Genomic DNA, 72,089 nt, shown 5'->3' with positions numbered 1-72,089 from the left:
ATTGTGAAAGTACTGGCAGCATTGTGTTACAAAAGAAGATGATTCTATTTGTATACAAAATTTACATTAAGCTATCATTGTTCTTTCATTTTTTGAAAGATCAAACAGATATTATTTTTTTATTCCTTTACAGTGAAACAACAATTTATTATTCATTTGGTATTTGTCGCCTTATTGTGTTACAATTCCAATTGTCTTCGTTATCCCATCAGAACGGTCTTTATTACACAACAAGCGTGAGCCTGTGACACTTCCAGCAATTGAAAAGGAATGACATCAATAGACAGTAACAAAACCACATAAATCTCCGAGGACAAGTAAGGTTAGAATGTAAATGGAGATGCGTTTTGAGTAATCACTTTCAAGAAGCAAAACACATGCAAACTTATGTGCTGTTGCTATTTTAAAAGTCATATCACAGTTACACTTTCATAAACAATTCTTTAATTTTAAATCTGCAACTTAAATATTTTTAGCATTTACAGGCTGTATTTTTTTACTAGCAGTGAAAGGAAACTAAATAAACACTAAATAAAACGTCGACATAAACTGCAGCAGTATTTCCATTTTGCCATTCGGTGCTTCTTACGGAAGGATTTTTAACAAATGATTTCTATACGTCAATTTGGCTCACAATTTTGATTGTATTGATACATGTTTGGGGTAAAAGTTCGTACACTAGATTACCAGACACACTCTAGTGTTAAACAGTTATTATTACTGACCGATCGAAGGCGTTTAACCCAATATTCGTTAATAAAACTAAATTAGTGTGAATTTGATGTATGTTTGTTGCATAACAAGGACGTATGGCTCTCAGTTTTCATGAATATTTGTGTTAGCTTAACGTTACAAAATTTCATGATCATTACGTTGGCTGTTTCGAAAACATTACCGTGCAACTTCGATGAACAATACATCTCCTCTTTGCGGGAGAAAAACGTAATGATAGACAAACCCATCTGGACTGTTTACAAGCGTCTAATTATATGTTTAAGATATCTGCATACATATGTTAACTACAAATCTATCTCAGAAATGTCCACTTTGGCATATCCGTGTGTCTACATCAATAAAATACCGGAAAAGGCTTAGCTTATAAACACTTACATTCTACATAATATATTGGACCTGCTCGTATAGAATGCCAAAACATGACTCATATGTCTGGTCTTGCCTTATCTTTATCATATTGTCATGCATATAAAATATAATTCAATCATCATTGTATGCTTTTAGTATTTTTTTTTTGCATGTTCGTATTTTTTTTTGTATTAGCACGCACATAACGAAGTTAATCTGGATTTTTTTGGTCATAATGAAGACTAAAAATAACGAAATGGAAATAAGAATGTTTACGTTTGGTTTTAACGTTATGCAATACCACCAACAACAGTGTTAATACAAATGACCTTGTCTAACAAGACCTAAAACATGCAAGATCGCATGATTTCAGCGAACTTTTCGGAATGAAACACGTGTAAATGCAGTGGGATTTAAATCTTTTTAAACCACGTGGTATTCAGTGCTTTTCTACTAAGACACGTTTTTCTTTATTAACGTTTCAATGCATTCACCAATACTTGGAAATTAAGTTAAGTAAGTTCTGGTTAGGTAATACTTAAGAAACATTACATATAACTGCAGGTCAAATTACATTATAATGACCGGCCAGGTAATCCCCGAAGGTGTAAATGAATTAACGCGTGTGTTATATCTCTTTTATTATACCAGACATTTTATATTATGAAATCAAAGCGTCTAAATGCGTCCTTCGAACAAAGCATACACTGATTATTTGCGACAAGTTTTCGCCGTTATTAACAGCCGCACTCAACAGATGTCTTCAGCGGTTTAATCATACTTGTGACAGCTGTTTTCGTAGTAATATGCTGTTAATACTTAAGTGAAAAACTATAGAAACAAGCCCAGTAGCCAAACGTTTAAACCATAACACCGTTCAATGACACAAGGTAAACGTCAATACAAACGTCGATACATAGAACACAAAAACAAAACACCACAAACAAGAAACATGGAACAACAGCACAAAACTCCACAAACAAAACAGTGCATACATACTATATAAAAAGGCGACTTCAGGAAAAGTACAAATACATGTATGTTTACCGATACATGTTTTTTATTTTATTTTGCAGTGATCTCTACATTGATTATGATTTGTCGAAATGATAAGGACTGTCGCAATTGACCATGCCATAAAATATGTGTATCTTGCAATATGACTTGTCGACCTTAGGATACTCTTAATCAGGAAAATAAATATTTGTGATTCCTTGCAGTTTAAAATTCCAAGTACAAAGTTGTTAAGCGGATGATTTTTCCACACAACATAGGCACATTAAGGATCTTTTTCTAGTGGTGAATAAGTCCGGTTTAAACTCGTTTGTGGCCAGCTCTTTACAACGTTACCTCTTTTGGGCACTATTCTGTTGTTTATCGTTTATATTGGGGTTTGATTGCATAGTTTGTATTGTACGAGAAGATTGTTTCGTATAAGAGAGAGAAGCTAGCTAATGTACATTCATGAAAAGTAGTGAACGTATCACTTCTGGTAGTGAGGCCCGATGTTTCAGCAGCCTTATGCACAATTACTGCTTATTTATATACTAACAACGTGCGATGATAACAAACAATGAACATATCCTTTCCTAGTGCATGGTTGTGTACTGTTTCAGACGAAGTAATAGTTGAAGTCGCAGAAGAAAATGTTTTCTTGACAAGAATTGAATATATTGTTGAAGAGTTGGTTTGCCTGTACTTTAGATCCAGCTGTAAAGTTGCAACCCTAATGTTCCATATAGTGAAACAAAATATGAAGCTTCTATGGACTCATTTAAGTATATAGAAAAATGGACGTAACTCGAGGCTTAATATAATTGAATATATCAGTTTGTAACATAGATGAGAAATATTACTACGCTAAATAACAACAAAACCTTCGCCATTCTTCAAAGCGTTCAAATCGAAACTGGTTATAGAAAGGTCAGTTTTATATGATTTTTTGCAAAGTTTGCTTTCAATTACGAACGTTTTTGATGGTGGTAAATCTTCTGGTCAGACGCTTTTTCACTGCTTCATTGCAGACTTGGTCACCGATCGATCCGTCTACGGCACGCGATATGTGAGTGTGCCCTTTATCGCTGTTTCGCTCCAACCGCCATATGAGCGCGTGGATTTCGTACACAATGCATTAGTTTCTATGATTATAAATAACACTTAAGCTCGGTCATGAATAAAGCTAAAAAAAGCTAAAACATGATGTAAATAACCCTTAGTTCGTGTCCTCTGTAGACAAGTACTATACAATACTATTGTATTTTTAGTACATGAGAGAGTACCCCTGTTTGGGATAGAACTAACAATATCATTGGTGACTGGCAGACTACTGTATAACCAGATCATACTCTTAAGGAAGTAGGGGTTTATGTTATTGTGCAATTTTTTGGATTCCATCGTTACCTTTTAAAGCTTATCTCTGCGTCGTTATTTATTTATTTGGCAAAACAGTAATTAATCATACTGCAGCCGTTTACAATAAGCTATTAGTTACGTTGTGTAAAACAGTGTCTAATTCCTGTTTTATACATAATATATTCATTCCTTATTTATTTCTCCATTTTAGAAGCGATACAAAATTGCAACAAGCAAGTTCTGAAAAAGAGATATGGTATTGTGCTATGAAATAGAATATAGAACAAGTATTCGGCCCACAAACAAAAATATATAAAGAGGAAACTATAAGGAAACGTCGATATTTTACAGAACGGTCAAATAATTTATGTTTAATAAAGAAATGCAAGATTATTTCTTGTGTCAGTGTATGATTAGTATTTGGAGACAAATTATCACAAAATGATATGTCTTCAAACAATGTTTCAATATTACTAAACTTGGACTCACGTTAACAAACAACAGAAATTAATCACAACAATCACTTCGAATGTCTTTTAACAACCGATGGTAAGTCTCGGTACCAAGATTTACGATTGCACGACGACTGTAAATGAAGTGGAGCTTTCTCTATGCAGTTTTACTACTACATTTATAGTTTACGAGTTACACATAACGTGCACAAAGTTAGGTTCTACGCCAGACGCAATGTTTGCAGTGATCACGTTACCATTCATCACTGTCACACCTTAAATAACATTGATTGGCCATCGAGCAAGGTCAATAACAACAGATATATTTATATGAAAAACAACAACAACAAGATCAGTGACCAAAAGTTTAAACATAAAGAGTAATCAAAATTGACCTGAATGTGCAATATTCGCCACAATCTCATCGAAGCATCATGTAACAGATTGGCAGAGTCTACCTTGTAGAGTAATTCCAGTATTCTTCCGTATAGTCATCTTCTATCCACAACACACAGGAACCGTAGGTTGACCTTTCAAAACCATTACATCCTAGGCGTACCTTCATTTATTTATAAAAACAAACTGCTTCATTTGCGAAGTAAGACAGAATGAGTTTGAATTTGGTAATCACTCATTTACGTTGTTTTAACTTCAAATTACTCATCTTAGATATGAGGAATTAGTCAGTTCAAACATAGTCTAGAGTTCCGAAAATTAAAGTTGACATTTTATTTTGAGTGAAAGTAAAAACAGCATGTTCGATTTGTCCACCAACATAAGAGTAAAATCCCTTTTTAGGTAAAATCAGTAATAAGTTACGCTATTTTATAACATTTAGCAGTCATGATTCTATTTTGGAATTTCTTAACGGGCAAATTTAATAGTTCCTTATATAATACATTTCCCAAAAACATACTATATTTAATGCTTCATGATTCTATTTTGGAGTTACATTAGATTGTATGGGGCATATTCTACAATTCATTTAATAATTCATTACCAAAAAAAAAATCTATTTAATGCGTTCTGTGGCATCAATTTAGATGAACGACTTCACAAAAATAAATTAATGACTTCACAAAAAATATGAAACACGATATTTCAAATAAAACATAAAGCATCTATTAATGTCGAACTGAAGTACGGAGGACTGGTCTAATAATAAATTAGATTCAATGTATCTTAGCTACCAATAAAGTTGAATACGTATGGTTTTGCTGCATTTTGTAATTGTATTTCTATATCATTTTGAAAAAAAGGTTAAGAGAAGTCATTTGTGTATACCTACAAAAAGTGTTTTCATCACAAAAATATAATGGGAAATGTTTTCCTCTTTCAATTTTGGCTAAGCAGTTACCCAGGGAACACTATTATATGCAAGTTTGCCTGTAAAATAAAAAAAAACGTACTTTAATTGAATTTATTAGAATTATCAAAGTGTTATTCTTTCCAATGAGTTTCGTTGCAATGAATGGTGCAGAATTGGTTAATAGTACTGAGGACATCGATATGAGAATTGTTGCATGTCACATTATTGTTGCAATTTGATAAAATAAGGACAAATATCCCGAGTTCAAACTAGGGACAAACGAATGTTATGAATTAAATCACCGCCTCGCACTGTTCTAAAGTAGGTAAATTTGGCATTCCTTAGAGAAAATATTTACAAGTATTAAGAAGAGGACCTGGAGTTTTTCATGATTATAATGAACATCATCGTTTTGCCCTATTCATAGGTACCTCGCTACAACATCATTATTGTACGCGTCAAATATTTCCATATTCGGCTTTTAATACGTACCAACTCTCAGATTGACAGATTCGATAAAAATGGTTAAGACCACTTTGAAACTGCCTTGCTATTAATTTACGGTAGAAAACTTGCTGTTGTTGCTATGCAGATGGTTTCTTCAAAACGATTGCAAGAAGATATTTTATATTTTTGAAAGTAATATTTCTGCAACTTAACCAGGTTCAGGTTAAATCTTATTTCTTAGAAAGACAGAACAAACATACGATGCAAACACTTATGGTAAATATTAAAAGTAGTAATACTAAATGCTCTAGTTTTAGTAATAATTGTGGACGTTCAAATTGATAAAACTGAATTTAAATGACACTATTCAACAATATTTAGCATGAACCAATTTTTATCTTCCGAAATCACAGTGCTGAAAAGTCCTCATAAGTTTTTTTTTACTGACAACTGACCGATGCCCGAGCGATTTTAATTACAATTTTGCACTTTTAAGAAATGAATAGTCCTTATTATTTAAGCTTTCACAGTGTACTACCAAATATTTACCAAAAATGAAATATTATCAAAGTAACATGCAAGATTTAAAGAAGGACGCTTAGCATTATTGGTTACTTTCGATTAAGCTGATACTTACCACATCACAACTTAGAGAAGGACGCCTTTACTTTAAGTCTTAATTTTGTGAGAACGTAAATATACATATAAGAGTGAGGTTGTGCACACAAACTGGTTTAAACCCAAGTAAATCTACATTTTACTGACCGTTCCAAGGCGGTACCTAACAATTCTTGATAAACATACCTAGTTATATATATATGTAGTATGTATGCACTGTGCTGTTTGTGGAGTTGTGTGATGTTCTTCCATGTTTTTTGTTTATGATTTTATGTTCTCTGTATTTGGCGTTTTATACCCAGTGCCATTAAACCGGGTATATGTTTAAACTTTTTGCTCTTGAGCTTGTTTCTGTAGCTTTTAGCATAAGTATTGCTAAAACTACTTCAACGTATACATTCTTACCAGCATTTGTACACTTCTTTTAAACAATTGGTATATAACTATTTATAATCCGAAGTGAATGAAAGAAATCTTTTATCCCAGATAAGTGTCTGTTTAGGTTATTGTACATGAATTAACTGGAATGAATATTCCAGCAGACAGTTGAACATGTCATCATTCTGTACCAACTGGAAGTGCATTATAAACAGTTAACACAAAACCTCTGTCATATTGGTTAAAACGTGTTCATGCAAACTCTGTATTTGTCATATTAGATAAAAGAAGACTTGAAATTCATATTGTATTCTAGCTTCGGGATCTTACAAATGTGACCACCACAATACGAATCATTTTAAGAACTATCCAATCTGGATAAAATAAATGTTAATAAACTACTGGCTTTTCTATTAGAGAAAAGTAAACAAAAAAGATACAGAAAATACAGCAAGGCGTTAATATTTAATTATAATGGCTGAATCCATATTCAATCGTCAATGATCGATACTTCATTAGGTTAGTTATGTATAAGCATATATATAAGCTTTATTGGATATAATTCTTGGATTTACAATACTGGCTTTTTCTGTTACACAATTAAGGTGGTACAGCCGGGTAAAGTGTGTGTTAATTGGTGACATTTTCCGTTGCCTGTTTTACATCTGCGCTGTCACAAATTATCAGGGGATTAGACAGATCTCGCCTTCAGCGATTTATTTGCAGAGATATGACACAAATTCTTTTGGTTTTGTAGGATTGTTGCTTTATACCGGTATCTATTTGATAGAGAAAGAGGGAAGGCATTTAAACGTCAATATTAAAAGATAGTCCCATTGATGAAGTGCTTTTTAACTGTCATCATATTATGTCAACTCTAGCAGTTGCTGTTTGAGACTTTTTTGTTCAGAACATATGAATTTTCATATATATAGATATTTCATATATATTCATATATATATATATACATATGAATATAACGTAGATATCATATTACGTGAGAATCATATCGAGTTGGGTCATATATCGTGGGCTCATATAACGTGAGCTCATATAACCTTGAGATTATATAATTCGGACATCTTTTACATTGAGTTTATATAACGTGGAAGTAATATAATGTACAGATCATATAATGAACAGATCATTTAATGTACATATCATAATACGTAGGTCATATAACAAGGATCATATAACGTGATATCACGTGAAGGACATATAACGTGGAGAACATATAACGTGGAGAACATATAACGTGGAGGACATAAAAAAGTTAGTTATATAACTAGGTTTATTATTTAACTTCTGATCATGATGTGGAGATCATGTACGTGGCTCAAGTAAAGTGGTTCACAAAACTTGGAGATCCTAAACCGAGTCTCAAAAACCGTGGTCACATAACGTAGATATCCTCTAACGTGGCTAAAATACAGCGGTTCACATAACGTAGATATCCTCTAACGTGGCTAAAATACAGCGGTTCACATAACGTGGAGATCGTATAATGTGACTCATCTAAGTTGGGAATCATTGACTTGATATTATGATGAAACCGGTTGAAACCAAGTTAACCGCATGAACCGTTATTTGACATAGAAAAAAACACTTGTTCAAAATTTTCAAAAACTCTTGCTGTATGACATTGTATTTATTGCAACCGCATTACAGAAATCAGACGTCGACCTGAAAACTTGTGTTTGACGAAAATTTCGATGTTACCGATGTAACCGGTTGTAAAAAATGTAGCCTCCTAACCCCAGTTTTCACATAGATAAAAACAACATCACTTTTTCAAACTTTATATTTGGTTTGCTGTATCTAATCGTAACTATTGTAACCGCATATCTCTGATCAGATGTCGACCTGAAAACTTGTTATGCTAAACTTTGTTTTTCTTTTGAATGTATTAAGAGGGTTTTTGTTGTTAATAAACTGGTTTCGGTTTTATATCGGTAACATAAACTGTGTATTTGTTGTAACAGTTTCAAATAAAACCAAAACAAGTTTAATCGTATTTTTAACGAAAACCGAAACCGGTTTTTGAAACTACCGAAACCCCTACCGGAGGCGGTTTCATCGGTTCGTTCCATCCGAAAACTAGTTCACTTTGAAAAACAACATGGCGGACAGTGCTCCAACACATGTGTTGAAAAACCTTTTATATAAAACATGCAAACGACCATCTGCGGTTTTATTGTTTTGAAAAAAAATCAGAAATAATAGCTACATGCAGTAGCGCCGCCATGTTGTTGAAACTGTACAGAAAACCATGCATTTGTTACTCAAGCAAAACTTTTAAAACCGGTTTCGAAACTGCTGAAACCATTGAAACCAAAACTGAAACTGGTTTGGTATCAACAAAAACGCCCTAAATATGCTTGGAATGTATTTAATGGGCTTGGGATATTTGCCTGTAACCCATGTAACAATAACGTGAGAAGGATTACAAAATTCGAAGCTCTCATTTTATGGGCCGATATCTGGCGCTAATTGTAATTTAATCCAAAATCCGTAGCCAAAGACGTTTGAATATCAAAAGAACCCATATAGCATACTTCAGCATTTATGCATCGGTAATATGAAGAAATATTATTCATAGTATATTTGGCCCTCTATTGGTTTTAATTAAATATCTACCAAACCTATCACCCATTTACAATGTAAACTCTATACTACAGCTTTATTTCTTCTTAAATTTTAATGTTTTTCGAACACTTTCGAACACTGAAAAGACATCTGATTTTGTTCAACAAGGAATATAATTTAAAAAAATATATTTGCAAACTGAAATTCAATAAGAATGTGGCTCTGAAACATATTGATGCCTAAATATCTGAACCCTGAGAAACCTTCGTATTGGCAGTAAATAGTCTTTCTTTCTTATTCTAATCAAACAGAACTTACGTAGTTGCGACTCGTAGATCCAGATTGTGAATGTACATGTCAATATCAGAGATGTGTAGTGTAGACCGGCGCTAACGAAAACAAAACTGTCTGAAGAGAGCAATGACTTTATTTGGCCTTTCATTATCGAGAAAACACCGGGTTGTCGCCCTATTACTTTATGTAAATCATTTGTTTCGTGAATACCATTGAAATCGCTTTAAGAAATTGTGATTGTTAGGTGTTTTTTTTATTCACAAGCCTTCGAATTAAGTTAAAATTCCGGCTTTTTGTCGTAATTCCATTGGGTACTTTCACAACATTTTGGTTATACAGATGCCCTACTAAGATGATTATATAAATATGTTTAGCTCTGTGTACATCAAAGTCTTATTCCAATAAGCCACAAGTACTTAGGCCATACTGAACAAATTTCACTATATCTTCGATATTGTCAGCATTATACTAAGTATAATTGATCTTAAATGGGATGACGTATATTTTAATTATATTCTACCTCTAGTGATCTTGAGTGTATGAAGCTATGTATGGAACAACGTCCTTATAGTTTAATATGAAGGGAGTTGACGAACAGAGGTGCATGGAGATTCTGATTTGAGAATGGCGACCGTTGAGGAAGTAAAAGGTCAAGGCTGTCAAAGTCAGATCGTTAGATGTTCTTACGATAGTCGTATGAGCGCCCTTTGATTGTCGCAATACAAAGAGGTGAGAGGTATTAAAAGGAATAATCCACGATACTTGCGAAAAGGACATAGAACTCGTGGGACTGTTGGAGTCCGTCTAACAGAAAAGAGTGTCGACAAGAAAAGAACTTTGTATGTTCACTTATTCTGAATAGCATTAACATACATTTAGAATGTTTATCACTTTCGCTGCAATGTTGACAAATTCCACTGTAGTGATCCAGACTATAGTGTTATACGTACCACATTGGTTACAAACCAATAAACTGTGTTTTCGATATATTTACTCGTCTACCATATCATTTCCATTTACAGTTATTAGTTTAGTACTAAACTAAATGGTTTGTCATTCAGCTGCATTGTATCCGATATTTCACCCATAATTTTTCTTCAAGGCACAAATGCAAGCCCTAAGCATATATCGAAAACATTATTTCATAGCGCAACAATTAATCAGTGTCAATAAATGCATTGTGCAATTAGTCGCAGATAATTAGTTTTACGTATATGGCAGAACAAAATCGTCAAAAACAACAATGAAGATAGTCCTTCTACATTTGAAAAAAAAATAGACATTAATTAGACAAGATTTTGTTCAAGGGTCCAAACAACATTGATCTAGAGGCACAAAGGGATAAACACAGCATTCACAAATACAAACACCACACATAGACACCACCCGCATCAAAATTACAGAAAATCATGGAACGCGTCTTCTTGGGGCTTAAACTATATTGTACGGCCATGAACTCACACTTGTCCCAACATTTATACATAATAACACACTTTGAAATAAAACCTTTACTAGAGCCAGTTATTCTGTAGTATAAACTGAATGCGTTTACATGCCCTGTAACATTACTTTGCAAAATTCCATGCCCTGCAGCATTAATCTGCGAGTTTTTGTGCATAACTGTACTAATATTGCGAGTTTTCATGCATTGCAGTATTAACATTGAGAGTTTTCATGCATTGCAGTTCTAACTTTACGAGTTATGATGAAGAAGAAGAAGAAGAAAGTTTATTCAAAGAAATATATCACACAATACATATTTGAAATAGGCCAACATGACCCGTGATCAAATCAATGTAATACAATGACTTATATATACATGTATGGCGGAACAGATTGATTGACTCTATTTATATATTCACAGATTTAACAACTATATTCATATAATTTAATATAATTGTCTTTATCGGTTATGAGTTATAACTTAAATACATATCTATCAACCGTATGACTTATGCACAACACTACAATGATACCATGAATTTTGATAAGCAATTCTCGTTACTACTGTACTCATTATCTACAAATAACTTCAATAATGTTTTGCTAGTTTGGACTAAGTTTTTAACAGAAAGATAGGCTATGGAATACCAAAATCAGGCTTGTACGTACGAATATGTATGGTTGTCATCGATACCGGTTAATGTGTGTCAACTTATTCCGAATAATTTATTAATCTGTTGTATTTCATATATACACTCTACGTCTAGCATAAAGAGTACCGTTATTCAAATACAATGTAACCGTATACTAAGTCGTGTTTACACTCATTCTTAATTTTCTTAATTCAAAAGCATGATATATGTATGCTGATAAGTTTCTTACAGTATTTACGTTTTCGGACTGCAAAAGTTGTACAGTCTTATACATACTAGGCCTAAGTCTATAATATCGTTTTATATATTTATCTCTAATAGTATTATAAAGATTACATTCCATCAAAAAATGGTATTCATCTTCAAGTACTTGGCATAAATTACAGATCCTATCTTCTCTTGGTACATTTGACCATCGTCCAGTTTCTATTAGTAAACGATGAGAACTAAGTCTTAACCGTGACATAGCAATTCTATATTTTTCTACATTAACAATATTCAAGTATGCTTGGTATTCAAAATTACCGAGAGATATATAAAACGTTGCTCTAGATGAATCATTTATCCGACTATTAAGATTTTGAATAAAGTTATCGTTGACTCTTTGCTTAAACAAGCTGATAAATACATTTATATCACCAACACCTTGTGTTAACCATACCTCATTGAACCCAAAATTACACAGCATGTCTCTAACACTAGCGGCCCAGTTCTTTTTTCTTGGTCTAATATCAATGTCTCTTAACATCATTTTATACACATTGTAAATAAATTTTCTATCCGAGCACTCTATCACTTTAAACCAGTATTTAAGAATAGATACATAACGTAGATGAACAAAGTCTAAGCGTCCCAGCTCGTTATATACAAAATCGTTTTGCGTTGATGTCTTAACTTTCAGTATTGTTTTGCAAAATAAAGTATGTATGCGTTCTACACACAATGCATCTGTAAATCCCCAAACCTCACATCCATAAAATAAGATAGGCTTAACCAGCTTATCAAAAAGATCTAAGATATGTTCTAGGGAAATATTAGTGAAATGAAATAAATATTTCTTCAACTTGAAAATAGCTTTTAGCGCTTGGCCAGCTAATGTCTTGCATGCATTTTGAAACGAACCACCAGGCGTGAAAACAATACCCAGATAACAATATTTGTTAACAATCTCAATATTCCCACCCTCATAACGGAAGTTCAAATCATTAGGCAGTCTACCGCCTTTTCTAAACACAACTATCTTTGTTTACAAACTATTAACAATTAATTTCCAGCGTTTACAGTATTGCTCCAGAATATCTAAATTTGATTGCATATCTGCTGGTGTAGTTGCAAAAATAACAATATCGTCTGCGTACATCAACAGGAATATTTTTAGTGTATTTACATCAATGCCATTTGCACCTTTTGTCATAAGCTCTTCCTCTAAATCGTTTAGATACATTGCAAATAAAAATGGACTCAAACTTTCACCTTGCCTGACACCAAGTAAACATTCAAAGGCATCACCTGTTTTACCTAGTAATTTAACACGTGAGCTAACAGTATTATACATTGACTTTATAATATTAAATAATTTACCTCTTATACCTAGTCTATATATCTTTTGCCAAATATTTGGCCTATCAATATAATCGAATGCCTTGGAATAATCCACAAATAAACAATATAGCTTGTCATTATTATTTAAACAATGATTTATTAATGCGTTTAGAACAAAAACATTGTCAACAGTGCCCATCTTTGCTCTAAAATCTGCTTGAGCTTCGACGTACACATAATGATTCTCAGCCCATCTTGTTAAGCGAGTATTAATAATTTTGGTGAACAGTTTTCCTATAACACTTAATAAAGTTACTCCTCTAAAATTGCTTACTTCACTAACACTTCCTTTCTTGTGTATAGGCACTATATAGCCTTCTCCCCATGATTTAGGAAAATAGCCTACTTCTAATATTTTATTAAAAAGGTTTTTTAATACTAAAGTAAATATATTTTTACCATAATACAAGAATTCATTAATAATTCTATCCGGGCCTCCACTTTTCCCCAGATTCAATTCTGATATGCCTTTATCTATATCAATAATAGTAAATGGTATGTCTAGTTCTGCAAACATAGTTTTCATTTCACTCCCTAATAGTTGATTATTAAAAAATAATACATCTTCATCAGCCTGAAAAAATCTAATCCCAGGATTATATATAGCGTTGCAGTACTAACTTTTGAGTTATAATCATTGCAGCATTAACTTGGCGAGTTCGCATTTATTGCAGCATTAATTTCACGAGTTTTCATGCATTGCAGCACTAACATGGCGAGCGTATACATTTTGCTACTGAGCTTGTTTCTGTAGTTTTTCAAATAATTATTGCAGCATCAACTGGGCGAGTATCCATGCCGAACTCTATAAACTGGGTGTTTTAAGGCTTTATTGTTTTTACTGATTATGCAGCATTTGCTTGGTGCATTTGTACTCCTTCCCTCATTAATTGGATTCGTTTTCATGCATTGCAGCATTACTCAAGTGCATTGTGTATGCCTTGTAGCGTTTACCGGATGTCTTCAGTTAAACACAGTTCACAGTTGAAATCGATTCGTTATTTTAAACAGTCGCACCGTTCCTTAGAATTAAGCCGTTTGTTTCTTTAAATATGTGTTCCCTTCTTTTTTGTTTTGTATTGAAATGCGGGATCAATTCACCAGTCTGGTAGCTATTACATTAAGTGCACCAAAACTGTACTTAAGAACTTGCCACAGCATTATTTTAAACGCTATGAATAATAATTGAAATAATACTTGAAACAACGAGGGAAACATGGGAGATACACGATTTTATAGTTTTGTTTATAACCCCCCTGTTTGATATTTTCGCCTTCATATTTGCCATTTTTGTGAACATCTTGAGTTTAAGAAAAAATAAACAACAACTAAGAATGACATGTGAAGGACGGTTAATCTCATAATAGTAGTATTGGTTTACCTGGTCCTAGACCAGGCCCTAGTAGTTCTGGTCAACACTGACATATAACACACCTGTTCACCGCACAATGATGATTTTGATCGATCAATATAGCACGTAGACTTACTTCTGCGAGAGCGCTTCAATTCGTACAAATCGAATTGAACGATGAAAGAACTAAAACTGACATTGCCAATTTATAACCAACTAAAACTAGTAGTATTGAACAAACCAAGGAGAACTTACAGTGACATATACCAGATTCGTTTTAGCTGTTAGTAGATGTAGTGGTACATAGATAAACTTAAATAACTAAGATATAGTTGAAACTCTAATATCTATATTAAGCTATCATTGTATTGTCACTTTTTGAAAGATCATTTAAATATGATAACAAATGTTTTATTCTATTTCAGTGAAACAGTATTTTAATCATTCATTTGATTTTTGTCGCCTTACGTTGTCATACTTCCAATTACCTTCGCCATCACTTGAGATCAGGACGGCCTTCATAATTCAACAAGCGTGATAATTTATTTATTTTACACTTTCAGTAATTTAAACGGAATGACGTTATCTTGCAGTTACAATTTAGCATTTTTTAATGTAGTACTTTTATGAAGCTAAACACATTCTCAATTAGTGTTGTGTTGAAAGTCAGTTCACAGAAGAGCTTTTAATGAACAATTCAAAAATCTTAAATCTGCAACTTAAAATCTTTCAGCATTAACATGTTGTTTTTTTACTAGAATTGGAAGAAACTAAATCAACAAATAAAAAGGTCGACAGAGACCACAGCAGTATAAAAAAGGTATATAAGAGGTTAGTGTATATTTTGTTAATTTATTTTTCGCTCTGCCCTTTTCAATGAATGATTATGAACAAAACGTCAGAAAAACAACTTGAATAAAAAATTATGGCATTGAAATGAAACACGATAAATAAGACAAACCTATCATTTTATAACAATCATTCAAAACCAGTTTATTCTATTCTATCTAAAGGTGATGAAACTTCAAACGCATATACAAATTAAACGGATGTCATTGTTTTAAATGACATGTACGACATCAAATCAATTTTGAATAAACGTTCGCTTGCCCTATTTCGAGCTATCGAACTGAATAAAGAGCGTTCAGTCAGGTCCATATATATTTCTTGATATAGAACAGAGATGGCTTTGTCAATCATAGTTAGCGAAGAACGATGTAGAATTTATGTTCTGAAGTTGCTATGGACATACAAGATTAATCAATATGAAACATACTTTTTAAAAGTAGTTACTTCCTGTTGTTATCGAACGTACAGCTTTATGGTGTCAGGCAAGACGTATATAAAGTTTGCATAAGTTATTTCATTTTAGCTCCACTACTGTCGAACAAGTAAATGCAAACATGATAAGTCTAGTATCCACCTTTGTAAAGAAAACTTGTTACGGCTCAGTTTATTTTTGCTTTTTATGTAATAAGTATTTTCTTTACTTATGTTTGTGACATTCATGTTTATCAATCGAACGTGTTGAATTGGCATATGTTTTATGGCCATCTTTTGGGAAAAATGTCTATTACCTCAAGACGTGTACTGTTCCGTTTTATATTCGGAATGTCAGACACAGATCTGATAAATACGTCACAAAAGAATATATTTTATTGGGTCCTTAAAACAAGAAATGCGACTAAAACACTTTGAAGACATTGGGAAACTTATTTTAAAGAACGAATTCTAAATATCGCAAAGTATTTCGTGTCATTTCTTTAACACTAATTATGAAAGATTCTTTCTAAAATAACATGTTTTTTTTCAGATCGGGCTTTTACAATCGCTTTTTATTAATGAAAAGTCAATAACACCTCTGTAAGCTAAATGCAAGGAGTCCTTCGTGAAGAAACATGTCCACCCAAATGTTTTGTTCCTTTATACAAACGATATGCCGGGCATATCATTTTTAGCCTTACGTAAATTGGCCCACTGTTTGGTCGTATTGAAACATGTTTGAATATATACGAGGATGAACGTTCGATAACGAGTTTTCGCAACCAACTCTAGTGTTTTGCTAACCGATCGAAGGCGTTTAACCGAATATTTGTAAATAAATCTAATTTATTGTTAATGTGATATGTGTTTGTGCATAATGACGACGTTTGCTTCTGTTTGAGTGTCTGTTTTCATAAAGATTTGCATTTTTATTGCGTTAGCGTTTCGTAATAAAGTTCGTATCTATACCGTCAGCATTTCGATGCTGGCTATTTCGAAGACATATCCGTGCAACTTTGATGAACAATACCTCTCGTCTTTGCGGGATAGAAACAGGACGATAGACAAACCCTTCAGGACTTTCTACAGGCGTCTAATTATATAAATAAGTTCTCTGCAGGCATATGTTTACTACTAATTTATCTCAAACATGTCCAATTTGGCATTTCCCTGTGACTACAGCAATAAAATGTCTGGAAAGGCTGTGCAAATAACCACTAACAGTACACACAATTGTCAAGTAACACTCCAGTCAACAAAACATGTGATCACGTCGTTCATCAACTGGATTTTTGAACATGCCTTCATATTAAACCTGCGCGTATAAAATAACGCAACATGAGTTATATGTCTGGGTTTACATAATCTATATAACATTCCCATGCATGTTATACAATATTATTTAATCATCATTCTTTCCTTTCCATAATATTTTGTATGTGCACTTTGGTGTTGTTGTTTTTTGTATTGTCACGCACATAAGAAAGTTAATCTGGATATTTTTCTAGTCGTAATGAAGACCCAAAAACAAAATGTAATGGTTACTTTGGGTTTCATCGTTATACCAGGTCATCAACAACATTATTAATATAGATTGACTTTGTCTAACAAGACCTTAAACATGAAAGTTTGCATGATTTAAGCGAACTATATTGAATGATACACCTGCACATTTAGTGGGGCTTAAATCGTTTTGAACCACATTGTATTCAGTGCTTAACTACTGGGACACGTTTCTCTTTATAAACATTTTAATGCATTCACCAAAACTTGGACATTAGGTTTAGAAAGTAAATGGAACTCGTATGGTAAGGTAATACTAAAAAAATAGTATCCATCCTTATGACATTATAAGGACCGGCGAGTTGGTCTCCAAAGATGTATATGGATCGAGGCGTGTGCTATATTTCTTTTATTAGACCAAAGATTTTATATTAAAATTTAATATTTCTAAAGCGCTTTGAAAGTGTGTTTTTAACATCGCATATAATAATTACTGCAACAGTTTTTGCCTTTGTGAACAGCTCTACTTAACAATATGTCGCCAGCGGTCCTTATCATACTTTTTAGTGTGATATCGGGACCGGTCGACTTTGTAGATTCGAAAATGGACCCATTTATGGGAGGTATATTCTTTAAAAATAGTCTACACAAATATCTACATATTTTTTATGTATTGCCGCATCAGGTTCCTGCTCGACTAAGAACTAAGGCAAGTTATCACATAATAACAGTTACTTTGCATGTTAGCAATCTGTTCAAACTACTATAATTTGGGTTTTACTATATCAAAATGTGAAAACAAGAAGCACATTGAAGGTATACCAACATTTAATTGAATGAATGTTTATTTCTGAAAAAATATCAAGGAATCTGATACGGCGCTACTTCTGTCATTATTGTGGTTCATATTTGTGTTTCGTTCTACATCAAATTAACAAAGATTGATTTAGAGGCTCCTGAGGTCCGCATGTTATCTTGTAAGATAAACATATTATATGACATGGTCCGTTAAAAATAAGAAAATATTACCTGATAATATTCAATCCCAATAGCCCTTTTCCAAATGGACATATCAGGAAGTGAGGAATATGCGTTCATTGCAAACTATATAAATGGTATACATTCATGAATTTGTTCATTTCACATTGTTCTTTTCTGAAGTAGTCCTAAGTGCATTTTGCTATTGGAAAATGGAACGCTATGCATTGCTTTAATTACATAAACATACGTCAATCAAATGACATTCACGTAGTACCGTGAATCATAGACATTTATGGCAAGTTAGCAATTGTAATGAAAACAGTCCGGCTGCATAAATACACCAAAAGCTTTATTGCAAGAAAAATGTTACAATTCATTGTAACTCAATGGAAAGGAAATAGTCTATGATCAACAATCATTCTAAGAAAACCTTCAAATGGATATTTTTAGTCTTACAATTGCATGTGAAAAGAGCAAATTTTCCCTGCTGGTATTTCACTGATAAAACTCGATAATTCACATAGAAATATGTAATATTTTGTCAAGATAAAAAGCAGCAAATATGCATAATGAGCGAATGCTGTCAATTTACTGTTCAAATGATTAAAATTTGTTCTGATTACTCAATGATTCCACTTTAAAGTTTTTCCACAGTAAAAATGAGGGTAAGTGTCTCGAACATTTCACCCCATTTTAATTAAAAGATGTCAGTTATATAATTGGTTTGACTATCCAGCCTAGTTTTCAGCACCATGGGCGATACATCTTTTTGATTTTCATACATTAACAAATCCAATTAAAATGTTGTTATGCGGATGTTCTTTTCCAAGCGACATGAGCACATGTAAGATCAAATGGTAACGGTGAACTTGTCTGGTGTTAACTCGTTTGAAGGCAGCTGTTTGCAACGTTACATCCTTTGAGCAATATTCTGTTTTTATCGTTTATAATTTGGTTTTGATGGTAAAGTTTGTAATGCCTTTGATGACTGCACACTTGCATATACCAGAAGGTTTTTGGTTAAGACAGAGAAGGAGGACCTATAAATCAGTAGCATTATGCGAATTTACTTTACTGCTCATAAAATTAACAAAGTCATTATGCCAATGTTATCATGCTGACAACTATCATTGACCATATTCTTTCCTAGTGTATGGACGTTTTCTAACAAATAATTGAATATATATTGTTATAAAATTGGATTGCCTGCACTTTAGAAGCAACTGCGAAATTGAAAGCGTGGTGTTTCACAAAATTAATACGAAGCATCTCTAAACTCGTTAAAATATATAAAATAAAGAATATAACTCCAGACAGAATATATTTGAAAACATGATTTGAAAAATACTACTATGCTATACAGCAAAAACAAACATTTTGCAGCGTTCAAATCGAAACTGTTCATAGGTCCGTTTTAGATGCACTTTGGCAATGTTTGCGTTCGAATTTTTGTTGTTTTCGAAGGAGGAAAAATTTATGGTTGGAAGCTGGTTTCGGCATGCAATATCGGTAGTTTTTGGTTTTCTGTAGCTTTTTGCATATATATATATATATATATATATATATATATAAAATAATATATATATATATATTTATGTATGTGTGACCTCAATCGCTGTTTTTGTTTCACCGCAGTATGATTGTGTGAATTTCGTACACAACGATGTAATTTCATCTGCAAGCCTACCTCTCGATAAGCCTGCTTCAGTTTCGTTGATACTAATTTACATATGATCGATTGTGAATAAGCTGAATAAAGCTGAAAAATAAGATGAATCACCCTCTGATCCATTTTATGTGTACTACTAGTACTATTGCCCTTTTTGATAGTACATAAGAAAATACGTGTGGTTGGGTTATATCCAACAATCTCAGGGTACCAGACATACCCCTATAGAACTTGAACATCCTCTAATGCCAATAAGAGTTTGTTATTGTTTAAATTTTCGTATTCAACTGCTTGTTTTTAATGTTTATCTCTCAATCGAGATTTCTGCATTTTGGAAATAAAACAGTTATTAACCACACTACACTCTTTTACAATTAGCGAGTCTTAATGTTGTAAAATAGTGTCTTATACCTGTTTTATACTTTTTTATATTTATCCCTAAGTTATCTCACCATTTTAGAAGCAATACAAAACTGCAACAAGCTAGGTCTGAAATAGACACATATTATTGCGTTAAAAATAGAATATAAACAAGTCATCAGCCCACAAAAAAATAGAATAAATAATGTTATAATGCAAAAAAGGAAAACACAATGAAATCAGGCTATTTAATAGTATGTATGCACTGTGCTGCTTGATGATTTTTGTGCTGTTCTTCCATGTTTCTTGTTTGTGAGTTTTTGTTTTTATGTTCTCTGTATTTGGCGTTTGCCCAGTAATAAAACCGGGTTTATGTTTAAACTTTTTGCTACTGAGCTTGTTTCTGTAGATTTTCGCATACATATTTATATATTTACTGAAATTGATTGCTTAACCAAATGGAAAGAGGTCGATATAATCATAAAAGGAAAGCAGCTAATGTATTCACATTTTATTTTGAGAGACATTAAAAATAGAATGTTCGAATCCGTTACCAACATCAATGTACAATCCCTGTGTAGACAAATATGTAAAAAAAAAAACACGCTATTTTATTACATTTAGCATTCATGATTCTATTTTTGGAATTACTTTAGACTTTATGGGGCAAGTTTTAAAGCTCATTTTATAATTCATTTCCAAAAAATAATCTGTTTAATGCTATTCTGTGCATGATTAGTAGGGCACTTTTAACATATTTACGACCTCACAAAACTACATTTATAATTGCAATTGCTTGAAAACTCGATATTTCAAATGAAACAAAAATCATCTATTAATGTCGATCTTGAGTATGGAGGAACATGGGACTGGTCCAATAATAAATGAGACTCAGTGCATCTTAGCTTTTAATAAAATTTAAAATGCGTGTACAGTTCTGCTATCTCATACAAGTATAACAAATGTAATATTTGTGCTGTATGTTGCATCTCATTGCTGCTATACATGTGATACAAGCTGTTTAGATCAACAGGATAAACAGGTCTGCTGATAATATGACCAGTATATACCTTTCACTAAACTTTTTTTTAACCAATAAAGTCAAATATGCCGCAGCAAGCAAACACAGCTCTCATTGGTTATAATAAAAAAGTCGAATTTGTTAATATGAAGATAATCATGTGCCCCAAATATGACAGTACGTATGCCCATAACACTTGTCCCACAAGGATTGTTGCGATTCTATTTTTAGGTGTAGGAAACATTGAGGTCAGAGGTTTAACGCTTGCTCCTGTCAACGTTTAAGAAGTTGTGGACTCGAAAAAATTTATTTTGTCTTTTAAACGCCCGATCTAAACAAGATGATTTGTATAAAGAAATGTATGAAAAATACCAAGGAGACTCCAGACTGGATCACTGGATTGGATATGTGGTAGATAACTATAGAAATACTGAACATTTCACAGTAAGAAATTAATTTACTGTTTCTGAAATAAAAGGTATTGAAACATTGTCGAACAAATCATATCAATGTTGTTAAGCAAACATCACATATAGGTGCTCATGTTTCTGTTAAATGCACTTTTTCGTGCATGCTGAAAGAAGTGTGGAAAATCATTAGGACTGTTATCACCAAAATAACAAAATCTGAAAACCTTCATGAAATGTTGATTTGTGCTCAAATATCGTTTGTGTAGACCGCATTTTTATATTAGCAGCTATGTTGCGGTAATTTGTATGCATTCGTAACGGTATAAACATGAAACTGCGCTGATCTCCGGATTGCTTGGTAGCAGGTCGATTGAGTAATTTCGCGATCGAATTTGATGAGATTGACTGTTTTACTTGATTCTGATTGAGTAAAGCAGCCATTATATAGACACTACACCACCCCAAAAAGTTTTTTTATTATTCACTTATTATTTAACATCGATGCTTTTAACAAACGCGTGCTTAAAACGCTAACCCTTAATGTTATTTGAAAATATAATGGGACTCTTTCCATTTTGACTCACAGGTCGGACGCCACCGAAAAAGGAACAATATGACGCTTGCAAATGATTTAATGAGGGAATGCACAAAGATGGTGTCCCTAAAACCAACATCGTTGGTTACATCTTTATGTTATTAATTTCACAAGTGTTTGAAATGATCGGTTTTGTCATTAGCTTGTTTGTAAATACAAAGTGTGTTTGTCAATGTGTGTCTATTTTTTGTTTTGGTTGGCCAGATGATAAAATCAGTTTATACACACATCTAGTTGTGTATCTGATTGATTAAAATAGAAAGGCCAATTCGGCCCTCTCTTCATATTTATTTAATCATCAGTAATGATCTCCACAATTCATAAGATTATTCCGACAAGCTATCGTCCCTTAAATACTATCATTATATAGCTCTTAAAACGCAGAAACTTCTTTAAATACCTTGTAGTATTATAACATCTGCACACCAATCAATATCCTGTGTATAAACCTTCAATTACTAATCGAACGCTTTTAAATATCCTTGGATAATGGCAGTATTATTACTTAGTTTTACATTGCCCTAGTTTTTCTTATACAAACATGTACAAACTGACATAATGATAATATTCTTGTTTATTTCATTGTTTCACACTGATAGATGCCAATTGGCAAGACAATGTTTCGTCCTAATACATATCGTAAATTTCAAAAATGTTCTCAAAACTTTATGTTAGGGACAAATTTCACTACCGTTTATCAATAATAAGCAATTTCATAGCGATCTGAAAATGTTATAGAATGTGTCACTCTCAGCGATCAGACGCATAAAAATTCACAAACATGGAACTATTTGGCGCGTGCAAAAATGTTGTTTTAATGAGGGAACGGCAGAAAGGGCACACAAGACGTGTCCTTCATTATCACGAAAAACACCACGTCCTCTGCTTATTACCCTATGTAAATCATCTCTCAAGGGAATGCCAAATTAACCGCCTAAAGAAATAGTAATGGTTGGTGAAAATTCACAAGCTTTTGTCCCTAGTTTATTTTCGGGCCTATTTTCGGAATTCCTTAATGTTCCTTAGCATTTTTATGACATCTAGTCCGAAAAAATCATAATTGCATCTATATATTCATCTGATAAAAAATATATATCTGTCGTTTTGTACTTTCCATGTTACATCGTCTAGTGATATTTGTTTTGGAGTTATTTCCGGACAGAATCTAATTAATAATGAAATAACGAAATATATTGTAGTTTTGCTTACAATTAAAGGAGACTATTCAATTAAAGCATTAAAACGGTCCTTACCATGTCCTTACAATGTCCGAAATCTTTACTAAAAAATTACAGGTGCTCCTGTTTTGATTTCTTAGAATGATACACCATTTGTAACGCTCATAAATGCAGTTATGTGTCGGCACAATAGATAAAAGCTATATAAATAAACTCTTATCAGAAGCTTTTTTGTCTTCTGCAAATATTTGTTCGATAACGTGAAGAAATAACCACAATTCATTTGCCGACTTTGTTGTAACTTTTCAAGAGTTGAATTGCTCTTGAACTTTTTCTTGCTCCTCAAGACAAGACAAAAAAAGATCAATGTTTTAGTCCGATAGCAATTATATCAAGATCATTAAAAACGCTTCAAGAATGCATATTCAATTGGCATCACACTTAATGATAAGTAATGCTAATAAAGCTCTTGGAAGACTTCATGAAAACATAATTTTCACAGGCAAGATCACCTCAGCTTTTTGCTGTATATTCATATTATCAATTATTAAGCATTACGTTATTATATATAGTTTTGGAAACCCGCTGTTTATTCATAAAAGAGCTGTCCACCATGAACAAAATATGTCATAGAAGATTATAAGAATTGCAAAAATACAATGACATCCATTTAAGTTTAAGGGTCCAATAACAACACCGTATTGATAAATGTAAGTGTTACAGCAATGGAACGGTCAGAGGGAGTGTAAAACCGGTTTATTTTTACTGGCACAAATCAACCGTTTTAACACTCCCTCTGACCATGTCTTTGATTCCATTGACAATATATTCTTACGAATCCGCTAAGATTGTGAATATTTTGTGATATTCTGTACCTGCTGAAACTACGAGATTAAGAACTTTAATGGCCTTATGTTTTTAAAACTGTTGATTTGCTTTGGGATGTGATAAAGTCAAAGAAAACGCATTTCAAAGAGGTATTCAATGATTAAAAGTTTAATAACCAAATATTCATATGAGCTTATAAACTTTATTTGTTCTTTAAATTCACTCTTGAAGCCAATGCTGTTCTTTGCCTAAATAAATATAGTATTTTCTTTGTTTGACGGAAATAAACTTGTTTAAATAAAGTACAATTTAGGTAGAAATGTTTTTATTAGTTACTTTAAACATTATATATTTTACAACGATTGTGAAGGAAGCTATGATAGCTTATAGCTTATACTAAGTCACTCTCGTTGGCACGATGTTGCGCGAGAGTGTGGTCTTGTGTTGTGGGGGAAACCGGAGTACCCGGAGAAAACCCACTTGTACGGCTTGGTGACCACTAACGAAACTCACATGCGCCCAGGCCGGGAATCGAACCCGGGTCGCGTTGGTGGGAAGCGAGTGCGCTAACCACTGCGCTAACCGGACAACCTATTTTTTATTAGTTGGTACGTATACAATATGATACCCTCTGAATCGTGCTAGTCTATTAATACCATCAAACAGAGTTGCAACTTTGATTTCATAGATGTGCCTTTCTTTTCATGCCATCAGATGTAGGACATCTTTTAAATACATTTAATGGCGGTATATTCCGTTTTTATTGATAAAGATAATAATATTCTTATGAAAACCTTCTGAAACAGTGGTCAAGCGTTTAAAAACCCCGTTCAGTTGCAACGGGTCAGCGCCAGTAAAATATAATTGCAATGGGGATTTGCTAGTGCTCACCTTTATCCCAACAACATCACATACTATCAAAACGCAAATGGTTAATATGTTCAAAGTATGCACTAACTAATGTTCAAAAGTCAACAAATTATGATACAATATCTAATTAAACATACTTCTATACTTAGAACTCTATCTGCATACAAAGGAGAACAAGTACCTGATACAACAACTGTTCTGAGATATGTAAGATGAAGCCTTAGGAACATAAGAGGGAAGGGATCAGCACTGCTGCCATGTGATTTTTGTGTCCATTTTATTTATATCGGTATACCTTAAATCTAGTAACTTCTATCGCAGCTCATCTCGTACCGTTATTAAAACTTAAATGCTGAGTTATTATAAAAAGGGCGAACATATTGTAAGGAACAGATGCTTAATTAGCAAGTAAATGAATTTCGGTTTTTCTTTGAATTCCCATTATTTTTTATTGTCCGAAACTGACCAACAATTAACACTTGTACTTTGAGAAAAAATTCAAAGTTTCTGATTATTAAGCCCGTATAACTGATTAGATTTTATGGCCCTGTTTAGAACAGGAAAGCGATAGACATTCTTATTTAAGCCATTTCACAAGTTATTTTGAGTTTGTCTGAAACCTGAGACTAAAACTCATTACGCTAGACTATAAAGATCACCCAAATGCTTCCAATCATATTTTAACTTAAAACTGGATGATTGATATACGGAAATTGTTATTTATGAGAGCATTACTGAGCAAATACGCCTCGAACATTACAAAATAATTACATTAACTGAGTGTATGGATTTCACTCTTGAAACAAACTCTTAAGAAACTTTTGAAGCTGGACAACATACAGTTGGCATTTACACAAGACAATCGGTTTTACAAATTAGGTTACTGTAACGAGACTGTATCTTGTTTCAATCTACTTTTAAGACTTGTAAGGAAGCGGTAAAGACAACAACACACCCACAGATAATGTTTATTGTTTTAAGAGAATGTTAAGCCATTATTTTTATAATTAAACACAATGTACGTATCCTTTCTTGAAAACAATGTGCCCTCTCTAGATATCTATAAACAAAACACAGTTAGCATGTACTTAAGTACTAAGTCATTTTTGTCTATGAATTTGGTATCTGTTTTGTGACAATTTACATTCCGGTTTATAAAAAACAATCCTACGTACGTCAAGCCTTGATGAAACACCGTTTTTTTCTTTAATAAAACGAGTCATACGTAGCCTTGATGAAACATAATGTGTCCTAGTTCATACATTTTTTGTTAAACGAGAGAAATAGGGAATACAGGAAACAATAATTTAATACAAGCATTTTTCTGAGTCTGATTCGAGATTCAGACGTCGAAATGTTTGCATTATAAAAGGAATACACTTGATAATCGGAAGTATTACAAATAGACACACCTTACTCTGTACATAAGTGGATACCTATTGTTACATAAACGTTTGTCTATTTGTGCATTTTCTCAGCAATTCGATCAACTGTGCTATGTGTTCTGGGCCGATGGCCTTTTATCACAAATACTTTGTGTTTATATTCTGAAAAATAGTTTTAAATATAACATGAATAAGCAAAATTTTCATAAAATCAAAGGACTAAAAGCTTAGCTATGTAAGGATGCTATACTTTCATAGCAGTATAAAAAGAAGTCTGCAAGTAAAGGTGCATAATTGGCAACCATTGGAATGCCATTTGTTTGCTTATATAAACATTTACCGAATTTTAGAAAAATAATTATTAAGTAAAAAATGACATCTCTGTATTATATTAGTCCAAGCCAATGGACTCAGGAAAGGTGCCGACTGGAGGTCGGTGTTGCAGGATTTTATCACTTTATACCATAATATGCTTACTTGTATGACTCGACAAGAATAAGAATATAAAAGCTACATTAGGCGAACGTTCTAGGTTGTTGTCTAGACGAAAAAACACTAATTTGAAGTAGATATCAGTTTTGTGGTCCGATACTACAATCGTATTCTGATAATGTTTTGTTACATATTTCAAGATGATCTGTGTTTTGTACGGTTTATATTTGGTTTTGATAACGATTAGAAAATATATTTTAGGTTAGATACTTGCTTTCTAATGTATCTGTTCCTTGTGACTCCTCGGGCGATTTTCTATTGTTTATGAACCGCAAGGGGCGAACACGTCACAATAATAAAAAGGTATGATGCTTATAAAAGTATAAACCAAAATTCAGATTAAGATACATGTAACTAATTGTATATAAAAACATAATGAAACAATGAAATGAAGACCTTCAGTTTTGACAATGGTGTCTGAACTCAGACTTGAGAATGTTCGTAATCAAGACCCCTGAATCCTTCTTAGTGGGTAGTCTGTCACCTATCTATACTGTGCGTGATTTGTAGGGACACTTTTGAAATTTCAATATCATGCAACTTTAATTTTAGAGACAAACCTTATACTCAAAATCCTACCCATGTGCCAACACAAGTGCTTAAACTTCAAATGAACACGTTGTCCAAGTGAAAATTGGCAGGCTTAATCGTCAACATGTAAAATCAGTTCATTTCCTAAAATAATCACCAGTCAAAAATGTTTACCACATGACCGTCAAACATTTGGATACCAATGAACAGTTCCGAATTACACTATTCATGTTTGTTATTAACATATTTATATATTCAGATATGTTTTTAATTTGTCATGCAGACAAATATTGAAAGAAAACTATATCTAATGACTTCAAACTATTCAACCTTTCTATCATGAAATATCTAGTTTATTACTCGTGTTTTATTGAAGTGAAAATATTGTATAAACATTCATCAATGAGTTTGTATTATTGCATCTAGGTTCCAAATGATAAAACATGCCCAAAATAACATGGGAGGCAATTTAATGAAGGAATATTCGGAAATGTAGACGTATAAATAAACAAATGTGAATAAAAATTGTATCTAAAACTGTTGTACAAGTTTTATAGTTTGTTTTTTGAAACATAAATTTTACTCTGTTTAAGAGATCAATCTGATTCGCATGAATAAGTCGTTTTCAAGATACAGAGTGAAGATCATGCTTACCTTTTGAAACTTATTACGAGGATTGGGTAGACGAAGTCGTTAATTCTTCTGTAAATTCTCATATATTTTCTAATTTTAAACCCACTGTATATAAAAAAATGTCATTATTCTTGGAAAAGTTGTTTTTCAGCGTTATTGTAATCGAAACATAAAATGTGAACCAAAATGTATCAAAGTGGTTTACAATCGTGGCAACATTTAATGTTGATTGCATTTCATTCGTGTTGGTCGACACAAATCTCGTCTGCAGCGATTGCTTTCGTAGATATAGCCATATAAGTGACACATATGTTGCTGTTTTTAATTCCACAGGTAGTACCTATAATTCTTTCTGTATTGGGATTTGTTTGTTTGAAGAAATGAAAGGAGGTAATACTCCTACGAGCATGTTTTTGCCATCTTAGAATGTGCTGCAAAATATGAAGAGTTACGTGTGTTACAAAGTGTTATAAATAGTTCCTCTAGATATGAGTAATGATATTAGTGTCGAGATTGTTTATGTAGTCGAATGATCACGTATTGTACATTACAAGACGCTAAAAGAAACAAATGCCGGTCTTGATTCTAATTATGATTGCATACATTCTTTATTTATTATTCAAACAATATGCTGAAAATACGTTTTGTTTTCTCTCCTGGAGAAAGTTAAAGTAAAACACGTATGTAATAATGTTTCGTGATTTTTTTATCCATCAGACAAATACCTGATGGCCATCCATGTGATTTACTGCCATTGTGTGTTTCATTATGTCTACTCTCGTTTTGTTTGTGCTTCGAAACATTTTCTTGTACTTCATGTATTCGCATATTATTTACTGTGTTTGCAAACGTCTAAACATTTTAAGGCGCGATTTGAACCCATAGAAACCCTTTTCGATCATGTCTTCGCCGTTTCGGATAAGAAGCATATCTTTGACAAACGTATGCAAATACAAGTCAGACCTACAATCCATTCTTATTTTGATTATCCAATGCTTGTTTTATACTATGTTCGATTCAAAGGAATTATAATCAGACAAATATTCATGCACATATGCTATCAGGCTAACATTTTTCAACGGAAAGTGTTCCAGACAAATACATATTCAGGCACGTATGCCATCCGTTCTCATCATGCAGCTGGTTTCTTCCATTGTGGAAAAGCTTTCTCGTCATTTTTTTTTGACGTATTTTTTCGAGACTGTGTTTGTTAACTTGCACAAAACTTCATGAAATATGTTTAAGGTGTGTTCTCAGATTACAAACGTTCTTCTTATAAAACGATATCAAGCAAGATGTTGTATTTAAGAGAACATTTCAGTTTATTCAAGTGGATATACCATTTCACCTCTCTAACATTATAAGTATATGTGGTTAAACAAATGAGACTTTTTGAATAAAATACTACACCCATGTAATATAATATGTTGTTTTGCAGAAACTTTCGTTACCGTATAATATCAATTCATTGTTACCTGTAAGTGACGTTTATCGTGAAAACATCCTATGGATCATCATACGATATTAACCGACATACTTTCAACATCCATCTCACGCTGTAAGGGATTTACCAATTCCAAGGGCATAAGCCTTGGAATAAACCAAAGTTTTATTCCGTTGCGAAATAGTGCATTGCACCGCTGCAAAATAAAAACAATAAACAGTTCGAATGTCCAGTAAGTTTCAAAGACTGAAATGACCATAACTTAAAACAAATTTAAATGGGCATTCGTGCAGTAGAGTTTGGGATATTAAAGTGTAATTATGTGATAAATTTTGTCCATATTGTTAACTTTTGTCAGATTTTATGTTTTTCTGTGCATACACATACAACACGCCACTATGTACGTTACATTATATTTTCTTCAACTAATCAAAACTCGGTGAAGGGTAGCATACCAAAACATGTCCATGATGTTAGAGAAAGGGCAGTCCGAGGATCCGGTAAAATAAACATTTTGAGGTGCTTTACCTATTTTAAACATATTAATCGTTATTGCGTTCTGGCCGTGCCTGTCACATTCCCAAGTTGAAGGAAAATGACCAAAAGAGCCCTCGACCTAGCCTTGGTCCTTGTTTATAACAAGGCATACTTCAAACTTAAGTAGGTAAATGAAAGCAATTATTATTTTTGAACATTTGTCACTATCATTTAATACGTGATCGTCTTTTTATGAATGCTTTGTGAATCATTTTTAAATAATCAAGAAGGAGGGTATATTTTTTACAATGAGTGCCAAACCTTTTTATCCAGGCTCCTATGCGGTCCATGTACCTCTCACAATATACCATGTACTAACATCGAAGTTGTACATCTAAGAAAAGCTACAGTTTCTGAGGTAATTTGTAATATTTATATTGGTGCGGATGATGAATGGTTCTATATTATATTAAAACCTTATTTCGGAATACACAAAATTTGTGGTCAAAAATAATAATGATTAACAAATATTATCAGTTGGTAAATATTGTTATGTTTTAGTCACTCTTACAGTGTGCTTTTCTTTACGCATATATACTCTAACAGAAATCACATAAAACGTGGTATAAACAGAACGATAGTTAGATTATACACCGGCGTGTTAAAATAATTAAAATACAAAATGTAATTCGTGCGTTTCATCAAACTGGGTTAGCTTCGCCTCGGCAACATATTCGTTTCAATCTATTTTATACATGTCTTTAACGTATTGGAATATTTTGATCGTGGTCAATGTAGTTCTCGTATTGTTACTTTTGTTTCTACTTGTGTAGGACACATACCCGAACCTATTCATAATTATTTTCCATCGGATATGTAATACATTGACCAGCATTTTCCCTTCGCAACAGCGACCAGCTTCCTCTTGATGTTTGTTGAGGGACTCTTCCTGTACTTTATAATCGTTATATGACTAGTACATCTCTTCTTTATTCGTTGGGGTAAGGTTCTATATATGACGTGTCGTTCATTTAGGGTGTTAAATAATTATTAAAACAAACCATTCAGACATAATTATATTAGGAGATTTAGAGGCTAACAAGGATTCGTGATACTGAACTTATCACAGTGGAAACCAAAATAAGGTGTTATGTTGGCATTGTGGAGTTTATATAATATTGGCATTGTGGAGTTTATATAATAATTGTGTTGTAGGTTTCGACAATGACCTATAAGAAATTACTAAACAAACTCCTTGGCCATTTTAAAAGCTCTATGGTTGCTAGTCAAGATACAGATATATTAAGCTCTTGACTACAATACTCTGTCCTACCTTAAATAGATAGTTGTTTGCATGCTGTCTTCTTGTTTGAAAATACATTTATTGTTTTATAATATTGCATAGTGTAATAGTCAATTTCAAAGTTTAGCAGTCTAAGGTTAGGTAGGAGTTTTTGCCCACTTAACCATCCCCATGAAACTTGACTCGGGGCTTTACATAAACTGAACTGTTGATTGCCTTCTTACCTTTCTAGTGACAAGCTTCTGGACAGGATTACACAATTTACATTTGTTAAACTCATTTAAGACAGGTATTGATAAATAATACCTTTATTAACGTAACGGCAATACCTTATTTCATTATTTTCCGGGATATCCCGCACTGAATATTGCTGTATCTTGGGAAACTAGCTTCCACATAGGAAGACGAAATGTACTTATTTATTATTTTTGTTGAAATTACTTTTAAATTAGCGGTTACCAACAGAAGTTGACAAAAGCAATTGTTTCTTAGGATTTAAAATAGAGTCGCAACAATTATCGTGTGTCGCTTTTTTTAACGTTTATTTCTTTGTAAATGATATGTGTCATACTAGAGTACAGTTAACTAGATCAAAATATGTTTGATCGTTGTAGCTCATTTCTCTTTCCTTGTTACAAAAGAAAACTCCTTGTTCTGGGCCATGTTCACATAATAAAGTAGCAATTGTTGTAAGTGCAGTGAAAAAAAATCAACAACAATACTTGTCTTTCAAAAACTGCTTTGATTTCATTTCAAACACACTACACAACAAAAATAGCAAATGATTGTAGTTTTGATGCCATTGTCAAACGTTACGTGCATTTACAACCTTATTAATTTATAAAGTAAAATGAGTCGTATGCATTCTGGGAACATAATTTTGACATCTGTTTTCGCAATCCCGGTCGACATTAATAGTCAAACTATCTTGTTCAATCGCAAGCAATAGTTATAATAATCTTATCTTTTGTGTCGTTCCTTATCTACATTTAGTCCACTGAATGCATTTATTATTTAATCATTGGAAGTGCATACTAATATGAGCTAAACAATATATTGGACAAAATTTAGATAATTTCACAGGTGTATTCATAACTGGTAATTTTGTACAAATCATCAATTATCTCTCGTTATATCATTGCAAGATGACTTCAAAATAAACAATCAAATGTGTTTGACAGTAGCCTAATATAACGCGAATTTAATTGTTTGATATAAAAAAAAACTGCACTTAAAGGAAAGTGACCACAAATAAGTCCCTTACCTATCAAAACACATCCATTGAACAGTCTGCCCTGGGTTACTTGAAAGCAGTATATGAAACGATTATATTGTTAACTCTACCGGGTATCACCTACGTGTTTTTCCTTATTTCACCTAGCGATTATCAACAAGTGAAACTCGTCTTCAACATCTCAAATACTGTACTGCAGTCTGTTTAGGTCGGTTTAAGGGAGTCTAACGCTACGTAATAACAGTTGTAACAATTGAAATATGTCAGGCTTTCAGGGTAAGACTTCTAAGGAACATTTGTTGCATATGTATTTCATTTATGACTGTGAGGACGTATTCAACAAAAATGGCCCTCACGTACTCATATCAATGTGCAGAATTACTGACTTCAACACATGAAAATGTTGGACAACGTGGGTTATATTCAAAGTCATCAATGAATTCAGATACTGCCAGTTCACAATAAGATATTTCTCTTTATTTGCATGGTTATCCATGATCGAGACATATAAATCAAAATGCGCCAAAAGTCTTGTTGTCTTTTTTCTCAATGTGATAAAACTTGCAGACTTGAAGCTTTCTGGTATTGGATAACAACGTGAAAATGTTGAATATTAATCTTCATTGTTGCTCTATACTGGACGCGTGATAAATGGCTTCATTCACGATTTCGAGTCCAAAAGGTTTTCCCCAGAAAGTATACAACTAAAAGACACCAGTGGAGACTCTTATCAAATTAAAATTTCGTGGGTTATTTTATAAGGCAATGTTGTGGCGATGGTTTTAGCGGTTTGGCTTTGTAATCGTTCGGTTATCGAAGTCGATCTATTATGATAGCAAATGTTATATAGAGTCCATGTTTGTAACATTTAAGATCCACAAAGTGTGTCTTGAAAATAAAATGTTGTATTTGGCAGAGTTTGATCATTCTTTCAACAAGAAATGCGTCAGTTGTTCATGACGTATTATTCAAATTCAAAACATATACTATTATAGTCTGCATGGTGATATAATTTTTAAGTGTTGTCGTTACAGTTCTAAGTAAGGCAGTCAGCAGAATTAAACTATTTGATTACATATATCTCTTGTTAAATTGCATGAAAATATTTTTGGTTAAATAGTTTTGATAAATGTTTAATAAAGTTGTCATACTATTTCGCCACTGACATAACGTGTGTACGTTTTTGTTCTTATCGATATTTTACATGAAACGCTTAATACACTATTACATAGCACTGGACCGATTTGTTGTAACAGTAACTTTTAGCATTTGTTTTCAATTGTTCACCAATAAATGTATCCCCATGCAATACTTATGTGACAAACTACAGAAGCAAGCTTAGTAGCCAAAAGTGTAAACTTCAACCCCGTTTAAGGGCACAGGGTAAACGTCGAAGACATACAACACAAAAGTAAAAAATCACAAACCATAAAAATTTAACAACAGCACAACATTCCGCAAACAACACAGTGCATATATACTATATAAAAAAGTATTTTTTATCAAGGATTGTTAGGTACGGCCTTGGAACGGTTAGTAAAATGTAAAATTACTAGGGGTTAAAACCAGATTACGTGCACAAACCTCAGTCTTACCCCAACAATCCTGAATGAAGAAAAAATGTAAAATGTCAATTTTATCAAAGTATGCATTAACTTGAAGATAACAATTAAGAGTATCTAATGCAAAACTTTTGAAAGATACGATGCAGGTATTGTTTGAAACTATGAGTATCACACACAGTCTGCCTTAGAAAACAACAGGTTAAAGACTGTGTGATCATAGAGTTTCACAATAAAAACCATCATTGTACTTAACCTGGAACAAAAAAAGAAATCTTTATTAAAAATAAAAAAAAAACATGTATTAGCTTAACCTTTCCTCCAAATGAAATGCAAGTCCAATGTTGGATACAGACATATTATAAATACTTATTTGCATTATGATCAATCAAAGGCAATGATGGAAAAAATATGTATCGGAAAATAAAGAGCGTATTGCGTTACTTAAGCAGTAGCAGATATACATTATTCATTTAATATAGTTAAATGTAATACATATTAAAGATATTCTAATGCAAATATTATGCATTCGATGCAGGAAAATATTTATGAAGGAAACTATTGACAGTAGAAACATAATAATAACCATGCTGTTACGTGTTTTCTGCAAACTTTATAAGAAAACCTGTTGAGGCTCCACTTTGAGGCATACTCATACCATTCATACGAGCTTACTCTAGGTTATCAAAACATATACAATGAAGTAAACAATATTCGTTCAATATAACATTAATATATTCAGCCTACAATATCACTTGATATACAATCACAGCGTCTGTAATTAATCGCGAACGATATTTTATATCTTGGCCATTCCTACCATTCAAAGTGGGTGACAGTAAATGGACATGCTTTCCAGATAAGAACAGTGTCAAGCCAGTCCACGAGGTTCGCTTGTAAATAAATTTAATTTCAATATACAAATGTCTTTCAGTAAACCTTATGGTTTAAAGGCTGGTAGGTGTTTCTAGGCGTCCTCAGCGAATAAATGTTTGTCTATGTTCAGTCTGAAGTTTTGCTGTAAATGATTTGAATAAATATCCGGTATTGACATAAAGCAAGCATTTACATGACTGGCAAACAGACATAAACTTGTCAGACAAACACGTCATCAGTCAAATGATTGTGAACATATTCCAAAAAATCATTGGGTATTTGTTATTTCAACTGTATCACACATAACCTATACCATTTAGATTCGAAAAGGTTTTAGTTAGTTGTGTTTGTCCAGTACACACATTTCGGAAATACCTACGTCGATAAGTCATTCCTGTCAAATGAACATTTAAAAGGACTTGACAAAATTACTGCCAGAGTAAGCCGTTGGAATTGTTTCCCGATACAGGAAACCGACGTAAGAGGACTGCTAAAAAGGCCCGGAGAGTTCTTTGATAACTTGTTTATTATGTGATGTAGTAAGAAAATGTTTGGACAGGACGGTACCCCAAAATGTACTTCTTCATCTAACTAAGGATAATGATAGGAATGCACACACATTTTGAGCGAAAGTAGTAATGTAACAACCTGACCTGATCATTTTATAAATAAATTATGTTAATTGATAAAGCGCGATTCATGTTCTGCCCGTAGTTAATGTTCTGTCAGTGTCTTGTTATGTATGTTACATGTATGTAAATGTTTAAGTTTGTGACGTATGAAAGTAGTTGGTTCAGTATGAGTGATTTACCTATTTATAGATTTATAGAGGGCGCTTTTACTAATCAATTTACCCGTGCTAACTTTCCCGGTCACTCATTCCTGTACTGAACACCACAACCAACGGACCACTATTCATTGTTTACGTAAAGTGTTTAATATTCTTGCAAAAGAGTATTTAGCTGCCGGTAGGTTAGATTGTTATTTCATATTAGTTCGAGGGTATTGTTTTACTTTTATTCATTATATATATGTATATATTGTGTAATTATCATTAATTATTGTGTTATTATTAAATACTACTGCAAAAAGGTGATGAATAATCTTTTATATTGCAGGCTTCATCTTCAACATCTACAATAAATATATATTCAAGACCTACAAAGGCGTTATATTATACCCCCGGTTACAGTTATTTCAGGCGACGTATGATTAATAACGTGTTCACAATCATGTTATGCATTGTACATCAATAATAATTCCTTTTCATATGTTTGCATTTTGTAACTCTGTGGTCCATCTTTTATAGAGTAGTCCAACGATATGAATATATTTTTAATTTTGTTTTACGAATAAGAATTGTTACTCAGTTTAATCGAAATAAATCAATCGCGTAAAACGTCCTTATATATATCCTATATATTCAATTTTTGATTTGAATACTATTCTGATAATATTTCATTTTTGGTTAACATTTCTTTAATAACTTTAAAAAGCTTAATGGATAAGGAGTATTATCCCTTTGACACAGTTCAGTTGTCAGAGAAAATAATACTATGAGGACGACATTCAGCACTATTACTGAAGATAAGAAAAATGGTTATTGTTCAATATTGTATAATAATGTCATGTAAGTTTCAGTTTTATCTATCTGAACGTCCAATATTCTTACTAAAATATAACATTAAGTATTATTACCTTTTATATTTACCATTTGTGTTTGCATCGAATAGTAAATGGAAGGAACACGAAATAGTGACCTAAGAAAGGCATTACGCTTACGTATCAATTCTGTAAACGTGTACCTTATTTGCTAGTCACACTTTTTTGCTTATCTGTCTACTTGCTATTGTATTGTTATTGATAATAAATCATATTATCAAATTAAACAGTAGTTAAACCGACGAAGGTAAGTGTGTTATACCTTATACAGGACAAAATAATCGGTACATGTTACAATAATACATTACAATATATAGGGGCAGGTTCAGTAGCCGACATTTAAATAATAAACACTGTCAATAGCCATATGGTAACGGCCAAAAAGACAATAAAACAGAAAAACACAAAACTAGAAACACCACGTACATAAATACAAACACAACAACCATTCAACACACGAATAAAAGTAGCGTTACCGATCAAATATGGAACTATCCTTTTGGAACGCTCAGTGAAACACGATTTCAGTACAATTACTGGAGGCTTTTACTAATATGTATGACCATAACCTCACACTTGTTCTGACAATAATCATAACACTAAAACGATAAACTTCTTTAAGAAATATTGACTTCAAAACAATCACGACTAATATACAATATAACATATAAACAGATGAAGTAATTTCATTTACTCCACGACCGGATACAACAACCACCTGCAAATCGTTTCGCAGACGACATATAATCGTTATTAAAATAATATTTTGGGTACTGTATTTTTAAAAATAAATGAAATACTTATGCAGCACAAGAACTTTCAATTTGATAAGCAAAACAATCCTGACCATTTTCGAAGTGTATTGCATTAATTATTAATACGAATGTTCAAGTTAATGATACTTACATTTTTGCATGACGGAAACAGATAATGTATCGAGCATACATAAAGTTTTCTATTGTGACAAAATATACCTCATCAGACTCATAAAGGTTTCCTGACGACATTTGTTAAATAGCCTGTGCAAGTCTAGTTGCAAAGAAAAATCCGCCATCCAATTTATTTTCCAGCAGTCAAATTGATCCTTGGAATAAAATTGTTTCTAGCTCTTAAGACGTTGTCTGTACTGAATAAGAAAGCATTGAACCCCTGCATCTATAGAAAGTGTGTTAGCGCGATTAATACAAGAACAAAGCATTGACAAGTTCTTTAAGACATTTTATTGAAAGTCTTGAACAGTTTTGTGCCACCTAACATTTTTATATGTTCACTGATAGCGACGTATGTAGTTATTAATTTTAATAGTTACTCTCTAAAACATTGTCTTTTAATATCAGAGCATTGTGCTATGGACAAATTATGTTTTTTAAGCTCTGTTCTGTTCTATAAATAAAGATATTGTATTGTGTATATAATCGGTTGTATGTGTATTTTATCGCTTTGAGTCTCGTGAAATTTGAGGCCTTATAATTGTTCCTCTAAATAGGGTCTTAGTTACATTTGTTGCTACGTGAGTTGTGTCTGTTATTCCATTGAATTTCTGGTCTATTTAAGCAACATTCTCTATTGCGTTTAATATTATAATTATCTCTGTAATATACTCATTTATATACCAAATATCTAGTTATGCATGGTTATTTGCAATAACATACAGAACTATAGTAAGCAGTAAAACACTCATGGCGATTTCATTGCCTGACAATGCAATTTATACTATAATAGTGATAATTTATGAATTTGGCATATACTATGCTTGTGTTTTGTAAATTGCCTTCTATGTGATAATTTAAAATAATGGTTTTAAAATAAGTTGCCGTGTGTGCATATCGAAATTGTACATTTATGACACTAAAACACTTTTAAAGTACGATTCGATTGCGAATGTATTCATTCTAGAAATGGCCTTTTTGTAACACATTCAAGATTATTTACTTTGATTGTTTCATGAACATTATAATATGTACACGTTCAGATTGAGAGACCAACAGCAGCTGGGATAACGTGTACTGTTTGCCCTAGACGCCGTCCGGAAATCACGCGCCCGTCCCCTGCTCCTACTAGCAACTGTGCAATAAAAAAGCCAGTAAGGACGTTCTAAGTATATTTGTCATGTATATCGCCTTTTGATCGTCTTATTTTTGTAGGCCTTAAATTAGATAAGACCATAGTAAGTATTTCGTCGGTTGGCACATGTTGGCATAACTGTGAGGTCAATTACTCGAAATCCATCGCCACTACATACTGTCAAAGCAACGGGACATTGGTTTAAAACTCTGAATACGATTTTTATATTCCGGACAATGACCTTTTGGCAAGATGGTTATACTCAAGTGTTTTTTTGTTTGTTTGACAGTTCTTTAATAAATATTGATAACAAACTAAACTTAACTAAAAGTATTATATTTAGAAAATATTATTTGTTCTGAACGATTTTACACAATATCATCCAAATTCCTATAACGGTTTTTTCAGCAGATGGGAACCACTATTTGCCGTCAGGTCCGTTAAGTTATTAAAACTTATTATTTTAACAATTGAGCGTGACACTTTTTAGAGGTCGATATAAAATGTCTAATTGGCTGTAAATGAGGATTATACTCTAACGAAATTTAGAAAATATGTGTTGAAGTATAAAATAACTGTACTTTGGGTGTGCTTTAACAACATATTTTCACTTTCTTCATGGCTGTTGCAACTGTAACATGCCGGGGCTAACTTTAAAATTGTTTTAAAGATTTTCCTCTTTGGCTACTTTGCCAAATAATTTGCACTTATGATTATTTAAAATGATTGGATTGTGAATACAATTATCGTTCAATCAATGATAAATCAACAAAGATTTGAATATTTACAGTTTTCATAGACGCACATATAAAATTATCTTACTTTTTCGATATCCCTAGCTTTCCATTTAAAAACTGTTCTAATAGTATTATGTCAATGTGCGGTAAGGACTTTTGAGTTTGCTTTCATTACTTTTATTGTTAAGGAGGCGCTTTTCCATTTAATACTCATTGGTTAACAGTTTATACCATACTTATATCTATATTAATATAGATAGTTCGGTATAAACCCCTAGGGAATTAACATGTATATTTGCCGCTAGGACAAATAGTGTTTAACCCCTATTAGAGATAATAAATATATTACACCTTGTCGTATCAAGTTGTTTCTCTCGCAGAAGCCAGCACCAGAATGAATAAAACCCGCTGGTTTGCTGTATTTATATTCACGATATCACGTGACCACATTGGACGGTCCTAACCGGTTAGAATAGTCCATTTTCAACGTTAAGTCTTTTTCCGTAGGGGTTTCGCCTTATATTTTCATATTTTCAGAAACCAACAGTATAAGTATAAACCGCTGTTCGCATCATGAATGTTAATATTCAACCATCTTATTTCAATTTACGATCATGTTGTATCATTAGCTATTGTTTTTATTGAGAAATTTACTCTCTAAACTAATTTCATTCCCCATATTAAAAGTTAAGCATTGGGTGCATAACAAATATATTAGTAATCCAAATACTATTTGTTTATGACTACTTACTATTTCCTTTAGCCTCATATTCTTTCGAAACGTATTTGCCAATGAAATAATAACTTCTAAGGGGATTGAAATATAGCGGGTTTCCTAACTATTCGAAACGAAAGTGAAAGTGTACAATAGCAAAATCCTATGCCTTACTGTAAAAGCAGCAGACAACAGTTTAACAGCGTATCACTCGGCCCAATTACGCTACACAACTAAAGCTGGTTTTATGTTATAAAGATTAACTTATGTACACGCATCAATCATTCAAGGTTAAAGAAATTATTTTGTAGTTGAAAATACGTATTTGCTGTTTAGCTAATATAGCAATTTATATGAAAATTGGTTGATATGTTTGTCTAACTGTAATTTTAAAAAATATCGAAACTGTCTGATAATATTCCTGAATGCATGAATATTATTAATACCTTATGCATCTCAAATAGCTTACTGGCAAGTTTTATTATAGGCTTCGGTGGATTTAATTTTGATCATGAATATTTTGCATTAAGTTTGACCAATCTACACAGTTTCTCACATTGTTAAAAGTATCTTTTGCAAGAAAAATGACATGATTTATTTGTAATTATACGTGCATGCACTCTTCATTGTAAGAATCAGTTGGCAACGCGTTTTGCTATTTACTACAGGAAACAAAATGTATCCATTCGTAATATTATCTATTGATTTCTTTATATACAAGTAATTAAGACCACCAAATGCAAACAGAAAAGACAAACAAAACAGCACAGTATACCAACACCAAGTAATTTCCATTAAGTAATGCTAAAATTAAATACTTCAAATGAAACAATCAACAAAACATCTTCACTGATACTGCTATTGCTATTGTCAACATAATTCAAACAATAGAACTATTTGGCGTATTTGCCAGTATATTTAGAGATATTACGTGAAGAAATAATGGCCTCGATTTAAAAAGAAATGTTCCTAACTCTATTAATTTCAAGTAAATATTAACGGTAGCATAGACCAAATATCTGGCTAAATATAATTAATTTATGTTTTTACTTTACATTATGGTATTGTCTTCTGTTTTGTCTTTCTAATAAATAAGATATAACCTGAAATACAGGTATTTGATCATGTTGCAGGAATTTTATTGTTCAAAATATAAAACATCTTCTTGAAATCGTCTTGAAAGTTCCACTGCATTGTAACAACAGCAAGTTTTGTACCACAAATCATAACCAAGGCCAATCTGAGAGTTGGTACATATAAAAAGTCGAATATTTGAACTATTTGACGCGTACAATAATGATGTTGTAACGAGGTACCTACGAATAGGGCAAAACGATGATGTCCATTATTATCACGAAAAAAACAACAGGTTCTCTGCTTATAACTTAATGTAAATCTTTCCTCAAGTGAATGCCAAATCAACTTCCTTAAGAAAAGTGTTAACTGGTCATTAAATTAACGAAATCTGTCCCTAGTTCAAATTCGAGCAATTTTTCCTGATTTCAAAGTCTTCATTTTTTATTAGAAGACTTAATTAATGATTGTATAAATGACCTGTAGAAAAAACAGGATAGATGTTTGATCTTTTTCACCTGACTGGTTAAAAGGGAAGACAAAATATCAAACAAGTTGCAAATATATCTATGCTGTTTTCCATTTATGTCATAATTTTGCATAGCTTGAATGATAATTTCAGAGTTAAGGTTAGCATTTGTTGTTAAGAAGAAATGTTTGCCCTTATAACTATCTTCTAATTTGCTGAATTCAAGATTTTACTATGTAACCATTATATTGAATACCTACTAACTATTCTCATTTCGATATCTAGACATTAATTAACAATCTTGGCACCACTTATTGCAATGAAAATCATTAAAACTCTGATTATTCTAATGAACTCAATGGAGTTACGTTGTTATTTTAATTTTAAGGAATACTTGCATATGATTGTGTTGCCTGGGAAACTGTTAAGCCAAAATTGAAAAAGGGAACTCCCATTATGTTTAAGTGATGGATATTTTTATTTGTATGTATATCCAAATAACTTCTCTTAACGTTTTTGAAATTGTGAAGCCTCATAATGATGAATAAATGAAATTACAAATGCAACAAAACGTGACTATCTGAATACCTAAAGTCCTATGTTGCTTTATATACTGATGGTACGCAGTATTTGGTTTAAGTAGTACTCCCGGTTATGCATCTTAAGACACGTATTTTATTATTATTTCACCATATAAGTTCAATATTGCAAAAAACAAACAAAAGTTATCCCTGTTTCGAACTCAAATATTTTATAGCTTAAAACCTTACTGCGATTACACTAGGGCATCACCTTTAGGTGCTAATGAAGCACAATTATCTCTTGTTTCAAATAATAAAGCATAAAGCACGCGTTTGTTGAAAGCATTCGTGATAAATAATTAGTGAATCATGATAAAAAAGCGATGGTGAAGTGTGTATATAATGTCTGGTTTACTCAATCTGAATATCGTTTGAAATGTCTATCTCATTAAATTCGATCGACAAATTACTCACTCGACCCGCTACCGAGCAATCCGAAGAAGAGCCTAGTTATTTGTTTATACCGTTACGAATGGAAACATGTGCTATCATTTTGTTATACATGCATAATGTTGTTTAATAAAAAAAACAGTATTATAACAAATGATTTGATATTTATTAAAAATAATTCAACAAACATGTTACTGAACGATCACTCAAACAAAACGCAACATATTGGGAACGTGTAGTCGGCACTCTTTACGACTTAATATTATGCGGCACCAATAATTCGCGAACGCTGTTATATCCTTAAAAATGTCGATCAGAAATATCGTTATTCCGATATTATTATCTTAGTCCCGACTATTTCGGATTGACGGTGTTTGAACGTAGTATAAAATACTTTGGAATTAGTGGGATGGAAACTAGTATTGGGAATCGGACAGAAAAAATACTATCGATAATCGGTTTATGAAACCGATCAATGATCGATCATTAATCGATTTAATTACTATTTAATTATCTTTGGTCATCACATTTAAGGCATACAGAAACAGTGCATGCAAGTTTTAAGCACCAATTTTTCATTCCAATATTGTTTGTAGATTTCTGTGTATAAATTACATAATTTATTCAAAAAGGGAATATCGTTTAGTGTTTACAAGTTACTATTACAGAACATGAGACCACAGGCTCTATGTTTTGTTTTACATTTAGTGTTGTATTCATGTGTAAAATAAACACAAAGACAGATATCAATTTCTTTTTAATACTCAGTCAGTAACGAGTACAACAAGCAGTTGAATATTCTATATGTTTTACAAGAACAGTTTCTGCTAGAACACTTGCTATTATTTATTCAAAATGCTTTAATCATATTTATTTCAGAACCAGTGGATTAATGTCTTTACGTGAAATGTTCAGTATTTATCTAGTTAGTTTTCCCGTATATTCAGGCAACTGCTCGGATACTGTTTTAAAACGCAATGATCCGACCACTTATCTACTTCATCAGTATATAGTGAGTCAGAGATTCAGTTTCGAGTTGTCTTGGTATTTCCTATACATTTTTTATACTGAAACATCGTGTGGACAATAAAAGTTTATGATACATTCAATTAAATTCTTTCATAGTTTATATTCACTTTTATTTGTTCTCCAATTATTTAAAGTGGCACTGTGGCTTTAAGTTTCTTAGAGTTTTCTATGGTGCAACTACTGAAACAGTGACAGGAGTAAGCACAAAACCTCTGACCTTAATGTTTTTTACACATAAAAGATAGAATTGCTACAATCTTCGTGGGACAAGTGTTATGGTCATACGTACTTTCATGTTTAGGGAACATCATATTCTTCATATTATCAAATTCGACCATTTTGCTAATAACCAATGAGAGCTGTGTTTGATTGCTGGGGTATATATGACTAATTATAGAACAACACCTTTTGGAAAAAATGTAGATACCGGTCACATCAACAGCAAACCTGTTTATCCTGTTTATCTCATCAGCTTGTGTCATATGTGTGGCAGCAATGAGACGAAATAGACAGCACAAATGACAACCTACGATTCCTATGACTTTGGGACAGGAAATTTTGAGTCTGTTTACAATTCGATAGACTCTTTTTTCCGTTGGTCAATTCCCTAAAACATATCAATCTTATAGCGCCAGAATTTGTGTTATATTTTCTCCTTGTTTTGCAGTGTCCTTATTTTTACAATTAAAAAAAAAACTAACGTAAATTTAACAGAAATCAGGAATATTAATCTTTATGGCTGTTTTATCTGGGAAGCAAAATAAATGCCTTTATATAATAAATTATGGCAAATACCAAGTAACTTTGCACTGTATTAATATCAATTAGTATTGATAGAAATTAAAATGGAATTAAAGTAAGATAATAAATGTTATATGGATCTTGGTGATATTGTTAAACTTTAGAGAAATGTATGTATTTTCTCTTTCTTTTCATATCCTATATGGGTAACATAAGGAATATATTGAACAATAACACTTACTGTATGTATTCAATATTGGTTTTTGATTATACTTTTTTATAAGAGCTTAAAGCTGCACTTTCAAAAGTATTCCTTTTTTCTGGATTGAGCCAATTTTTGCATAAATATTTGAAACCAGTGACACAAGACAGTAGTACAATAGTATACATTGCACTATTTCATATGTTCAAAAATTCAGAATTAGAACTGTCTGTGCACCCAATGAATAGAAATACCACTAGAAATGCTAAGAATGATAATGAAACAATCCAAAGATATTTTGCCTAGGTTGTAACTAATGATTCCATGTGTCAGAGTTTCTTATGTGTATGTTAATCTGAAAATGTTAATGTCTGAAAATGTTAATGTTTCTAGAATTTATAAATATGAAACTGTCTTTATTCATAAATTGAAATTGGTTATTCTCAGATGATATGAGTTTTAAGGCTGTAAAACAAAGTGTTTGTTAACATTATCTACAGATATTATTGGAACTTCATATATCAAAATTGGTACATCTCCAGAGTGATAAAACAAATAATTATCCAATCTTTTTTGTATATACTCATTCACACTTAAATGTTTGTTACAAAGCATACATATCTACAATTGGAGATTATAAACATGCTTCTCTTAAGGTGGTAATTTGTACAGTTTGCTCCTTAAGTGTACATGTCAGGACACATGGTATGTCTTTCAAGTATGAACTTTCATAGTAAGATATTAAGAACATCCTTAGAAATGAACTTTTATGTTTGCTTTATGTAAGTGACAATCAATAGTTATCACATAACATACCACAAGCCATTTCTATTTTATTGTTTTGTTCTTTGTAAAATTGTATTTATGTGTATTTTCTCATAATCCACTGATTTGGGCCTTCATGTTTTTTGTTATCCTTTAAAGAATTCAAAGTTGAGTTGTTATTCAATTGAAACATGTTCCTAAAAATGCATACATGTACCTTTAGCAAATGTCTTAAATTAAGTTGTTAAAGTAATATTGTTATTCCTGTACATTGGTAATTCCTTGTTAGTACCAATGCTTTGTTGTTTTAATTATTAATCATATTTATCAGGCTTCAATTTTCCATTGTGTAGCTCGAATTTTATAACAGAATAGTTTTGCTTCTTTCTTATTTGTGTATTATCAGTTTATGTATAAAAATGTATGTGAGATATCGAGTAAGTGATTAAAAATATTGAGTAATGGTTAACACAGACTTCCTTATATTATGATAGTTCAAAGACTCCCACACAGACCAGTACAAGGGAAACCTCTTGGTCACTAAACATATAAGTTGCGTCATTAATGTAACAATTAAAAACTGAGATATTATCTTAAATCACTCATTATCCGTCATTATACTTACTGATACAAATTATAACAAATACAACATATGGAATGAGTGCTTCATCGTTAACGCAAACACTTGTCAATTCTGTAAATTCAACAATGCCAAATCCCAAATTAAATGGCATGAATTTAGCAATTCAACAAAAAGCTTTTAAAAAGCAATTGGCAATAACTATAAAATGCAACTTGAGTTATGGTTTCTGTACACAGCACTTCTCCTAATTTTGTTTTATTTGAAGTCACTGCCTTAAAGACACAAAGTCATGCTCAAGACAAAAAATGAGTATGAAGAATATAAATAGGTGATACTTCACCGGGAATAATGTTTTACACACTTACATTTATATCCATACTGGTTGACGGTACATTTCCGAACAGGGCACAAATCCCGAACACCAGCTAAAACACACGTTTGTTTACCGTGATCGATTATTCGATGATCTAGATCAATACAAAGGCTTGCCTTGGTCACACTTGCGAAGTTTTTTTCTTGTTTTGTTGAGTATTCTTCTAAAAAAATGCCATTCAATGTTTATACGCTTAAGATCAAAATGTAGCACACGGGGGAATGACGTCAGAGGGCGCAGGCGCATCTTTAGATTTTGCAGTTATGTTGACCTACATTCAAGATATTTATATATAGAAATCACGCTTTACATTTGAAGTGAATGTTTTGAAAAAACATCGGAAACAATAAATCACTTTACAGTTAAGTGTTTATTTATTATAGCATACTTTTTAATTATATTTGTATGACCATGTATTTTCGCTTTTCAAGTGTTCGGTATTTGTGCCCTCCATAGCATAATTTTAAGGGTGATTTACTGTCCATAAAATGAACGATTTACAACATAAAATTGATGAGATCGTGAATCGGTACTTTGACAGCTGTTTTCACCTGAACCAAAGATGTTTCATACAAAATTTTAAGTTACTACAACAAAAATTACCCAAGATAATTGTAAAAAAACTCAAAAAGTGTTCGGATTTGTGACCTAAGCCAGTATATGAAGTCTGGCTCCAATATCACAAAAATACTTAAGTCAAATCTCAATCTTAACTCGTTTTAACAATGAAAGAATAGTATGATGCAAAATCTTACATGTTTTGTTAAACAAATAAATTTTATGTTATGTGGTAGAATGAGTTGAGACTTAGTTTGATATTTGACTTAAGTATTTTTGTGATATTGGGGCCTGAAGTCAATTTCAAAGAAATATTCAAGCTAGGCTAGGTTAAAAGATTGGTACCAAAATCAACATTGGGAAATAATGAATAAAACTGCTCACAAAGTTATGGTTAATATAAGTGTTCTCTATCTATATGTATAACATTTCTATATCCCCTACTTAAAACTAGTAAATATAGTCAATAACAATCATTAAACCTAAGATTAAGTGCACATTGCCTCATTTAAATATAGTAACCGTTTGTATAATGGCAAAATTTGTTTGCACATGAAATCATGAAATCTGCTATAAATACACCAGCACTGTCACAAAACCACAATCAATTTTGTTCAAGCTTCATAGATCAGGTAAAAGACTGCACAACTGAATATCTGCATGTTTGGTGGTGAACAAGTCCAACTTTAGCCACTGGTTGAAAGGTATCTGGTTGATCATCTGGAATAACTTGTTCATTGAAATCCAGTCAATTGTCAATGCATAAATTATGCAATTTCATGCAGCAAATGACAATTTGCTGACATTTGGCAGGTGAAAACATTAGACAGCCTCCAGATCTGTGCAAGCATTTGAAAGTTATTGGCATGAATAGCAATTATGCTTGAAATTTGATGAGGTTACATTTGGGCTTTGTACAGGAAAATTTTGCAATAGTTTGAAGTAACTTTGGACCATTACATTGAGCACTTCCTTTTAAAACAAGCATTATTATTGTTGTAAGTTGTATGCTCATAGCTGAATAAGTTTCGGGTACATTTAATATGACACTGTTGACAAAGACTGGGTAAACACAATAAGCCTTTATTGCAATTGTATGTGAAAAAGGAGTGCATCGAATTAATACAGTATTAATAGTGAAAATTCTGCAATATTGCATTAAGAATTACAGAATATTAATGACATGATTACAATGTGTGTGCTTAGAAGTGAGGGATGTAGTTTATACTGACTTAAAGCGTGACTTCAGCACGCCAAATGCCCTCTCAACAACTACACGGCCCCTGGCATGGGCATCATTGTTTGCCATTTTTGCGTTGGCAGTGGGTCTGAGGATGGGTGTTAATACATAATTTCGTAAAGCATAACCCGAATCACCCAGCAATACACCTACAGCATTTGCCTCCAGATAATCCTAGAAAAGATTTAAACAATACAGTACAGATCATTTAACACAATACAGAGACCACTTGTTTCATCTTTTATTGACAATTATAAGACTAATCATTCAAGTGATGCAGGGCAAAATCCTAAGTCTGTAATGCTTCCAGTTATATCAAAAGAACACTTCTGAATACACAAATAATGAACCCTAGAGACCAGATGCTATAAAACAGAAATGAGGATGTAATAACAATTTCTTACATTTTTAGAATACAATGGGAAATACATGGACAAGACATTATCAAACAAAGCAATTCATATTAACCTTAAACTGACAATACCTTCAAGCCAGACATCTCAAAGATAGTAGCATCATTGGTTGCGCCAGGCCACCGCACCACAGCATCAATGAATCTGCTCAGATCAAAGTGCAATAACATTAGTTTTAAATAATTGTAGACAAATTGTTCATAACTTATTATTGGCTATATCTAATAGCATGGTATATACAATATAAATAAAGAATTCAATTAAAAATGATACCATTTCTTAATGCATACCTCAACTTAGTGTCCACCACTGCTTAGACATTTAAGGCTTGGTAACCCTTCCGACACACAATCATAGGATGCCTCGTGGGTAGTTGGGGTAGTAATTGATATCAACGTGCAATCAATAGCACCAAGCACCCTAGGAATTCGGCTAAGCCTGTAAAATGCAGAAGCTGTGCTCCTTCTTTCTAGATCTATTTTTGGGAATCTGAATGTTCAAACACTAATATAATTGTTGATTGAGTGATCCCTTTTCTAAAATATTGTAGATTTTAAGCATTCACACAAACAAGAGAACAATTAATAATGAATGGTTACTTTAGGGACATACTTCAAAGTTGTCCTAATTTAAAATTAGCTATATTATTTTACATATAATTTTGTAACAAGAACATCTGCTTTTTACATGTACATTTGAACCGTGACTGAACAACCTCCTGAAAACCTTATGTTATCAACCCTGTTGTTAATCGCCAGCACCACGTCATGCAGGTGTCTGGACATTGGCGACTTGGACACACCATGGATGTCTCTAACTTCAGAAAAAAAGTCTCTTTTAGCCAGGTACCTCAATGTCAGTAAGACCTGTATTGACACAAAATGAAAGATATTGACAATTTATGTGTTAATAGTGGACGCTACTGTAAACATAGAAAACAAGGGCCAGTCATCAGCATATCATTTGTAATTATATAAGGATATTTAAAATAGATACTCATTTGAAAGGGTACTGTGAGGAAGACCCACTTAAAGGGTTGCGCTGAAATGATCAATTATGTTGGTGTTACATACACACTAACGCTATTGTATCGGCTGAATTATTTTGTTTTAACTACATACGGATTCAGCAGAAAGATCATCTCTTAGTAATGTTCGAATTGTTATCCATATCCGAAACACTAATGTCTAAGTGTTTACAGTATAATCCTTGTTGGTATCTATTGAAGATTGTCACACTTCATCATTTGTCAAATCAAATACAAATGATGAATTATGTACACGCTTAAGAAATAAAACATTAATTCGGCTGCCCCTTAGCTGCGTTTCTTCTCAAAACTTGACATCCGGATACAGCTGGGTAACTAGTAATGTATTAAACCAAAGATATAACGGAAATATTTTCAAAGCGAAAACCTTCACAACAGTTGCGTCCCGTGCGGATCTCTGAACAATTTAATTGATTAAGTACTAAATATTTTCCATACGGTCATACCTTCGTTTCTGCATCTATGCCCATTCCTCGGTTGGTCTTTGGGTCGATGTCCGCTCTTATTAAATGGACCAAATCATTTTTATCATTGGCCTAGACATTCGATATCGACTGATTACTTCTTGGTCCCGCAACCCGACCATGGCTAGACGTGGGTGAAACAGTTGTTGAACCGGATTTCTCCGCTGACCGTAAAGGACGCCGTATATGGCAGCCATGTTTACGAACGCTACGTCAAAGTTACGAGCACTTCGTAGCACGCGTAAAGTTACGCACGAAAGTTACGATATTTTAGCTACGAAAATTTTAATGAAACGCATTTACGAGGAAAACTCAAAGTTGCGATAAAAAGTTACGATATCGGTACTTACGACCTTTAATAAAACGGCCTCTAGATTATTAATCTGTCTTTCTATCAAAATTAACTCAAATTTATTTCACAGTGGGTATATGTTTAGGTTTATGAAAGGTTCATTTGTTTCTGATGTTTTATTTGACTTTAAAATAAGTTGGTGTGATAAATAAATATAAAACTGTATTAAACATATCTTACTGTTTTGTGAAGGTTTTGAATTATAAGGCACTGTAAATCATTTAGATCTTTTTAACTGTATAGGAATTATTTACATAACAGTTGCCATTACTATCTCCCCTTGGCTCACATATACGTAAGAATAATGGAATTGTTCTACATAGCAGGCTCGTCTAATTTGTTAAATGATGCTCCGCAGAGAAAGTGTAAAATATTGCATACTCAGGTCACTTTTAATAAGCTTTGCTGTTTCCATCGACCAATCATCGTTAAAAAAGGTGTGAAACTGATGCATGGTTACGTGGCCACTATACACGTTGCGTCTGTAGTCGAATCGCAGTTTTTTTCACGACGTTTGAACTTTGTAAACTATATATGTATTAGTAATGTAGTAAATATTTCATAGTACAAGCGTCACTTCAGTGACAGTGTCAATCGGGCATCATTGAACCGAGACTAGCCACCGGCTGTTCTATGACAGTTGAAGTGACTGTTGTGATTATTTTATGTTGTTTGTTAACGTTATTTCCAGTATAGTAATATTGTTACCTTCTTCGAAGTCAAATGATTTTGTGATAATTTGTCGCCAAGTACTAATCATACACACAAGATACTCTTGAGAAATTATCTTGTATTTCTTTATTAAACAGAAGATTGACACTTACAACATATGCATCGCTTATTGTAAAAGAGTGTAGTGTGGTTTATAACTGTTTCCCCAAATGAAGAAATCACGACAGATATAGAACCAGATTGAAAAGAAGCAAAGGAATTAAAAGTGTGTGTAAAATTGATCTTTCTATAATAAGTTTCGATTTTAACGCTGTGAAACATGGCGACGTTTGTTGTTGTTATTTAGCGTAAAAACCTCGATGTTATTAATTTTATATATCTAAATGAGTTAAAAGAAGCTTCATATTTAATTTTACTATACGGAACATTGGTGGCTGCAACTTTGCCGTTGCTCCTAAAGTAGAGGCAAACCAATTCTACAAAGGTAAGATATATTCAATAATTGTCAGGAAAACAGTGTGCTCTTCAAATTCAACTATGACATGGTCTCAAACAGTACACACCCATGCGCTAGGAAAGGTCCTGCGTAATGATTGTTATAAACGCACGTTGTTTATATCTACATGAGCTGTAATTATGCATAATGCTGCTATAGGTCCTCAGTACCAGAAATGAAACAATCACTACTTTTCATTAATGTAAACTGGTTATCCTTTTTATCTTTTAGCAACAACATTCTGGGACATGCCATTGTACTGTAGTGAAAGAGCAATTCAAACAATATGATCAGTAAGTATATGAAAAACTACAGAAAAAAGTCCTGGGGCCGTATTCAAGTACATTTTTTATAGACTTAAACTCAGACTCAGTCTCAGTCTCAGACTCAGGCTATGCTGAGACTATTTTGATTTTCGTATTCACTAACGGCTTTAGACTCAGACTCAGCTGAGAATACTTTATGTCGATGATGCAAGCGGTATTTTTCAATGATTACGTCAGCAGGTGCTCGCACGCACCGTTTCATCATTGGCAGACGGAAATGGATACGACAGGTATTGTTTACATGTTTTTTATTAAATTATTAATAACCGATATCGTGCATTTTGTTTGAAATAATTTACATGCTGATCATAGACTGAATAAGTAGTCATTCAGAACTCTTTTTTACGTAAATACCTTAGCAATGGACTGGAAAGTTGAGTTATTATTACGTTGTTATCCTTTTACGGTTTGTAAACAAAAAAAGTCCCCCTTGGACCGAGGCAGCTGAGTCGTACGTGAAAATTGGGATCTCCGTTTCGGTGAGATGAAAGGGTGTGGGGTGGAAATTTTTTCCACTAAACGCCGGGCGAAGTGGCAAGAAATTGCCACTGTTGTCAGCCAGTACGTTTGATAGATGAAACAGACTTAACTTTATTTGTACATTGTTGTTGTTGTTGTTTTTCTTGTTGAGACAGCATGACATGAAGGAAAATTGTACATAAGGTTTATGTTTTGCATGCGGTATTAAACACAGTTTTCAACAATTTTATTATAATAAACAGTTAACATGGCCGTGCAGAGCTGTATTTCTGCCTCATTAGTGTTCCACTGAAACATATAGTGTACTAATTTAAAATATACATGTATCAACATTGTAGTGATGTGATACACTTGTTATTGAATGTGCAAATGAATGAAAATCATTCAAAAAAGGTTATATATTTTAACGATTAAATGAATGCTAATAAAATACATTGAAACAATTACATGTACCAGTACACATTCAACTTAGTAAGCTTTACTCAAGTTAAAATAATTTAAAGTAAAACACCTCATGTTGTTATATTGCAGTGAATTTACTGAGCCACGTACGTCCGAACAATGAAGGAAAAAGTTTCAAAATGTGAAGGGGCGCTGTAAGTACCTTTGATAAAATACGTTAACCATGCTACTAGTTCACAGAGGCAGAAACAATCCCAAAGATGTAAATAAAATTTTGCAGAAGTTACTGAAAGTATACATGTATATGATTATATGCATCTCATTGTCTCAAGACTCATTGTGTCAGTACATCATTAACTAAAACAAAATATTTCATACACAATTCAATCAGTGTGAACTCCCACTTAAGTAGTCAGTTATCTAAATATCTATCTTCCATCAATGTCAAACACCATCTTCTAGATGTTTGGTAGATTGAATTGTTAATTCAGTCAGATGTGAAAATATGATATAAAGTTTCATTTTGTTTGCATATTATCTTTGTTTTGTTAAGCCATCAACAAAGTCAGTGGGCTGAGGCATCCGCCAACAGGAGGGGGCCCATCGGCTGTATTGTCCGTGGCAGAGTCGTGTGTGGCAGACCATCTTGCCACACACGAAGTTGTCACGGGCATTGGCGGAGGATTTGATTCAGATGGTATTTATCCTTCATTCACATATGTTTTATAAAAGCTTCATCAGTCTAATGTTTGATATGCACTGTACAGCCTTGTTGAATTACTCGAGACAGTAAACAAGTTTTTATTTTAAAGGTGTTCATATTTTGTTTGAAATTGTTATGACTTTGAACAATAATTATAATAATTATAAAAACAAAACAAGCTTTCTGGCATTCTGGCATTGAGACTCTATACAATGGTACTTAACCATCCAACCTACTTAATTAACCATTTATGTTAATATCTCAGCACATCATGTATTGCATTGAAATCTAATTTTACAGTGATCCATGCATGTTTCGCCAAACCTTTTCAATCCTTATACTGAAAAGCGGCGGAATAGTCGAGCGCGCTGTCTCTGTGATAGCTCTTTTTATACTACATTGTATAATACTTGAGGGTTCAGACAGTTCGTGATATTCTGTGTGTTGCTTCACTTAATTTGTTTTTGACCTTAACAAAACCAATGGTTGGGATTAAACATCAGTTGTCAGATTTTAATTACTTGTAGATGTGTTGTTGTATTTCTAATGGACCAGGATAAAAATGTTAAAGGGTATTCAATGTGTTTTGTTAAGGTCACCTGGCAATTGTTTTAAACAGTTGATATAATGTAGTACAAATACTCCAATATAAAAAGAGTGAAATGGATTGTTTGAATGAAGAATATCCTTTTAACTTTTACGTTGCTTTTAATTTCCCTTACAGTGATATCACTGGTGACTTCAACATTACTAATGCATTGTTATAGGTAGTTTACTAGCTTTATTTCAGACAGACATAATTACTGTTAAAGATGAACTCTCACAGATTGAACATTTTGACATTTTTTTTGTCTTGGAACGAGCTAATTTTTGCGAATATGCATGTAAACCTGTTATATAAGACTGCTGACAAAAAATTAGATCGATGATTTTTATATTTAAGTTCAAATAATGATGTTTTATGCATTTATCTTAAACTGTTAATAACGGATTAAGTCATAAAACATTATTTTTCAAACGGAAATATGAAAATCTGCGATCAGATCTTTTGTCAGCAATCTTTTATCATTGGTTTGCAGATATTTACGCAAAAAAATGCTCTTTCAAAGACAAAAAATAAAAAAAAGTTTTAAAAACAGTATATGTGTGAGAGTGCAGCTTTAATATAGACTACTTTACAAATTCACATTTTCATTTCTTTCAGTACCAAGGAAGGCGTGCAGGCAAAATACCGGGAAAGGTTATTTCATTTAAGTAAAGATTAATTGAGATTATTTGGTGTCATAGCTAAGGACAGATCTTTTCATGCATACACTTCCTGCGCTTGTACCATTTGCTATGTTAGCCCTTTAATTAACTCACATTCGCGAAGGTGGAAGTCTTACCTGATATTATGTTAGCGATAACATGTAAGGTGTTTCATGCATACACTGTATTGATGAGCCAGTGTTTTTATTTTTCCGATATATTTCCTTGTTAAGAATCTACTGTTCATGAATACTGTTAAGTTCAACTATTTAAACTATAAGGAACTTTTTACACTCCTGTATGTGTTGATGCTTTAAAGGGACTGTACACCAGATTGGCACCAAAAAAAGTTTTTTTCTGTAACGAGTCTCAGAACAATTATTTAATAGAATGTGTTACGCTTTGATATCATTATTGTAGAAAAGGTACCAAAATGTAAAAAGTGTGTCGGAGAACGGGTCCGAGCCCGTGTCGCCAAAATTGCAGTCCAGTGCTGTATCCACTGTGCTACGAAGGCTTACTCCAAACGAGTGGTATATTTAAGCTATATACCTAACTTGGTAATATCACGTGATAACATCGACTAGCCAATCACGCATAAGGAATGAATTCTACTAAGTAGACATACCCAGTAATCTTTTTAAATGGAACAATACGAAATAACTGCTAAACTTAAATAAATTGTAAACTATGTGGTACTTCAGTTAGTTAGTTTCATTGCATTGTACACATTAATACCAAGTTTATGTCAGATTTCGACAATTTTCTTTTTTTCTTGCAAATTGATCATCTGGTGCACAGTTGCTTTAAGGATCCATAACTTCATAATTATGGCACTTAATTTCTTTTGTTTAGAATTGTTAAATTCTTGAGGATTTTCGACAAGCAGATATAACATCTTCTCTATATGAAGCAGCATATAGTAATTGTGTTTTTTAATATTGTATGATTGAAGTAAAAGATAAATGTGATAGCTATACTTACATAATATGTATCAAGCCGAGTATAAAATGAAATTGTTTTTTGTTGTTTTTCAGCCAAAAGAAAAATTGTCGACACCGAGCAGTCCACTATAAACAAGCTAACTGCTGAAAACCTTTCACTAGACAATGTCAGGATTAGGGAGGAGACCAAAAAGATTAAGCTCCAGATGGACCTCTTAACAGAACAAAAAATGCACTTATTTCAGTGAAAGAAATGGCTGATGCAGCAAAAAAAAACCATATATACAAAGGTCTTCCATTGAATCTCAGTCAGGAAATCCTTTCGTAGATTCATTTGATTTTAATAAATAGTTCTGCTCAACTAATTCATTGGATATTTGAAAGTAACAAGCACACTGTTAGATTACCTTCGAACCATTTTAGGCTTGTCCCTGTATTTTTCATTGTAGTTTTGAAGGTGGTGTACTTGTTTAACCTAACTGTTCTTCAAAATTACTTTTGAGATTATTATCTTACATCAATTTGAAGCTTTGTACAATGTTGTATTACCGGTATGATTGGCTGTGATGCCTTACTTTTTGTTTTAGTCAAACTGTACTTGTTGTAGTAAGTAATGCACTGACATTCATGTGCTATTAAAGTTAGAAACCACATATGTTCTAAGATATTCCCATACTGCATTTACATGTCGTGAATACAGGAAAAAGGTTTACCATAGTTGCATTAACCACAAACCTACTATACATTGTTGATTAAACTTTGAGTTTGATGATGACATTTCATATATATGTTACAAATCATTGTTTATTCATATCTGATAAAATGTTCTTTGTAAAGTTTGCTCAACTAATTACTTTACATGGACATAATGTTTGTAGTTTGCTATATACATATGAAATATACAAACTGTGTGTTGCCATAAAGTCATCGGACAATTAAGTAATATTAAGAGTATTGCTTGTTACTTCTCAAATATCCCATTATAACACAGTTTACATTTATTCAGAATTAACAAGGTTCATCTGGAGTTTGAGAAAGTCTCCTCTTTATGATTGACATTGTTAATTGAGTTATGATAGTTATGATGTTATTTTCTCAATGATCATTTATTGATGCAAATGTGTATATATTTTATTAATAGCTTTCCCGGTGTTTTGTCTGCATGACTTCATATAGACAACAGAAATAATATACTGACCTTATGTAGTTTTTTCAATTCATATAAATCAAATTCAACTCATATTATTAATATGTTATTATCAGTAATCTCAGTAATGTGAATAACAGCTGTCTCTGTTTCATTGGAACGTTTTTTGATATTTTGTCATTTTATGCATAGTCTAAAATGTTGCGGAATTTACTTACACATGTCAACTGAATTTATGGTGATTTTATCCACTATTTGGACAGTCAATAAGTGATTTTGTCCTTTTTGTCAACAATGGCATGATGAATTAATAAGCAGTAAGGTACTGACAAATGTTTTTGTCAAAATTTAGTTGACATTGAACAATAGCTAGTATCATTTATAAAGTCTGTCCAGGGAAGTACGGCCGTACAATTTGCATTGGCGTCATTAAACTATGTTGTTTATATCATCATTACAAATGACGTGACTATCAAAACAAAACACTTATATTAGGCTTCAGAGAATACAGATCATTGTAAAATATTACAGAAATGTACATTCAATATGATATCCTTCCTAACTGAAACTGTATGTGCTGTTTGCATATGTATTGTAGTTTCATTGCTTAATTGTAGCTATATGTCACACTAAGCTGTATGGTTGACTTGAATGACATACTTTGTTAAAACTATGGTTTTCATTATGTTTGCTATTTCTCCACATTTTTCTAAAGTATAATTGTGTATTGAAAAGAACTTTCAACCTGATATTTATACAAGTATTTAACATTCAATAACATTACTTTTCAGACATGTGCTCTCGGAATGAAAATCAATAAGTAAATGATGCATATAGTTAACCAGGTATCATTAAAGCATGATAAACTTACAGACTGTATCATGTTTTGTTTAGTGTTTCATGATACATTTGCTTTAGTATTGATGGTATTTCCTGTACAATCCTATACATTTGTTAGCATTTAGGCCTGAATTTTTTTGTACTGTTACACAATGGGCCGAATGTTTATAGCTATGTTTTAAGTAAACAGCATTGTTAACGTCATCATTGTTAACATTCAGAGAGTTTATGCTCTGGCCCCAATTTCTCGAAAATTATTTAAATTCAATTTCGATTAAAGATAAATGGTTGAATGTAATTAACATACAGCATATTCCAATCTAAAGTATGAAAGCTCTTAATGAAGAAATATTATGCAAATTATTACTAAAATAGTCATCTAACCTTATTCCTGTTATAATAGACTTAAGAAGTTGGTGCCTGTTGATTAATGAAAACACTTGTATTATGAAGCATTCCAGATATGTTTTTAGTCAAATGTTTCATTGACATTATATGCAACCTCATTGTTACTTGTTTATAGTGGTAAGGTAATTAAAACATGTAACATATCAAATGTATTTGTTGTATTTATATGATAACATCAAATGAAAGCTAGAAACAAAACAGGAAGTCAGTTTGCAAGGTTCAACCTATCACTTTACGTACATGTTTCACTAACTAGTACGTGATCGTTCTGTATGAAAACAATGCGTTCCTTACCCGAACCTCAAGGTCCTTTTGTGCTAAGGTTGCCTTGCTAAAAGCTTAAACGGTGTACAGCACATTCACCGTCCATCTTGATGCTATGTTACAAGCAGGTTAGCATGCATCAGAGGATGGTTAAAAGCTAATGGGTACATAGACGCCAGGATCACAGCACCTGAAATGAAAAAAGAGATTATGATTGCCATCTATGATGTTCTGCAGGAAAAGCACAACGCATTTAACAATACATGTGTATGTACTGACATGATGAATACTGTATTACAAAAGTTTTTACCTATCGCTCAAAGTACATTCTGGTCACGTACTCCCTGGCGGCCCTCCCATCCATGTTGTCCCCAACATCAACTCCATGATAACGGGCGTTATCAGTGGTGTCGATTGGTTCCACAGCAAAGATATCCCGGCGATCGACCCCCAGATTGTGCAATGTGATGCAGTTTCTTATATGCATACACGCCCTATCTGGGGAACAATTCAACTTCCTCCGAGGTACCTGACAACAACAAAATGCATTGTTTTGGGAAAAAAACACACATTGCAAGAACAAATTACTTCATATTACTATTTTTTATATAACTAATTCATTGTCATACGTCTGTATTATCTTTCTTTACCAGAGGGCAATTTTAAAAAGTGTTCATGTTAATCTACCTGAAATCGTTGCTTCAATATTCCAAAGGTTTGTTCAACAATGACCCTGGTGCGACACAGTGCCCCATTGCAACGTGCCTGTGCCTCTCCCACAGGATTCATGTAGGGGGTTAACATATTCCTTGTGCAGGCATAAACACTGTCAGCAAGTAAAAAACCCTTGCATATCACCTGTGCGTAAAATGTGTCATTTCATTACAACTACACAACATATCAATTAAGAAATAGCGAGCTTGTCCCGGTAGTTTTAACTGCTTTATTTATGAAGCCTATATTTATATCTGTAGGAATGCATGCTATAACTAGGAAGGCAGCATACGGTTTCATTTATTAACAGTACAAATGTATCCATTGATTAAGTCATATACATGTTCCTACCATCTTCAAACCTCCTTCGGAGTGCATATTGGCACCAGATACGTGCATCATGTGTCCTGCCTAGCCACATCACTACTGCTGATGAGATCCTGTATGAGGCATCACATACAGCCTGAAATATATACAGTTAGTTGCGATTTCAACAATGTTAAATTACATATAATTAAAATCAGTTCAACTTTATAAATGAGTAGAAACACAAGCATTAAGATGGTTATGGTAAATGAATTCAACATCTTGGAAAATAGATAACATACAATTCAATTCAATTTACCTGAACATTTATTGTAGGAACTCGTTTCTTCCCAATGTAATCCTCCAGATTGGCCGATGGCTTCTTTATCCATACATGGGTGCAATCAATTACCCCCACAACGCTGGGAATGCCTGAAGAATGATCATGTATAAATTTAGTCTCTAGTAAGATTTTTTTTGTTATTGGTCCAAGTTTTAGGTGATCAGAAAATAGTTACTAAATAATACCATCAGTTACTCTCAATGGTTTCTGTAAAAACATAGTTATGGACAGATATGCATACTCAGACTTTTAAATGGAATATATAATTTCATAAAATAAGGAAATGGATAATTCATCAAGATGTTATGTATGTTTTACTTCTTTCAATCCTGTTAAAATACATGTTGAACTTCTTGTACATGCCATTCAAACTTATTTTACTAAAAATATGCACGTCAACAACAATATTTGCATTGAAATGAAGGTATATGTCAAACAGGCACAAATTTATTTGTCTCCATTCACTTTCATGCTAAAAAAATGTCAAGCCCATACGTATTATTACTCAATGCATACATGTATACATAATTCCCAGGTAAACATAAGCATAGATGTATTCATATGACAGAGCGAGTGAAAAAGACTATAGGTTAGCTAGTTTTAGGTTAACCTAAATAACAGGGTACAAGGTTTACGTCCCACTAGGAATACTCTCCTTCATGAAGGTGACATAAACAATATTTTCTAGCTGAGTAATTCCATTTAAGTTTAAGCTTAAAAGTGAATATGTAGTGGATATAACATACCAGCCATGGCACTGAACTGCTGCTTCACTTGGCGGACACGATCACCTGAGGGGAAGCAGATATACCAGTCTGCAAGAGCAGAAAGCACCTGTCCAACCTTGCGGCAAACTCTGCTTACTGTGGGCTGGCTCATGTTGACAGTGTCGCCGACAGTCAACTGAAAAGCTCCTGTTGCCAAAAACCGCAGGTAGCTAAGAACACAGAGCATCGAAGGTATTGCGAAACATCTGCCTGTGTCCCGGGCAGCTGCCTGGCATAAATCAACACTAAAGTAGATCCTCTCCGGCCGGAAACGATAGCGGGCAATTATCTCCTCTTCCCTCAGGTCCTCCAGAGGGTTACTGCTATCGCGAAAAACACGAGGACGTGGCACTTGCCTCTGATACATACGATCTCTTACGACAGCTCTATGTCCAGCCTACATCTTGGAAGGTTGCAAAGCTTCTAAATTATAGACTCAACGTTTGAGACTCAGACTCAGACTTTGGACTCAAACTTTGATCTCAGAAACATTAGTGAATACCGTTTAACAGCGCAAAGTCTGAGTCTTGAGTCCTAAGTCTACATTTGAGGATTAGACATGTACGTGAATACGGCCCCAGTAGTACAAAACCCAATTATAAACGATGAAAACAGAATAGTTCTAATAAGAGGAAACGTTCTAAACAGCTGACCTCAAACGTGTTAAAATCAGAATTATTAACTGTAACCATCTGATCTTACATGTGACTATGTTGAAAAAAAACATCCACATAACAAGGTATCTTATTTGTAAATTTACAGGAATCAAAAATATATATTACCCTGATTTAGAGTCTCCTAAGATCCATACGTTAGCTTGTAAGATACACATATTTTATTACAAGGTCTCTTTACCACGACAAAGCATTTTCTGATAATAGTCAATCGTGACCGCACCTACTTCAATTTCGATAAATCATAATCATTGTTAAGAAGATGCGTTCTCTGCATAATAAATAAAACAAATATGTATATATATACAATATAAATATTTGTTTTATAACAATAATGTTAAATGTTCCTCAGTTGTCTTAAGTATAACCTAACCAGCAGAGCTTCGTGTACTTATTTAACTAAACTTTCCAAGTATTGGTGATTGCCTTAAAATGTATCAGTAGTAAAGCATTGAATACCACGTGCTTCAAAACGATGTGAACCCCACTGAATTAACACTTGCGATCTAGCATGTTTCAGGTCTTTTTAGACAAAGTCATATATATTAGCAATGCTGTTGATGAATAAGTTTAACGATGAAACCTAAAGCAAACGTTCCATTTCGTTTTTATTAATCTTCAGATAAACATCATTATGTGCAGACATAGAGCCATACGTCGTCGTTATGCAACAAACATAAATTACATTATTAATAAATTAGTTTTATAAACAAATACATATCAATACATTACTTTTATCAACAAACACAACAGTTTAACCCTCGAGTGAGTTGGGTAAACTGGTTTTAGAAAGTTCAATCTGATATATATCCAAACATCTACCAATACGACCAAATTGTGGCTCAAATCGACTTATACAAAATAAAACAACAAATATCCGGCATGTCGTATAGATAACGAAGCAACACACGTTTCGTTAAGCTTACAGAGTTTTGTTTTGCTATTCATTTATAAAAAGCGCTTTAACCCCCCCCCCCGCCGAAAACATAATATTTAGAGCGAACCTTTAATTGTTGATTTTACAGAAATACCAAGGACACACGAAATATTTAAAATACGTTTTGAGAATTAATTTCATTAAGTCTTCCAAGTGTTTTAAACGCATTGCTTGTAATTAAGTCGCAATCCAATGAAATATACTCCCTTGTGACGTATTTAACAAATCTAGTGTCCGACATTCCGAAAAAAGAACAGAACACAACACGTCTTGAAAAAGTTATAAACTTTATTGTCAAATGATTACTATAATAATGAATTTCCGTCAATGTAATACGTTATATTGATCAACGTGATTGTCATAAACTTATGAAAGGAATTGTATTTTTACATAAAAAGAAAAAAACGGAGCCGTAACTAAGGAAAATTCTTTGTATAAAGTTAGATACTACACTGTATCATGTTTCCATTTTTTTCTTCGACAGTATTCGAGCTAAAATAAACCAATTTTTGAAGCAAACTTCATATATGTTTTGCCTGACACCATAAAGCTGTAAGTTTGATAATAACTAGTAAAATCATTTTTTAATAAAAAGTTTGTTTCATATTCATTAACCCTGTATGTATATAGCATCTCCAGACTATGAATTCAACGCAGTCCTTCGCAAACTATAACTGACAAAGCCATTTCTGTTCCATATCCAGAAGTTTATTTTGAACTGACTGAACGAATTTTATTCATTTCGATAGCGCAGAGACGGCAAGAGAACGTTAATAAAACGTTAATATGATGTCATGCATGTCCTTTAAAACAATGAACATCCGTTTAATTTCTGAATGCGTTTCTTTTTTAGGTATCATCATCTTTAAATATTAAAAAAAATAATATATATTTTTGTTTGTGCATACATGTTATGAATTTATCATTATTTTTTATTGAGCTTGTTTCCTCTCAACGTTTTTTATTGAAGTTATTTTTTTGACGTTTTGTTAATAATCCTCCATAAAGAATTACAGAATAGGAAAAGGGACATAAAACGAAAGCAATATACATCTTTATATGTTGAACTGCTGCAGTTTCTGTCGACGTTTTATTTCTTGTTGATTAGTTTCCTTCCAATGCTAGTCAATAAATTACAACCGGTTAATGCTAATTTAAAAGTTGCAGATTTAAGATTAAATAATTGTTTATGGAAAGTGCTTCCGCGAACTGAACTCAACATAATTGAGTGTGTGTGTGCCGCTTCTTGAAAGTTATTACTAAAACCTCATCAGATTCTATTCTGGCTCTCCTTCGAGATTAGAGTGGAGTTTTTTTCTGTCTATTAATGTCAGTCCCTTTAAACTGCTTGAAGTGTCACAGAAATAAATTCTCACGCTTTTTGAATAATGAAGGCCGTTTTGTTGTGATAACGAAGGCAATAGGAATGATAGCAAGGTAAGGCGACAAATACCAAATGAATGATAAAATGTTGTTTCGTTGAAACAGAATAAAACATTTTTTGTTATATTTGTTTAATCTTTCAAATATCAAAAAGTAAAACAACAATTGCAGCTCAAAATACATTTCGTATACGAATATAATCTTCGTCTTTGGTAACACAATGCTGCCAGTACTTTTACAATGCTCTATCGGATGGCTAATTTACTGTTTAAAGCGACCATCATTTTTAAGGCCCATCGCACATACACATAGTGAATTACTCGAATTTAATGATACAATGACAGGGACAAGCCCAAAATACCCTGATTAAAGGCACATGGCTAACAATCTGGTGAGGAGAGAATTACATCCCCTTTCATTACAACTGCTGCATATTGCGCGGATTATATCAATATTTATCCATATATTACTTTATAGAAGTTATTGAAAATCCTATAGCAAACACAAAGTATATTTTAGTGCAATCTGCATACCTGAGTTAAAATACGTAAAACAATTACTTCAGCTATATTTTGCGCTAAATTAAAGCGCCCCTGAATAATATCAATATCAATATTGATATAAACAACTTCAGAAACAAGCTCAGTAGTCGAAAGTTTAAACATAAAGCCCGTTTAATGCCACAGGGTGAACGCCAAAGACATAGAACACAAAAACAATAAAAAAACAACAACAGATACATGGAACAACATAACTAAACTCCTCAAACAAGACTCCTTATATACTGTATAAAACTAGGGGTGTTTATCAAGATCATCTTCTATTTTTTATTGTACGATGTTATTGACCTCTCTGAAAAAGTCAATTTGTCTTTCCTAGTCCATTACTTCTGAGCGTCGTGGACTTGTGATTTATTGGTCAGACAAGAATGCATGGATAGTTACAATAATACATTTCATCAGAAGCAAAAGCCATTTGTTCGTTCAAATGATAAAGTACCCTACTTCCATGGTTGACCAATACTATTAGTTTGATACGAGCTGACCAAGGCTCGCAAATGTCTGCTGAAAGGGTCCTGTAAATGTCAGTCTGTCAACTTCCTGGGTTTGACATATACCATAAGTATGAACTGCACAAGTCTATCACGTGTGATCAATTGATCAGTTGATCAATACTGCTTGTATGAGCTGAACCGGTATCGCACATATCAGTCGTAGTTATTTCTTTGTTAACAAATATTATTAGTATGAGCTGAAAGGGTCTAGCACATGTCAGTATATCAGAAAGTTATTCCATTGTGTACCAATACTACTAGTAACAGCTGAATAGATTTTGAGATCTTTAGTTCTCTGGTTTTGATCAGAATAATTAGTATGAGCTGAAGATAATTTTAGTTGTCTTAGGTCTACAATTTACATGTTACACTACGTTATTTCTTAATTGCCCAATACCAACAGATTGTGTACATGCCATTCTTACATACTACATACTTACATACTTCTACTGGGAGCTGAACATATCTTGTACTTGCCAGTCGAAGTTTTTCTTGATTAACCAATACTTCAAGTATGAGATCAACCGTACTGCGCATGTCAGCCTAGGTTCTAGTTTTTTTCAATTACAATTCAAAGCGTTTTCAATAAAGTTGGGGGAAGTTCTAAATTATGTATCACAGACATTCTGGAATTTTTGTTTGTCATAAAGTTGCCCACTCAGTGCTTTATTTTCATTTCTTGTCAATTAGTATCAAGCCATTGATAAATTCGTTCTGACGTTCTGAACAGATTTGATGCGCTTAATATAATTGCGGTCAGACTGGTGAACTCATCCCGGATATTAATGCCTCTTTAATAGAACATAACAAAACTTGAACGAAATAAACAGCTTAATTCTAAGAAACAGTTTTATTTCGATTGAGATACTGCAGACTAGCGGATGTTATTGGACTTTTTTATTTGACAAAAATTAAGATTATCTATATTATTTTATTGAATCTGCCATAATATACAATTATTTATTAAATTTGAAAGTCAGGTGACCTTCGCCGATTTCACTTTTAAAGGTTGAGTTAAAAGGCAAACTATTTCGAAAAGTGGCTAACCGTGGACAGTCTTCAATAAAACTATTGCAGTAAACATTACAAGGCATGAAGATTAATGGTGCAGGGCATAAGCACGAGCTCAGTCAACGTTGCAAGCCATTGAAACGCACACATTTGATACTGATCGGCATAGAAACACACCAAGTAAATGCTTCAATGCATTACAACTCGCCAAGTCAATGCTGCAATGCAAGATAGCTCGCCAAGTTATTGTTAGAAGGAATGATAACTCTCAAAGTTAATGTTGCAAGGAGAGACAACTCGCAAAATAAATGCTTCAAGGAAAGACAACTCACAAAGTTAATGCTGCAAGAAAAGAGAACTCGTAAAGCTACTGCTGCAAGGCATGAACAACGCCCCTTGTTAATTCCAAAAACATAAGACAAACCAAGTTAATGCTGCAATGCTTAAACACGCATTGGTTCAGATCAAGGTTTACTTTCAAAGTTTGTTATTATCAATAAATGTTTGGACAAGTGTGAAGTTATAGCATTAGAAACTATTTATACTAGTTTAACTTAACTAGTTTAAGCCCAAAGTGGTCTCGAGTACCAGTAAACTCCTGTCTCACTGACTGTTCCATTTATATATCCGTTTTGAATTATTAGTTCAGCTAGTTTGATGCTTGTGTAGTCTGTTTGTGGTGTTCGTATTTTGTGAATGTGGTGTTTATTCGTTTGTCTCCAGATCATTGTCGATTGAACTCTTGCATTGTGTCACCTTATATCTTTTAGGTTTGTATTTTGGTCCTACTCGGTTTGATAATATAATGATGATATAACACAGAGTTGAAACTCAGCATTAATGTTGTCTTCTAAAATTCGATTTCCAAAGAAATATATATATATCAATGACAAAAAACTCCGTACGAAGGGGTGGCGTCCTTCGTAGATAATTATGTGGAGTTGTTTTCGACTGCAATTGTCAGGAAATGTTTCCTTATTTGTGCAATTTACTTTCTATCTTGATTGTTAAATTACGTTTGTATTCTGCCTAATAAGTGTTATCGCAGACATTGAGAAACAATAATGAAGACGATAAATAGTGTTTACCTGTTTAATTATCATTATTATTCTAATAAGAGTTTAGCATTAGAACACGTTAGAATTGAAAGCCGCTCTTGCCAACAATGCATCATGTTATAAGTTTTATAACAATGTTAATGTTTACAATTTCAACCAGTTTAGCAAAAGTATTATCTAGACAATGTTATTATGGGCAAGACTCTGAAACGAGGTACTTAATATAGCAGTTGCATATGAAAAGCGTTTTACTCATTGTCTGCAATTAATTGAAATATGCATATATTGGCACTGATTAATTGTTTTGCTACTAATTTATGCTTCCGATGTATGGTTTGAGCTTGCTTATGTGCCTCAAGGAACAATTATTGGTAAAATACGAGAGACAACGCTGCTAATTGACAGCATATGTATTACAGTACTATACTAATAATTAAACGGCACAACTTCATAAGAAAGATAAACTTCTCTGGAGTGGCCTATTTGTTAATTAGCTATATGCCTTTGTCCTTATGGTCCATCGTTGTCAATGTTCATGTAAGTGTTATCTACTGTTCCGTTGAAAATGTACGAGTATCTTAGAGAAATACTTAATCGACTGATTTATTTCGCTGAACTGAAGGATCATTAAAGTCGTCAAATAAGAAGAAATGATCTCACTTATCGGCCGGCAGTCTGCAACCAAAGATATACGCGTACAACACTATACTTCAACCTGTTAATTGTAGTTATAAAGTTCTTGGCTCGTGTGAAATGAAGTAAGTTTATTTTCCAAGAGATATCCTCGTTGCGGTACATAGATTACTGTTGGTTGTTCAGTAAATAAGCATCATAGTCTGAATGCTCAATGCATAAGTCGAACAAAAATGATATAAAGGAAAAAGGATTAATCAATGTTAGTAGTGGCATATTTCATTTCGTTGAAATTAATCAGCGAAATGCTTTAATTGGACAGTTTCAGTATCCTTCTACTGATTATTATAAAACAATTGCGCAAAATCAAACTATTAAACTTATTTTATTCTATTTTTGATATACAATTACAACCATCGAAGTTAGTAACGCCGTTAACTCTAAACGTCTAAATGAAACACACCTAATGGTAGATGAAACGTAAACGGTTTAGATTGGAGGATGTATTCCAACCCGGGACCTCTTGATTGCTAGACGAGGTCTTAACAGCTCTTCCATTGAACATTTCATATGTAACGGGAGAAATACAACAATATAATAAGAATTGCTACTTTTGATTTTGTCTAAATAGCAGCGAAAGAGGTCATCATTCTTAAAATATGTTTATGTGATCAAAACTGATAGTAAATGTACACACAGGCAAAAACAATATTCATAAATATGCTGATCAAAGCCGATGGGTTGCAGCTTTTAATGTGCACAAAGATGCTAGGCTATAGCTGTATATCATTTAATCATAGCGAATTGCAAACATTTCAATTTCTGTTAATCTCTAAATGTCCGACTGTAATATGAGCTCCTCGCCTTAATTTTTATCTTATATTCCTCCTCAACCGTGTCTTTGTACTAAAACGATAAAAAAATAAGTATCAAATATTGAAAACTCAGTTTCAAAAATTGACGTTTGATAACAACAACAATAAAATAATATCTAAACTGAAAAAGCCGCTCAATGACTTGCATGCTTGCTGAAACAAAATAGTGTTATGCACAATTAGGCTGGTCATGGCCAGCTCCTCATCGGCTTATTATCCAAATCAGAGTTCTGTACAATGATTGTAAGAAAGAAAAAAAACTAATTTTAGTGATATATTTAATAATTATGTAACTTCAGCAAACGGTCATTTTGTCGAGAAAAGCGTAACAATACATTAAAGTTAAACATGCTTTTCAATGAGAGCACATCAATTGATTACATACTTACTGAAAAAAGATAAACTACATACGTAGGCATGTTAAGACCAGTTCACATACGTAACACTACAAATATACAACAAGTTTAATACAGAAAATTGGGAGACTTCATTCGCCAGTACTTTGTGTGTGGTACGAACTTGATATTTTTTCGAGAAGAACGCTATTGAAAAACAAGTACGCAATACCCTTACAATAACAGATTTTGAGTTTTATCATAAAATAAAATTATTGGTGGGCCGTACAAATTCAGGAGACGGAAAAGGAAGTCATAGATCCGTGTCGTATAGTATTGAATAAAAGCAAAACGACAATCTTAGAGAGCTCATACGACTTTCTTAGGAACAACTTACGATTTGACTTTGACAGCTTTGGTCTATTTTCCCTCAACAGTCACAACATTTAAATCCACCTCTCCCGTACCTCCGCTAGTCGACTCTCTTCATAGTAAACCATAAGGTTTATAGCATTCTTACATGATCAGTACAGGAAATATAAGATAAAAAAGTTTCACTGTGACTAACTGATAAGCCATCCCATGAACTATTAATTATACTAAATCATTTATGTGTGAATTCTGTAAGGTGCCGGTCGGGATTGAATTTTGCTGCCTTCTGTGTCAGAAAGGTCAACAATGTTAGCAGTTCCAAAATAGAGTTGATCAACTTTTTCAAGTTCATTAGACAGATCAGCGACAAATAACTTGTATCTATTAGTACTTACTGACTATTGCTGGGTGCACATGATTTTGTTAATAAATTTAAACGATACACTAAATGACTGAATATGAAATAACGTCTGGACATCAGTGTTGGCATTTTACATTTCTGCCATTTTGCCTTCCGGTTCAAATTCATTTTGCAGTGGTCGATAATGTAATTATTCCCCTGATAGTTTGATTGTACAAATATGCAAACATATCCTTACCTTTGTTTTATACCATAAATTCTGCCAAACTCTCATCTTCATTCAATAATCATGCGAAAGCCTTTTAACCTAAATGTTTATCTTGGGAAAAATTGAGGCCACGAGTAATCTGAAACAAAGGGAGATTACAGCAACGAAACGCAAGTAGATGGGAATAAATTTGTTAAAACCTTAAAGAGAAAGGACAAATACAACTATTTGCAATATATACGCTATCTGGCAGTTCAGCAAAAGACAAATTATTTGTTAATTGGAAATAAAAGTTAATTGTGTGACGTCAGGTTTGATTTTCTAGAAAACGAGACTACCTCATTTGGACCCAAAATATCAGAGTGCGTCACATATGTATATAATCATCGTAATAAGGTATCTGTAAAACCATAATATTATTTACGGCACACAATGGAGTGACGTCACATCGCCAGAAATTGAACTTTAAGTAATAGGCCGACAAGCCGGTGTTTTTCGTGATAATGAGGGGTGAAGAAACTTCATTGCTCGCTTTACAAAGTTTGAATTTCGCCAGCGCCTTTCTACACTACAGATTGACATGTTCGTTAACTGATTTGGATCTACGACATAATACTACCTAATATCTTTTAGATTTAAATAAAGAACAAATGCTATACGAAGGTTTTCGCGGGTTCAGATATTTTGGCAGCATTATTCAGTTCTCATTATAGACTTAGAAAGACCGTTTTCTTTAACATCAAAATTAAAAGGTAGAAATACAGCTGTTACTTAGATTTTACATGATTATGGCTAATAGGTATGGTAAAAGTTTTATTTAAGCATCAAAATATATTATGAATTTACCAACCTTTACTTCGTCCAGAATGAATTGCTTTGAATTTTGTTCACACTAGCAATGCATGAATGCTGAAGTAGAATTTTATTGGTATTTCGGCATTTAATCATCTTTGGCGATGGATTATGGATCTTTAAAAAATAACATGCTGAAGCAGGCACAATTTTTGCCAAAAATCTTTTGCAAATGTTTAGCCTTAAGCCCTTTTTGTAACATCGGAAAATGAATGACAGCCTGTGCTGGTTTTTAAACTACGACCAATAGGTTGTTCTCCCCGATACATGTCATTATGAGGTACATTGGATTGAGGGTAGATGCAACACTGTCAACTTCCACTAGCGTCGATAGATTGGTAGATGCAACACTGATTTCGACCCTAGCATCGGCAAAAGGGTATTTGCAACACATTCAATCAGTTATATATATATATATATATATATATATATATATATATATATATATATATATATATATATATATATATATATATATATATATATATATATATATATATATATATATATATATATAACACTGTCATCGTCCCCATGCATTGGCTAAATGGTAGCTACAACACAGTCATTGTCCACTAGCATCGGTATAATAGTCGATGTAGCACTGTAAACGTCCACTAACATCGATTCAAGGTAGCTACAATACTGTCATCGTCCCCTAGCATCGGCATAATGATAGCTTCAACACTGTCATTATCACCTCAATTGATATAAGTGTCGATGCAATGCTGTCGTCGTCCCTTAGCATCGGCATAATGGCAGATGCTGTCAATGTCTTATAGCATCGGCGTGATAATTAATGTAGGACTGTCGAAGTAGCCTTGTATCGGCATAATGGAAGATACAAGGCTGTTCACATTCCCTAGCATTGACATAATGGTATATGCAAGACTGTTAACGATCCCTAGCATCGGCATTATGGTAGTTGTAATACTGTAATTTTCCTTTAGCATCAGCATAATGGAAGATTCATTTCTGCCAACGCCTTCTAGAATCGGCATTATAGTAGACGCAGCACTCTGATTTCCCCCTTGCGTACTATAATCCTATCGTTGTATGATCACTACGTTTTACTATCCCCACGTTATATAATCTGTACGTTGTATAATATCAACGTTAACTGATACCCACATTATATGATCACACGTTTTATGAAATATCGTTATATTCCCAAATCAGATAACCACCACCTTATACAATTCCTACGCTGTATATTTGCAAGGTATTTGATCCCGATTATTTATGAATTCTTGTTTTATGACACCACATCATATAACCCCCAAGTTATTTGATCCCACCTTATATGGTACGCAAAATAATAATATCAAGTTAAATGATTCCCAAGTTACATGAGCCACGTTCTACGATCTCCACAATTTATGATCTCACGTTATATGAACCACGTTATATGATCTCTCGTTATATGAGCCCTGTTATATAAGCCCCGTGATATGATCTGTACATTATATTATCTTCACGATATATGATCCACATGTTACATGATTCCAACGTTATATGATGTCCACGTGAAATGAGCCCACGTTTTATAAACCACGATATTTGACCCAACGTGATATGACCCCACGTTATATGATATCCACGTTAAATTAACTTAACGTTGTATAATCCCTAC

At 32.9% G+C, this 72,089-nt stretch overlaps 2 protein-coding genes across 2 annotated transcripts; both read right to left on the bottom strand.

The window, feature by feature from the left end:
- Positions 1 to 48,348: 48,348 nt before the first annotated feature.
- Positions 48,349 to 50,488, bottom strand: LOC128235393 (putative nuclease HARBI1). Its single transcript, XM_052950211.1, has 4 exons — positions 50,390 to 50,488; positions 49,506 to 49,645; positions 48,851 to 48,923; positions 48,349 to 48,540 (listed from the first exon to the last, which is right to left on the bottom strand). Exons 1-4 carry the CDS (start codon positions 50,486 to 50,488, stop codon positions 48,349 to 48,351), a joined length of 504 nt encoding a protein of 167 aa, XP_052806171.1.
- Positions 50,489 to 58,686: 8,198 nt separating this feature from the next.
- LOC128235375 (putative nuclease HARBI1) lies at positions 58,687 to 61,070 on the bottom strand. Its single transcript, XM_052950188.1, has 4 exons — positions 60,683 to 61,070; positions 59,913 to 60,025; positions 59,639 to 59,750; positions 58,687 to 58,763 (listed from the first exon to the last, which is right to left on the bottom strand). Exons 1-4 carry the CDS (start codon positions 61,068 to 61,070, stop codon positions 58,687 to 58,689), a joined length of 690 nt encoding a protein of 229 aa, XP_052806148.1.
- Between the last annotated feature and the right edge of the window lie 11,019 nt (positions 61,071 to 72,089).

This window comes from Mya arenaria, chromosome 1, assembly GCF_026914265.1.
Source record: "Mya arenaria isolate MELC-2E11 chromosome 1, ASM2691426v1".
Classification (NCBI taxonomy): domain Eukaryota; kingdom Metazoa; phylum Mollusca; class Bivalvia; order Myida; family Myidae; genus Mya; species Mya arenaria.
Note: the sequence above shows the minus strand (reverse complement) of the source record. Positions and strands in the feature narration are given on the sequence as shown.

Bases quoted from the DNA above. Each gene is read 5' to 3' on its own strand.
- LOC128235393 (XM_052950211.1), bottom strand. From the start codon at position 50,488: ATGGCTGCCATATACGGCGTCCTTTACGGTCAGCGGAGAAATCCGGTT. The intron at 49,646-50,389 runs GTAATCAGTCGA...GTGTCAATACAG, and splicing joins TCGGGTTGCGGGACCAAGAA to GTCTTACTGACATTGAGGTA. The intron at 48,924-49,505 runs GTTTTCAGGAGG...TGATCTGAGCAG, and splicing joins AACAGGGTTGATAACATAAG to ATTCATTGATGCTGTGGTGC.
- LOC128235375 (XM_052950188.1), bottom strand. From the start codon at position 61,070: ATGTATCAGAGGCAAGTGCCACGTCCTCGTGTTTTTCGCGATAGCAGT. The intron at 59,751-59,912 runs GTAAATTGAATT...TATATATTTCAG, and splicing joins TTCCTACAATAAATGTTCAG to GCTGTATGTGATGCCTCATA. The intron at 58,764-59,638 runs GTAGGAACATGT...TTTTCATTTCAG, and splicing joins CCGAAGGAGGTTTGAAGATG to GTGCTGTGATCCTGGCGTCT.